This window comes from Drosophila suzukii, unplaced genomic scaffold, assembly GCF_043229965.1.
Source record: "Drosophila suzukii unplaced genomic scaffold, CBGP_Dsuzu_IsoJpt1.0 scf_11, whole genome shotgun sequence".
Lineage (NCBI taxonomy): Eukaryota > Metazoa > Arthropoda > Insecta > Diptera > Drosophilidae > Drosophila > Drosophila suzukii.
In genome coordinates this window covers 224,989-295,585 of record NW_027255898.1, presented here as the reverse complement: position 1 = coordinate 295,585, position 70,597 = coordinate 224,989, and the positions used below count along the sequence as shown (strand labels likewise).

The following is a 70,597-nucleotide window of genomic DNA, read 5'->3' as shown; positions in this document are numbered from 1 at the left end:
TCACTTGGTTTAAGTATCCTGTTTGGACTTTGAGGCTCTGCCCCAAAAATTTGAATCTTCATGAATATTCTCCTGTCTTTCCTGTTGTTTGTTGTGTAATCTGGCAGTAGATCTAGTGTTAGGGTAGCTTGATCTACGGGTTGATTCCTGCTTCGGCATAATTGCCGGAACTTCCCTATTCCTGCCACTAGAATTACTGCGTTCTGTATTCCGTCCAGAGTATCGGTAGTTTCTGTATCGGTAGTATAATTTGTATATCGCCTTACTTCGTCTCTCCTACTATTTCTGTCGTTATATTGTAATCTATTGTTATCAGTCCCTAGACTGATAATTATTACGTTGGTTAGTGCTAGTCTGGGTTCCTTGCAAAAATATGTTTCTCTCCTTTATTGCCCAATTGTATGCTTCCTGCAGATTGGTTGGTTTCATAGCCCTAGTCGTCCCCCCTAGTTGGCCTCTCATACCCATTAAGAAGGTGTTTAAGCAAGTTCCCGCAAATATCGATTTTTTTGCTCTAGCTAGATTAGGGTCGGTTTCTTTAGTGTCAATTAGTTTGAAAAGGACAGTTTTTATATCTATGATCTGGTCGAACAACTTTTGAACTGACAATTGTTTCTGTATCAGTCCGTGAAATTCGATGGAAAGAGTATGTTCATCCCTTTTGTCGGAACAATGCAAAATTAATGCCTCTTTAATTTCATCCCAATTAAGGCCAGCCTCTGAAGCCGTTAGCACATCTTTGACTTTTCCTACTATTTTGTTCTTAGTGGACCGTAGCAAAAATTGCCCATACGGAGTCTGGTCTGTCCCCCTTATGAGCATTAAAATTTCTTCTACGTTATTAATAAAATCACTTAGTAATTTCGAGTCCCCATTAAATTCCGGTAAAAATTTAATAGCGTCTGGGATGCGTAAGGACGCATAAACTTCGGCCGAATTAATGCTGGTGTTAACTGTTGACGTGTCTGAGGAACTCATACTAACAGATGGAAGTCGTAAAATTATCTGATCAGCAATAATAGGTTCTTCCCTAATGTCTGGCTAACTTCCACTCTGTCTAGTTCTGATTCTGCTACTTGGAAGTATATTTTTTACTTTATTGAGTTTCGACATCTACTCTTTACTTTCTTATTTCAATAATTTCTTAGAAATTAATTTATCGCTTACGTATTAAGGTTTACTTATATCGTATTTGGTGATTCCTTGTGTGGAGGTGAAGAATGTCTGAAAAAATTTTGACTTTAGTTTTATGGACTAGCAGTGTGGGCAAAATAATGTATAATTGTTTGTCTATATAAATACTTGCAATCGTGTGAGTGTTATGTTGGTGTGTGTGTGTATTTCCTCGACGTAGGGTAGTCGGACAGTGTGAGGGTCGAATTTCACCTATGAAGAGAACTTCTTTAATAGATTCCAGATATCGGATTTTCTTATATATTTGTTTATTCTTAATGCTCTTCTTTAATTTACCATCACAACCATAGCTGTAGAGATGTTAAATTACCGCACCTTTGTTTAATTTTTATACCCGTTACTCGTAGAGTAAAAGGGTATACTAGATTCGTCGGAAAGTATGTAACAGGCAGAAGGAAGCGTTTCCGACCCCATAAAGTATATATATTCTTGATCAGGATCACTAGCCGAGTCGATCTAGCCATGTCCGTCTGTCCGTCTGTCCGTCTGTCCGTCTGTCCGTCTGTCCGTCTGTCCGTCTGACCGTCTGTCCGTCTGTCCGTCTGTCCGTCTGTCCGTCTGTCTGTCCGGATGAACGCTGAGATCTCGGAAACTATGAGAGTTAGGCTATTGAGATTTGGCGTACAGATTCCTGAGCTTCTTACGCAGCGCAAGTTTGTTTCAGTAGACTGCCACGCCCACTCTAACGCCCACAAACCGCCCAAAACTGAAACTCCTACAGTTTTGATGCTAGATAGAAAATTTTAACTGAAATGTATTGTTCTCATCAATACCTATCGATTGACCTAAAAAAAAGTTTGCCACGCCCACTTTAACGCCCACAAACCGCGAAAACCTGTGACGCCCACAATTTGGATGCTAGATGAAAAATTTTAACTGAAATGTATTGGTGTCGTCAATACCTATCGATTGATCCAAAAATAAATTTGCCACGCCCACTCTAACGCCCATAACGCTTAAATCTGTCTACCGCCGGTAGGTGGCGCATTTTAATTTCGCTTTGCTGCTTGCATATCTCCATTTCCCTTTGAGTAACGGGTATCTGATAGTCGAGGTACTCGACTATAGCGTTCTTCCTTGTTATTTCTTGTGTACTTGTTTTTATTTCTTGTATATTTGTATATTTTTTAATGCTCTTATTTAATTTACCATCACAACCGTAGCTGTAGTGATGTTAAATTACTGCACCCTTGTTTTTATTTTTTATACCCGTTACTCGTAGAGTAAAGGGGTATACTAGATTCGTCGGAAAGTATGTAACAGGCAGAAGGAAGCGTTTCCGACCCCACAAAGTATATATATTCTTGATCAGGATCACTAGCCGAGTCGATCTAGCCATGTCGGTCTGTCCGTCTGTCCGTCTGTCTGTCCGTCCGGATGAACGCTGAGATCTCGGAAACTATGGGAGCTAGGCTATTGAGATTTGGCGTGCAGATTCCTGAGCTTCTTACGCAGCGCAAGTTTGCTTCGGCACAGTACCACGCCCACTCTAACGCCCACAAACCGCCCAAAACTGTGGCTCCTACAGTTTTGATGCTAGAATAATTTTAAATATTTAAAATTTAATTTAAAAATTTTGACTGAAATGTATTGTTCTCATCAATACCTATCGATTGACCCAAAAAAAAGTTTGCCACGCCCACTTTAACGCCCACAAACCGCGAAAACCTGTGACGCCCACAATTTTCATGCTAGATAAAAAATATTTTTTGCATTTTCTTATATTTTTAGACAAGTCTGAAGGTAAATCTATAAAAAAATGGAAGGCTAAATCGTTCCATCTTAAGCATATTATCCGAGGAACTTGTTCTGTCCCACAACTTACTTATTAAGTAAGTTTTTATTGAGGCTGAAAGTAACTATTGTTTTTAAGTTTAATTTTTAAAAGACTTCTGGGATTTTTACATTGAATGCCAAAGATAACATTTCTTTTATTATAAATAAATCTTACAAACAACGATTACTTTCGGTCACTCGTTTTTATTCTCGTCTTGTTTTATTTTTAAAACTAATTTTTTTCTAATACTAGATGCAATCCCTCGGAGCCTCCCGAAAAGGCGCTGCAGAAGGCAATGCGGTGCGTTAAAAACTTGAGTTGTACCAAAAAAAAGGCAACGCCGGCACCAGATGCTGAGGAGGAGGTGCCAGCGACCCCGATAACACCGGAAACCCCCGAGCTCAAATTTTAAAATAAACAAATAAAAACATGGAAGAACGCTATAGTCGAGTACCTCGACTATCAGATATCCGTTACTCAAAGGGAAATGGAGATATGCAAGCAGCAAAGCGAGATTAAAATGCGCCACCTACCGGCGGTAGACAGACTTACGCGTTATGGGCGTTGGAGTGGTCGTGGCAAATTTATTTTTGGATCAATCGATAGGTATTGACGACACCAATACATTTCAGTTAAAATTTTTTATCTAGCATGCAAATTGTGGGCGTCACAGGTTTTCGCGGTTTGTGGGCGTTTAAGTGGGCGTGGCAAACTTTTTTTTGGGTCAATCGATAGGTATTGATAAGAACAATACATTTCAGTTAAAATTTTCTATCTAGCATCAAAACTGTAGGAGTTACAGTTTTGGGCGGTTTGTGGGCGTTAGAGTGGGCGTGGCAGTCTACTGAAACAAAGTTGCGCTGCGTAAGAAGCTCAGGAATCTGTACGCCAAATCTCAATAGCCTAGCTCTCATAGTTTCCGAGATCTCAGCGTTCATCCGGACAGACAGACGGACAGACGGACACGGCTAGATCGACTCGGCTAGTGATCCTGATCAAGAATATATATACTTTATGGGGTCGGAAACGCTTCCTTCTGCCTGTTACATACTTTCCGACGAATCTAGTATACCCTTTTAGTCTACGAGTAACGGGTATAAAAATCATAAGTTATAAAAACAAACATCTCTTATTTTTGGTCCCAAGGAACTTAGAACTCAATAAGATTTTCAAATTTTTTCACAGATTCATTCATTTGTTTATTTATATGCATCATTTGTTGTTTTTCACGTCAAAAATTAAAATTTTTCACAGCTATTTTTTTTCCGCCACGTGTTTTTTTGGGAATCTTGTATTTTCCATTTTATTAATACACATTAACTTGTTTTTACTCTCACTGATTAAATAAATAATGGTCTGCGACAGACTTACATGGGAATCGTATAGGTATCACTTTTAAACCACTGGTTTATTTTATTTAACTACGTAATTGCGTGCAATTCTAACTCCTTCACATACTCGTAAGTAAACGCAAGTGAAAAAGACGAAAAAAGACGCGTGCCTTCCAGAAAAACAACAAGCAACAACAACGGTTCCGCTAATCCGTTGTTGTTCTGTTTTTTGGCATGTCCCGTTTGGTCTATGCATCTTGCACATAAAAGCAGGGTATTTATAGACATATCCGACTATGCAAATCGGTTTATAAAAATATATTCTTAAAACTTCACATATTATTAAATAATATTAATAAACCTATACATTTTTTTTAAGAAATACAAATATTTTAAAACAGAAACCTATTATTTTAAATGGTTGTTTTATCATTTACGAACAAATGTCGCATTATTCAAAAGGCAAGGGTGCACAAAAGTCTATATATTTTAGTTGCTGGTCCTCCTTCACACGCACTTTTCCGTCTGAGACATGGCGAGAGAGGAAGAGCCCAAAATTACTTTTTGTGCGTTCTCTTTGCGGACCTGACTTAGAGTGCGTCGCTTTGCCGCCGTTGCGCTCAGCTCTGGTTGTCGCAGTCGGCATCGTGATGATTGGGCGCTTAACTCAATTGTGGAACTGCAGGGTAGTGTCAAGGCTTGTCCTAACTACTTTGGTTTGAGAGCATTGAACTGAAAACGGAAGAGTTTTTTTGGGACAATCTATAGGTATTTATTAAGCTAATTCATATTCTTTGAAAGAGATAAATAAAGATGTACAGATCTTTAAAGGTTTTTGCCCGTCAATGGGACAAATGGATAAAGGGTTCATTATTCAATAGAATAAGTTAGCCGCGCACTTTGCTCTCTCTGAGCGCCGGCAGGGCTTTTTTCTTTGCCGCTAAGTTCGGCCGGCAACTATTTACATACATACATACGCGTAAAAACATTTCGCATTGTCTGGCTCTGAGTAGTAGAGTAGAGTAGGCGTAGCATGGTCAATCGATAGGTATTTACAAGACTAATACATTTCAGATAATATTTGGTTGAATAGCTTCGTTTGTAGTATCAATCGTGTGTTTCGACTTTTCCAGGCCAAAAAGAAAAACGACATTCACTGCTGAAAAGTGCATTTCGCGCCAGGAATCTTCGATGTGGTCGCTTTAAGCCAGCAGCAAGACTGCATTTTCGAAATTTTCCGCCTGCAGCTGGCCCTGAACGTGCTTTGTATCCGTGGAGAACAGAGACGCAAAGATAGACGCCGTGTGGGGTTGGGTTGCTTCCGGCCCGCTGCGCTTAGCAGCGAACAGAATGGGCGACCTGCCGGGCTCGGGCTCCACCGCTCAACCACGGGATGCTGCTGTCACCGGAACAGGTGGTAATTCCACGGCTGGTGGCGGCTCCGTTGGATCGACGGCAGTGGACCGACCTCCGTCGCCCGCCCGCCTCTCTCACACTTCCGAAAAACATCCGAGGGTCACGATCACGGAACTCAATATGCTGCGGCGCCATCGGGAGCTCTGCGATGTGGTCCTGAACGTGGGCGGACGGAAGATCTTCGCCCACAGGGTCATCCTGTCCGCCTGCAGCTCTTAATTCTGTGCCATGTTCACTGGCGAACTGGAGGAATCGCGCCAGACGGAGGTCACTATACGCGACATCGACGAAAACGCCATGGAGCTGCTTATTGACTTTTGCTACACCGCCCACATCATCGTCGAGGAGTCCAATGTCCAGGCGCTCCTTCCCGCCGCCTGTCTGCTGCAACTGGTTGAGATTCAAGACATCTGCTGCGAGTTCCTCAAGCGACAATTGGACCCCACCAACTGCCTGGGCATCCGCGCCTTTGCCGACACACACTCTTGCCGGGAACTGTTGCGAATAGCCGACACGTTCACGCAGCACAACTTCCAGGAGGTGATGGAGAGCGAGGAGTTTCTGCTGCTGCCCGTCGGCCAGTTGGTGGACATCATCTGCAGCGACGAACTGAACGTGCGCTCGGAGGAGCAGGTCTTCAACGCTGTCATGTCCTGGCTCAAGTACAATGTCGCCGAGCGGCGACAGCACCTAGCACAGGTACTACAACATGTCCGTCTGCCTCTACTCTCCCCAAAGTTCCTGGTGGGCACGGTGGGCTCTGATCTCCTGGTCCGCAGCGACGAGGCCTGCCGGGATCTGGTGGACGAGGCCAAGAACTATCTGCTGCTTCCGCAGGAGCGACCGCTGATGCAGGGTCCGCGCACCAGACCTCGCAATCCGACCCGACGAGGTGAAGTGCTGTTTGCCGTGGGTGGCTTGTGCTCCGACGATGCCATAGCCTCCGTGGAGCGCTTCGATCCGCAGACAAATGACTGGAAAATGGTCGCTCCTATGAGCAAGCGGCGCTGCGGAGTCGGCGTGGCCGTGTTGAATGATTTGCTGTATGCAGTGGGCGGTCACGACGGCCAGAGCTATCTAAACAGCATCGAGCGGTATGATCCGCAAACCAATCAGTGGTCCTTCGACGTGGCGCCTACCACTTCCTGCCGCACCAGCGTGGGCGTGGCCGTGCTCGACGGCTTCCTGTATGCGGTTGGTGGCCAGGATGGCGTTCAGTGCTTCAATCATGTGGAGCGGTACGACCCCAAGGAGAACAAATGGTCAAAGGTGGCCCCGATGACCACACGACGGCTGGGTGTGGCGGTAGCTGTCCTTGGAGGATACCTATATGCAATTGGTGGCTCCGATGGACAACGTCCGTTGAACACTGTTGAGCGATACGATCCCAGACACAACAAATGGGTGGCCGTCAGTCCAATGTCCACGCGAAGCAAGCACCTGGGCTGCGCTGTCTTCAACAACTACATTTACGCCGTCGGCGGACGGTACGATAGCATGGAGCTCTCGTCCGCCGAGCGCTACAATCCACTGACCAACACCTGGAGCCCCATCGTGGCCATGACCTCTCGTCGCAGTGGGGTTGGCCTGGCCGTCGTGAATGGACAGCTGTATGCGGTGGGCGGTTTTGATGGGTCCGCCGATTTGAAAACCATCGAGGTCTACGACCCAGAGACGAACCAATGGCGTTTGTGCGGCTGCATGAACTACAGCCGACTGGGCGGCGGCGTGGGCGTTATGCGGGCCCCCCAGACTGAGAACTATATGTGATGCGAAAACAGTTTTAAGCAAAAAAATCCCTGAAACTATTCCAACTCCTAGCCCTTCCATTGCTGATAAAATACCGTTGTCTTGTCTCTTTCTCCCCCCCGAACACATCTCGAGTGCAGGATTCGCAAGGATTCTGTTGTCTGATGGGAGCAGCAGCCGACGACGTTGCCCTCGCAAACGTTGCCGCCGCCGCATTTCTACTAACAATATCCGCAATCGAAGCCAAATCTAATCAACTAAATCCCTTTCACCCCATTGTCTAGCATTATAATCGCATTGTATTAATTGTTAATTGTTTATTTGGTAGAGCCTGAAGCGCGTGTTTGTTAGACTTTCCCAGCGTTAGCATAACCCCTTCGCTCCCGTACACCTGCAATCTCATATATATATATATTTTATAAAGAACTTAATATCTAAATGTTGCTGGTGTTATTTCATGGAAATAGCTAGCTCATAATCATGCCTTCTTTCGAAAAAAAAATCAGAAAGAATTCTATTTGCCGCGGATATTAGATTGCAATTTTTTACATCCACACATGCATAAACACATACATGTATGTATGTATGTATATCGTTTTCTGGCTCTAGTGTAAAGGCTTGTCCTAACTACTTTGGTTTGAGAGCATTGGACTGAAAACGGAAAAGTTTTTTTGGGACAATCTATAGGTATTTATTAAGCTAATTCATATTCTTTGAAAGAGATAAATAAAGATGTACAGATCTTTAAAGGCCCACAAACCGCGAAAACCTGTGACGCCCACAATTTGCATGCTAGATAAAAAATTTTAACTGAAATGTATTGGTGTCGTCAATACCTATCGATTGATCCAAAAATAAATTTGCCACGCCCACTCTAACGCCCATAACACTTAAATCTGTCTACCGCCGGTAGGTGGCGCATTTTAGTCTCGCTTTGCTGCTTGCATATCTCCATTTCCCTTTGAGTAACGGGTATCTGATAGTCGAGGTACTCGACTATAGCGTTCTTCCTTGTTTAATTTTGGACTTATGTAATTTTTGACGTTTCTTAGTAATAAGGGTGTCTCCCAGGTCTTCCAAAACAGTATGTTTTGTAAAGCGTGCCGTTAATTTGTTTCGGCGATTTTCTTTTCTAAAAATAATGTCGTCCGGCTTTGTTTCTACGGGTTCGGCTCGGTTCAAATTTTGGTTCTGTGTTCTTGATGTTTTCTGCTCAATTGTGTCTTTCTGCACTTGAGCGTATAGTTTTTCCTTAAAGGCTTTAAGCTGTTGTAAGTAGTCGTGTTCGTTGTTAAATTTTATTTCCTTATTGAATGTGTGTGTTCTACCAGTGAAAAGTTCGTGTGGGGTGTGCTTGGTTACTGAATGTATAGAATTGTTGTACGTTATAAATGTTTCCGTTAGTATGTCATCATGATCGACAGATAGGTTCTCGAGTTTTTTCTTGTTAAGGATTATTCTATAAATTTCCGTTAAGGAGGAATGAAGTCTCTCTACTGGAGAGTTACTTGAAGATTGCTGGAAGGATGTTACATGGATTTCCATGTTATATTGATTACAGAAATCCCTGAATAATTTTCCCGAAAATTCAGCACCTTGATCAAAAATAAGTTTTTGAGGAATACCATATGTGTTAATGAAATTTCGAAGTGACCTGGTTGTGTTAAGGCAGTCTCTTGCAGGGATTGTATATCCCGCTGCGAATCTTGAAAAATTATCAATTGCGGTTAAGATTGTCTTTCCATTTATCGTATATAGGTCTATGTGGACTATCAAAAGGGGTTTAGGTGGTGATTCGGTAATTGCATACTTTAGTTTTTGAGGTTGTCTATCGTATTTTAGCGTTTGGCAGACATCGCAATTATTAGTAAACTTTGATATTGCTTGCCGCATTTTTGGAAAGTAGATAGTTCTTCTAAGATTATTAAAGGTCTCTTCAGTTCCTCTGTGATTGCATTTAATGTGATAATTTTTAATTTCTGCTTCCTGTTCTTCTTCTGTTAGAATATCCCTAAGAATTTCTTTACAGCGGACCACGTTATATTTGTTTGTTTTGGTGAAATGTTCTTTAAAAATAGGTCGAATTAATTCAAAAATTTCGTCCGAAGTTAAGATTGCACAAGCTTTTTGTAGTCTTAACGTATCGTTGAGAATTTCTGATAGCTTTTCGGTGGTAAAATTTGGTTCTGCATAGGTAAGGCCCAGATAATGGCCAACATTTCTTTTTCGACTGTCGAGTAAGTTCCGTGTCGGACAGGGTTCTGCTTGCGAATGAAACGGGCCTATCCGAGTTTTCGTTCCCCTGTGATAATACCGCACCAATGGCTACGTTACTAGCGTCCGTTGTGAGTATGAAGGGTTTGGTAAAATCCGGGTAACGTAGAATTGGGTCATTACACAATAAGGTTTTACACAATTCTAAGGCTTCCGTAAACTCTGCTTCGATTTTTATCGGTGCTTTTCCTTTTAATTTCTGGGTTAGAGGCTTAGTCAATTTCGCAAAATCTCTAATGAACTTCCTATAATACCCCAAAAGTCCGAGAACAGATTTGATTTCCTTTCTAGATTTGGGAATAGGAAATGCCTTAATGGCTTCTATCTTCTTTGGGTTAGGTCGAACATCTTCATCCGTAACTACGTGTCCTAGGTATTCGATTCCTTTCCTTAAAAATTCGGATTTTTCTGGTTGAAGTTTAAGTCTAGCTTTTGATAGTTTTTCGAAAATTTGGCTCAAGTGGGTCATGTGTTCTTGGAGAGAGGGTGAGAAAACAATTATGTCGTCTAGGTATATCAGACAGCATTTGCCGTTTAGGTCGGCTAATACGTTATCCATTACTCTTTGAAATGTGGCTGGGGCGTTAGTCAACCCGAATGGCATCCGAATGAACTCAAAGTGGCCGCCTTCTGCTGAAAAGGCGGTTTTTTCAGTATCTTCGGGCTTCATTTCCACCTGGTGGTAACCACTTGTCAGATCTAGAGCTGTAAAGTATTTTGCTCTTCCTATTCTATCTAGTACCTCGTTTATATTTGGCATTGGATATTTGTCTTTAATTGTCTTCTTATTAAGTTTCCTGTAATCTATTACAAGCCTCCATTTCTTTTTGTTCGAAGCGTCCATCTTTTTTGAGACCAAAAAGACTGGAGCACTCCATGGGCTGTGTCTTCGCACTTCCTGTGATTAAATGTGGCTGTACCTGAAAGGTTTAGTATATATTGGATTTTCGTCCGTTAGTTTAATTTTATGCTTTACAAGATTCGTAAAAGTAAGAGGGTCGCTTTGTTGATAGAAAAGATTGGGGAATTTCTTTGTTAGTTTCTTAAGTTCTGTCTTTTCTTCGTCGTTTAGATGGTCTGTCCTTAAGAGTTCGAAGCTATTTCTTCCCTGGAAGAAATCGTGGAAATGGAATATAAACATATCGAATTTTCTTTCCTCATTTGAATTGTTAAAAAGTTTGACTTCTGTTTTCTTTTCAATAAAATGGACTCTCAGTACTGTTTTAATTGGAATAGGGGTATTGATTTTTTTTTGATCATTTTGCGGAATTTTCAAGGGGTCTATGAAGGACATAGTTGCCCCAGTGTCTATTAAAAATTTCAATGGTGTGCCATCTTTGAATGGAGTTAGGACAATGCAGGGAAATAGGCACCCATGGCTCACTTGGTTTAAGTATCCTGTTTGGACTTTGAGGCTCTGCCCCAAAAATTTGAATCTTCATGAATATTCTCCTGTCTTTCCTGTTGTTTGTTGTGTAATCTGGCAGTAGATCTAGTGTTAGGGTAGCTTGATCTACGGGTTGATTCCTGCTTCGGCATAATTGCCGGAACTTCCCTATTCCTGCCACTAGAATTACTGCGTTCTGTATTCCGTCCAGAGTATCGGTAGTTTCTGTATCGGTAGTATAATTTGTATATCGCCTTACTTCGTCTCTCCTACTATTTCTGTCGTTATATTGTAATCTATTGTTATCAGTCCCTAGACTGATAATTATTACGTTGGTTAGTGCTAGTCTGGGTTCCTTGCAAAAATATGTTTCTCTCCTTTATTGCCCAATTGTATGCTTCCTGCAGATTGGTTGGTTTCATAGCCCTAGTCGTCCCCCCTAGTTGGCCTCTCATACCCATTAAGAAGGTGTTTAAGCAAGTTCCCGCAAATATCGATTTTTTTGCTCTAGCTAGATTAGGGTCGGTTTCTTTAGTGTCAATTAGTTTGAAAAGGACAGTTTTTATATCTATGATCTGGTCGAACAACTTTTGAACTGACAATTGTTTCTGTATCAGTCCGTGAAATTCGATGGAAAGAGTATGTTCATCCCTTTTGTCGGAACAATGCAAAATTAATGCCTCTTTAATTTCATCCCAATTAAGGCCAGCCTCTGAAGCCGTTAGCACATCTTTGACTTTTCCTACTATTTTGTTCTTAGTGGACCGTAGCAAAAATTGCCCATACGGAGTCTGGTCTGTCCCCCTTATGAGCATTAAAATTTCTTCTACGTTATTAATAAAATCACTTAGTAATTTCGAGTCCCCATTAAATTCCGGTAAAAATTTAATAGCGTCTGGGATGCGTAAGGACGCATAAACTTCGGCCGAATTAATGCTGGTGTTAACTGTTGACGTGTCTGAGGAACTCATACTAACAGATGGAAGTCGTAAAATTATCTGATCAGCAATAATAGGTTCTTCCCTAATGTCTGGCTAACTTCCACTCTGTCTAGTTCTGATTCTGCTACTTGGAAGTATATTTTTTACTTTATTGAGTTTCGACATCTACTCTTTACTTTCTTATTTCAATAATTTCTTAGAAATTAATTTATCGCTTACGTATTAAGGTTTACTTATATCGTATTTGGTGATTCCTTGTGTGGAGGTGAAGAATGTCTGAAAAAATTTTGACTTTAGTTTTATGGACTAGCAGTGTGGGCAAAATAATGTATAATTGTTTGTCTATATAAATACTTGCAATCGTGTGAGTGTTATGTTGGTGTGTGTGTGTATTTCCTCGACGTAGGGTAGTCGGACAGTGTGAGGGTCGAATTTCACCTATGAAGAGAACTTCTTTAATAGATTCCAGATATCGGATTTTCTTATATATTTGTTTATTCTTAATGCTCTTCTTTAATTTACCATCACAACCATAGCTGTAGAGATGTTAAATTACCGCACCTTTGTTTAATTTTTATACCCGTTACTCGTAGAGTAAAAGGGTATACTAGATTCGTCGGAAAGTATGTAACAGGCAGAAGGAAGCGTTTCCGACCCCATAAAGTATATATATTCTTGATCAGGATCACTAGCCGAGTCGATCTAGCCATGTCCGTCTGTCCGTCTGTCCGTCTGTCCGTCTGTCCGTCTGTCCGGCTATTGAGATTTGGCGTACAGATTCCTGAGCTTCTTACGCAGCGCAAGTTTGTTTCAGTAGACTGCCACGCCCACTCTAACGCCCACAAACCGCCCAAAACTGAAACTCCTACAGTTTTGATGCTAGATAGAAAATTTTAACTGAAATGTATTGTTCTCATCAATACCTATCGATTGACCTAAAAAAAAGTTTGCCACGCCCACTTTAACGCCCACAAACCGCGAAAACCTGTGACGCCCACAATTTGGATGCTAGATGAAAAATTTTAACTGAAATGTATTGGTGTCGTCAATACCTATCGATTGATCCAAAAATAAATTTGCCACGCCCACTCTAACGCCCATAACGCTTAAATCTGTCTACCGCCGGTAGGTGGCGCATTTTAATTTCGCTTTGCTGCTTGCATATCTCCATTTCCCTTTGAGTAACGGGTATCTGATAGTCGAGGTACTCGACTATAGCGTTCTTCCTTGTTATTTCTTGTGTACTTGTTTTTATTTCTTGTATATTTGTATATTTTTTAATGCTCTTATTTAATTTACCATCACAACCGTAGCTGTAGTGATGTTAAATTACTGCACCCTTGTTTTTATTTTTTATACCCGTTACTCGTAGAGTAAAGGGGTATACTAGATTCGTCGGAAAGTATGTAACAGGCAGAAGGAAGCGTTTCCGACCCCACAAAGTATATATATTCTTGATCAGGATCACTAGCCGAGTCGATCTAGCCATGTCGGTCTGTCCGTCTGTCCGTCTGTCTGTCCGTCCGGATGAACGCTGAGATCTCGGAAACTATGGGAGCTAGGCTATTGAGATTTGGCGTGCAGATTCCTGAGCTTCTTACGCAGCGCAAGTTTGCTTCGGCACAGTACCACGCCCACTCTAACGCCCACAAACCGCCCAAAACTGTGGCTCCTACAGTTTTGATGCTAGAATAATTTTAAATATTTAAAATTTAATTTAAAAATTTTGACTGAAATGTATTGTTCTCATCAATACCTATCGATTGACCCAAAAAAAAGTTTGCCACGCCCACTTTAACGCCCACAAACCGCGAAAACCTGTGACGCCCACAATTTTCATGCTAGATAAAAAATTTTAACTGAAATGTATTGGTCTCGTCGATACCTATCGATTGATCCAAAAAAAAATTTGCCACGCCCACTCTAACGCCCATAACGCTTAAGTCTGTATACTGCCGGTAGGTGGCGCATTTTAATCTCGCTTTGCTGCTTGCATATCTCCATATAGCTGAGTAACGGGTATCTGATAGTCGAGGTACGCGACTATAGCGTTCTTCCTTGTTTTATTATACCCGTTACTCGTAGAGTAAAAGGGTATACTAGATTCGTCGGAAAGTATGTAACAGGCAGAAGGAAGCGTTTCCGACCCCATAAAGTATATATATTCTTGATCAGGATCACTAGCCGAGTCGATCTAGCCATGTCCGTCTGTCCGTCTGTCCGTCTGTCCGCCTGTCCGTCTGTCTGTCCGGATGAACGCTGAGATCTCGGAAACTATGAGAGCTAGGCTATTGAGATTTGGCGTACAGATTCCTGAGCTTCTTACGCAGCGCAAGTTTGTTTCAGTAGACTGCCACGCCCACTCTAACGCCCACAAACCGCCCAAAACTGTAACTCCTACAGTTTTGATGCTAGATAGAAAATTTTAACTGAAATATATTGTTCTTATCAATACCTATCGATTGACCCAAAAAAAAGTTTGCCACGCCCACTTAAACGCCCACAAACCGCGAAAACCTGTGACGCCCACAATTTGCATGAAATGTATTGGTGTCGTCAATACCTATCGATTGATCCAAAAATAAATTTGCCACGCCCACTCCAACGCCCATAACGCTTAAATCTGTCTACCGCCGGTAGGTGGCGCATTTTAATCTCGCTTTGCTGCTTGCATATCTCCATTTCCCGTAACGGATATCTGATAGTCGAGGTACTCGACTATAGCGTTCTTCCTTGTTTTTATTTGTTTATTTTAGAATTTGAGCTCGGGGGTTTCCGGTGTTATCGGGGTCGCTGGCACCTCCTCCGCAGCATCTGGTGCCGGCGTTGCCTTTTTTTTGGTACAACTCAAGTTTTTAACGCACCGCATTGCCTTCTGCAGCGCCTTTTCGGGAGGCTCCGAGGGATTGCATCTAGTATTAGAAAAAAATTAGTTTTAAAAATAAAACAAGACGAGAATAAAAACGAGTGACCGAAAGTAATCGTTATTTGTAAGATTTATTTATAATAAAAGAAATGTTATCTTTGGCATTCAATGTAAAAATCCCAGAAGTCTTTTAAAAATTAAACTTAAAAACAATAGTTACTTTCAGCCTCAATAAAAACTTACTTAATAAGTAAGTTGTGGGACAGAACAAGTTCCTCGGATAATATGCTTAAGATGGAACGATTTAGCCTTCCATTTTTTTATAGATTTACCTTCAGCCTTGTCTAAAAATATAAGAAAATGCAAAAAATATCGAGACGAAATTAGCAAACTTTTGTTTTCGATCACTTGATTTATTTTATTTTGTTGTAAAAAATTATTTATGTATATTTTTTATTATTTATTAAATCATTTATTTATTTTGCAGATGCGGAAAAAATACCACTTTTCCAGGAACGGAAAAATAGAGATGTTTGAGATTTTTATTTAAATAGCCATGTTTGTTTACTTACACAAAAATAAAAATTGTGCTTTAATGTTATTAATACAAACAAGGAAGAACGCTATAGTCGAGTACCTCGACTATCAGATACCCGTTACTCAAAGGGAAATGGAGATATGCAAGCAGCAAAGCGAGACTAAAATGCGCCACCTACCGGCGGTAGACAGATTTAAGTGTTATGGGCGTTAGAGTGGGCGTGGCAAATTTATTTTTGGATCAATCGATAGGTATTGACGACACCAATACATTTCAGTTAAAATTTTTGTGGGCGTCACAGGTTTTCGCGGTTTGTGGGCCTTTAAAGATCTGTACATCTTTATTTATCTCTTTCAAAGAATATGAATTAGCTTAATAAATACCTATAGATTGTCCCAAAAAAACTTTTCCGTTTTCAGTCCAATGCTCTCAAACCAAAGTAGTTAGGACAAGCCTTTACACTAGAGCCAGAAAACGATATACATACATACATACATGTATGTGTTTATGCATGTGTGGATGTAAAAAATTGCAATCTAATATCCGCGGCAAATAGAATTCTTTCTGATTTTTTTTTCGAAAGAAGGCATGGTTATGAGCTAGCTATTTCCATGAAATAACACCAGCAACATTTAGATATTAAGTTCTTTATAAAATATATATATATATGAGATTGCAGGTGTACGGGAGGAAAGGGGTTATGCTAACGCTGGGAAAGTCTAACAAACACGCGCTTCAGGCTCTACCAAATAAACAATTATCAATTAATACAATGCGATTATAATGCTAGACAATGGGGTGAAAGGGATTTAGTTGATTAGATTTGGCTTCGATTGCGGATATTGTTAGTAGAAATGCGGCGGCGGCAACGTTTGCGAGGGCAACGTCGTCGGCTGCTGCTCCCATCAGACAACAGAATCCTTGCGAATCCTGCACTCGAGATAGCATGTGTTCGGGGGGGAGAATGAGACAAGACAACGGTATTTTATCAGCAATGGAAGGGCTAGGAGTTGGAATAGTTTCAGGGATTTTGTTGCTTAAAACTGTTTTCGCATCACATATAGTTCTCAGTCTGGGGGGCCCGCATAACGCCCACGCCGCCGCCCAGTCGGCTGTAGTTCATGCAGCCGCACAAACGCCATTGGTTCGTCTCTGGGTCGTAGACCTCGATGGTTTTCAAATAGGCGGACCCATCAAAACCGCCCACCGCATACAGCTGTCCATTCACGACGGCCAGGCCAACCCCACTGCGACGAGAGGTCATGGCCACGATGGGGCTCCAGGTGTTGGTCAGTGGATTGTAGCGCTCGGCGGACGAGAGCTCCATGCTATCGTACCGTCCGCCGACGGCGTAAATGTAGTTGTTGAAGACAGCGCAGCCCAGGTGCTTGCTTCGCGTGGACATTGGACTGACGGCCACCCATTTGTTGTGTCTGGGATCGTATCGCTCAACAGTGTTCAACGGACGTTGTCCATCGGAGCCACCAATTGCATATAGGTATCCTCCAAGGACAGCTACCGCCACACCCAGCCGTCGTGTGGTCATCGGGGCCACCTTTGACCATTTGTTCTCCTTGGGGTCGTACCGCTCCACATGATTGAAGCACTGAACGCCATCCTGGCCACCAACCGCATACAGAAAGCCGTCGAGCACGGCCACGCCCACGCTGGTGCGGCAGGAAGTGGTAGGCGCCACGTCGCAGGACCACTGATTGGTTTGCGGATCATACCGCTCGATGCTGTTTAGATAGCTCTGGCCGTCGTGACCGCCCACTGCATACAGCAAATCATTCAACACGGCCACGCCGACTCCGCAGCGCCGCTTGCTCATAGGAGCGATCATTTTCCAGTCATTTGTCTGCGGATCGAAGCGCTCCACGGAGGCTATGGCATCGTCGGAGCACAAGCCACCCACGGCAAACAGCACTTCACCTCGTCGGGTCGGATTGCGAGCTCTGGTGCGCGGACCCTGCATCAGCGGTCGCTCCTGCGGAAGCAGCAGATAGTTCTTGGCCTCGTCCACCAGATCCCGGCAGGCCTCGTCGCTGCGGACCAGGAGATCAGAGCCCACCGTGCCCACCAGGAACTTTGGGGAGAGTAGAGGCAGACGGACATGTTGTAGTACCTGTGCTAGGTGCTGTCGCCGCTCGGCGACATTGTACTTGAGCCAGGACATGACAGCGTTGAAGACCTGCTCCTCCGAGCGCACGTTCAGTTCGTCGCTGCAGATGATGTCCACCAACTGGCCGACGGGCAGCAGCAGAAACTCCTCGCTCTCCATCACCTCCTGGAAGTTGTGCTGCGTGAACGTGTCGGCTATTCGCAACAGTTCCCGGCAAGAGTGTGTGTCGGCAAAGGCGCGGATGCCCAGGCAGTTGGTGGGGTCCAATTGTCGCTTGAGGAACTCGCAGCAGATGTCTTGAATCTCAACCAGTTGCAGCAGACAGGCGGCGGGAAGGAGCGCCTGGACATTGGACTCCTCGACGATGATGTGGGCGGTGTAGCAAAAGTCAATAAGCAGCTCCATGGCGTTCTCGTCGATGTCGCGTATAGTGACCTCCGTCTGGCGCGATTCCTCCAGTTCGCCAGTGAACATGGCACAGAAGTAAGAGCTGCAGGCGGACAGGATGACCCTGTGGGCGAAGATCTTCCGTCCGCCCACGTTCAGGATCACATCGCAGAGTTCCCGATGGCGCCGCAGCATATTGAGTTCCGTGATCGTGACCTTCGGATGTTTTTCGGAAGTGTGAGAGAGGCGGGCGGGCGACGGAGGTCGGTCCACTGCCGTCGATCCAACGGAGCCGCCACCAGCCGTGGAATTACCACCTGTTCCGGTGACAGCAGCATCCCGTGGTTGAGCGGTGGAGCCCGAGCCCGGCAGATCGCCCATTCTGTTCGCTGCTAAGCGCAGCGGGCCGGAAGCAACCCAACCCCACACGGCGTCTATCTTTGCGTCTCTGTTCTCCACGGATACAAAGCACGTCCAGGTCCAGCTGCAGGCGGAAAATTTCGAAAATGCAATCTTGCTGCTGGCTTAAAGCGACCACATCGAAGATTCCTGGCGCGAAATGCACTTCTCAGCAGTGAAAATCGTTTTTCTTTTTGGCCTGGAAAAGTCGAAACACACGATTGATACTACAAACGAAGCTATTCAACCAAATATTAACTGAAATGTATTAGTCTTGTAAATACCTATCGATTGACCATGCTACGCCTACTCTACTCTACTACTCAGAGCCAGACAATGCCAAATGTTTTTACGCGTGTATGTGTGTGTATGTAAATAGTTGCCGGCCGAACTTAGCGGCAAAGAAAAAAGCCCTGCCGGCGCTCAGAGAGAGCAAAGTGCGCGGCTAACTTATTCTATTGAATAATGAACCCTTTACCCATTTGTCCCATTGACGGGCAAAAACCTTTAAAGAACTGTACATCTTTATTTATCTCTTTCAAAGAATATGAATTAGCTTAATAAATACCTATAGATTGTCCCAAAAAAACTCTTCCGTTTTCAGTCCAATGCTCTCAAACCAAAGTAGTTAGGACAAGCCTTGACACTACCCTGCAGTTCCACAATTGAGTTAAGCGCCCAATCATCACGATGCCGACTGCGACGTCGGCAGAGAAGCCAGCGACGCCGGCAGCAGATAGTTCTTGGCCTCGTCCACCAGATCCCGGCAGGCCTCGTCGCTGCGGACCAGGAGATCAGAGCCCACCGTGCCCACCAGGAACTTTGGGGAGAGTAGAGGCAGACGGACATGTTGTAGTACCTGTGCTAGGTGCTGTCGCCGCTCGGCGACATTGTACTTGAGCCAGGACATGACAGCGTTGAAGACCTGCTCCTCCGAGCGCACGTTCAGTTCGTCGCTGCAGATGATGTCCACCAACTGGCCGACGGGCAGCAGCAGAAACTCCTCGCTCTCCATCACCTCCTGGAAGTTGTGCTGCGTGAACGTGTCGGCTATTCGCAACAGTTCCCGGCAAGAGTGTGTGTCGGCAAAGGCGCGGATGCCCAGGCAGTTGGTGGGGTCCAATTGTCGCTTGAGGAACTCGCAGCAGATGTCTTGAATCTCAACCAGTTGCAGCAGACAGGCGGCGGGAAGGAGCGCCTGGACATTGGACTCCTCGACGATGATGTGGGCGGTGTAGCAAAAGTCAATAAGCAGCTCCATGGCGTTCTCGTCGATGTCGCGTATAGTGACCTCCGTCTGGCGCGATTCCTCCAGTTCGCCAGTGAACATGGCACAGAAGTAAGAGCTGCAGGCGGACAGGATGACCCTGTGGGCGAAGATCTTCCGTCCGCCCACGTTCAGGACCACATCGCAGAGTTCCCGATGGCGCCGCAGCATATTGAGTTCCGTGATCGTGACCTTCGGATGTTTTTCGGAAGTGTGAGAGAGGCGGGCGGGCGACGGAGGTCGGTCCACTGCCGTCGATCCAACGGAGCCGCCACCAGCCGTGGAATTACCACCTGTTCCGGTGACAGCAGCATCCCGTGGTTGAGCGGTGGAGCCCGAGCCCGGCAGATCGCCCATTCTGTTCGCTGCTAAGCGCAGCGGGCCGGAAGCAACCCAACCCCACACGGCGTCTATCTTTGCGTCTCTGTTCTCCACGGATACAAAGCACGTCCAGGTCCAGCTGCAGGCGGAAAATTTCGAAAATGCAATCTTGCTGCTGGCTTAAAGCGACCACATCGAAGATTCCTGGCGCGAAATGCACTTCTCAGCAGTGAAAATCGTTTTTCTTTTTGGCCTGGAAAAGTCGAAACACACGATTGATACTACAAACGAAGCTATTCAACCAAATATTAACTGAAATGTATTAGTCTTGTAAATACCTATCGATTGACCATGCTACGCCTACTCTACTCTACTACTCAGAGCCAGACAATGCCAAATGTTTTTACGCGTGTATGTGTGTGTATGTAAATAGTTGCCGGCCGAACTTAGCGGCAAAGAAAAAAGCCCTGCCGGCGCTCAGAGAGAGCAAAGTGCGCGGCTAACTTATTCTATTGAATAATGAACCCTTTACCCATTTGTCCCATTGACGGGCAAAAACCTTTAAAGATCTGTACATCTTTATTTATCTCTTTCAAAGAATATGAATTAGCTTAATAAATACCTATAGATTGTCCCAAAAAAACTCTTCCGTTTTCAGTCCAATGCTCTCAAACCAAAGTAGTTAGGACAAGCCTTGACACTACCCTGCAGTTCCACAATTGAGTTAAGCGCCCAATCATCACGATGCCGACTGCGACGTCGGCAGAGAAGCCAGCGACGCCGGCAGAGCTGAGCGCAACGGCGGCAAAGCGACGCACTCTAAGTCAGGTCCGCAAAGAGAACGCACAAAAAGTAATTTTGGGCTCTTCCTCTCTCGCCATGTCTCAGACGGAAAAGTGCGTGTGAAGGAGGACCAGCAACTAAAATATATAGACTTTTGTGCACCCTTGCCTTTTGAATATTGCGACATTTGTTCGTAAATGATAAAACAACCATTTAAAATAATAGGTTTCTGTTTTAAAATATTTGTATTTCTTAAAAAAAATGTATAGGTTTATTAATATTATTTAATAATATGTGAAGTTTTAAGAATATATTTTTATAAACCGATTTGCACAGTCGGATATGTCTATAAATACCCTGCTTTTATGTGCAAGATGCATAGACCAAACGGGACATGCCAAAAAACAGAACAACAACGGATTAGCGGAACCGTTGTTGTTGCTTGTTGTTTTTCTGGAAGGCACGCGTCTTTTTTCGTCTTTTTCACTTGCGTTTACTTACGAGTATGTGAAGGAGTTAGAATTGCACGCAATTACGTAGTTAAATAAAATAAACCAGTGGTTTAAAAGTGATACCTATACGATTCCCATGTAAGTCTGTCGCAGACCATTATTTATTTAATCAGTGAGAGTAAAAACAAGTTAATGTGTATTAAAAAAATGGAAAATACAAGATTCCCGAAAAAACACGTGGCGGAAAAAAAATAGCAGTGAAAAATTTTAATTTTTGACGTGAAAAACAACAAATGATGCATATAAATAAACAAATAAATGAATCTGTGAAAAAATTTGAAAATCTTAGTGAGTGCTAAGTTCCTTGGGACCAAAAATAAGAGATGTTTGTTTTTATAACTTATGATTTTTATACCCGTTACTCGTAGAGTAAAAGGGTATACTAGATTCATCGGAAAGTATGTAACAGGCAGAAGGAAGCGTTTCCGACCCCATAAAGTATATATATTCTTGATCAGGATCACTAGCTGAGTCGATCTAGCCATGTCCGTCTGTCCGTCTGTCCGTCTGTCTGTCCGGATGAACGCTGAGATCTCGGAAACTATGAGAGCTAGGCTATTGAGATTTGGCGTACAGATTCCTGAGCTTCTTACGCAGCGCAAGTTTGTTTCAGTAGACTGCCACGCCCACTCTAACGCCCACAAACCGCCCAAAACTGTAACTCCTACAGTTTTGATGCTAGATAGAAAATTGAAATGTATTGTTCTTATCAATACCTATCGATTGACCCAAAAAAAAGTTTGCCACGCCCACTTAAACGCCCACAAACGCTATAGTCGAGTACCTCGACTATCAGATACCCGTTACTCAAAGGGAAATGGAGATATGTAAGCAGCAAAGCGAGACTAAAATGCGCCACCTACCGGCGGTAGACAGATTTAAGTGTTATGGGCGTTAGAGTGGGCGTGGCAAATTTATTTTTGGATCAATCGATAGGTATTGACGACACCAATACATTTCAGTTAAAATTTTTTATCTAGCATGCAAATTGTGGGCGTCACAGGTTTTCGCGGTTTGTGGGCCTTTAAAGATCTGTACATCTTTATTTATCTCTTTCAAAGAATATGAATTAGCTTAATAAATACCTATAGATTGTCCCAAAAAAACTTTTCCGTTTTCAGTTGTAGTAGACAGCTAGGGTTTTTAGGCCTGCGTTCACTAGGCTATGGATAACCTAGTGTATAGGAAGATTCGGGTTCGTGCACTTCTAGCATTGCTGGGTGCTAAGCTCGTCGGATTGTCGTGGGATCTTCCTAGTCTTCTCTATAACACGCACCGTACTACGCGAAAAAAGTTTTAAGTGCACTAAGCGGTAATCTAAAAGGATCGAACAACAAAATAATGGGTGTAAACGGACTCAAGGCACGCGGACGGACGTTGAAGGCACAAGCGAATCAGGAAACATTAAGAGTTAGGGTGGCTCGATGATATTGCCGCCCCTTTCTGTACCCTCCCTACCATGATAACTCGTGTGAAATTGTTTGCGATTATCCCTTATTCAATGTTTATTCATTATTCACATTTTTACTTTATATAGCAGCGGCATAGCAAGATCAATCACGATTCCGCGTTACAAATTTATTCAACCATTGTTGAACTATCAACTTCAATTAACAAAAGAAAATTAGAAACTACAATCATGATTTCAATACAACTTAAATCCTTTCATCTTCAAAAATCAAATTTAACTCAAAATATAACAAGACTCAATCTGACCGAATAACCGTCCGTTTGCTTTGGCACGCATAATCATAATATCATTTATATATTTAGGTCAAATGTCAGAAAATCAATATGGTGATAACAATATTTCACTTACGCAAAACTCCGGCGATGCAGGTTCGGTGGGCCCATCGAAGTCGCTGTGCAAGGAAGCTTTTAAGACAAGTTATCATATTAATTTCTGACAAGATCAGTTATGTGGAATGTACGGATGGTCATTGTCAGAACTTAAAGAAAAATTACTACTAAATCAATACAAAGGTACGCTACATAAGCTAGTACCGAGAAATTACTCTACATAGATCGAAAGTTAAACTACACAAAAGTTAGCGCCTCCGACAGCTCACTACATACGAAGGGATCTGCGTCTTCGCATGCCAGACAGCGGGTCTGATCAATCGATGCTTTCCTCCAAATTCATTCGCCTATGGCGAGGCTCTTCCCATCGGCAAGCCGCACGTGGCGAATACGGGCGAAGTGCCGGGTCTGTTGCTCTCCTTCAAATACGTTCGCCTATGGCGAGGCTTCTCCCATCGGCAAGCCGCACGTGGCGAATACGGGCGAAGTGCCGGGTCTGCTGCGCTTACAACACGCCTTCCGAGATACTGCTCACTGGACTAGCCAGAGCTGAGACTTCCTTTGCCGCGCGTGGCGCGTGTTGGTGAGGCGATGTGGGTGTAGCAGCAAAAGTCACATCCGGTATCCGTTCACTTCCTCATCCAAGTATGACCACGGCTCCGATCAGTGGTCCAAAAATGACTGATGTACTGGTACCATAACCCTCCAAAATGTCGCTCTATGGATTAGCCAGAGCTGGGGCGGGGATGCCGCGCGTGGCGCGTGTGGGTGAGGTTATGCACTAGCCACAGTGGTCACTCAGGTAGACTTCCTTCGATTAGGGCGGTTTTTACAAGGCCGCACGTGGCATGCGGTTGGTGGGATGCCGGGCCAGAGATTTACGCCGTTCGCGGCAATCTGTAGCCTAGGTCACCTTCCAGAATGTTCGCGCCTTTGCTGATCGCAGGGGGCACCTAGCGCGACACGTGTCCGCAGGTGGCAACCCTGCCGTGGCAGGTTGGCTTGAACTGACACCCAGAAAACAAAGTCTCGTCTTGGCCGACCGGTTGCGAAATTAAAAACGGCGCAATCACGCCGCGCTGGCGCTGATGTTGCCGGCCGGCTTCGACAGAACCTCTTCTCCTTTCCTATTACAAAAAAAATACATAGAAATACACGCCACTTAATAGCCTGCCTATGCGGTTAAATTTGTGTGTTCTTATTTACCAGTAGTTGGGTGTAAAAATATATATGATCCTCCTGTTAGCTTAGACTTGGCTGGTGCACACACACTTAGACAGAATTCGAACCGCGTGGGTTGTAATTTTCCGTTTGTGCTCTACTTACGGCAGCAGCCTTGCGTCCGTTTACATTCAAAGTTTTAAACGAAGTGAACGAGAACTCTTGACGCGAGAAGCTGGCTGTACGCTGCGGCGTTGCTAAGCACACCTAACGGGATCTTTCCAGATTCTGTTCTCCTTTCTGCCTTCACACGTTTTCGGTGCGCGCGAGAAAGAGAGGCTGTTATGCTGACAGACAATACGTGTAAGCGGGTCAGCTAGACGATATTCGTTGCTCTCTGCTATACTCTGCGTTTAGCTGTTAGACATATGCGAATTTACATGCAAAATGACTTTACTCTAATTTCTCTCAAAAGTTTATATTTCCATTTACGACTGGCCCCCACACCACAGTTAACTCGGCAAGAGATTGAACTCACAGAGGAGTTAACTGAAAGAAACAAAGGGTCAGTCAGCTCCATGATATGCACATTTTAGGTTCTGATATCTTTCAAATGGTATACTCCTAAGGACTTATTTGCTTCGTTCGTTAACTCGTAATATGTCGGACTGATCTTTTTCGTCACCGATGCCTTGATAAAGACAGGCGCAAGTTTGCTACTAAACTTTTTAGCTGCGTTACTCTGGGCGAAACTGCGAGCGAATACCGTGTCTCCAACGTGCAATTGAACGGTTCGGCTACGCAAATTATATACCCTAGCATTTGCGGCATGTGATTCTGAAATCTTCTTTTTAGCTTGCTGGCGTGCTACTTGCAACATGTCAGATGTTTTCAGTGCCACATCGTCGGTCAACAAATCCAGATTCCTAAGCAATTCGTAATCCTCTCCGTTGGCTACCATGTTCTGACCGAAACAGAGAAAATACGGGGAAAATCCTGTACTGCGGTGTACACTAGATCTTAAAGACGCGCTTATCGCATCGATATTTAGATCCCAGTTAGTGTGGTCAGCGCCGACATAAGCTCTAAGTGCGGCTAGTATCGATCTATTTACTCGCTCACTTGCGTTAGCTTGTGGCGAATAAATTGCTGTGCAAATATGCCTGACTCCGAATTTCGTTAAGAACGCTCTAAAATAACCTGATTTGAACTGCGACCCGTTGTCCGTGAGTATGGACTCTGGTGTACCGAAGGTGTAAAACACGTGCTTCTCCAGAAATTCGCAAATCATTTCGGACGTGAATTTTCGCAATGGCTGTAGGAAGTGAAACTTTGTACAGTGGTCAACTATTATCAAAAGTCCTATATTTCCTTTCTTGGACCGTGGGTATGGGCCAAGAAGATCCATATACAGTCTCTGAAATGGGCGGTCTGAAGTTGTGGGTCTCCCCATGGGTGGTCTAAGAACCTTGTTTGGGCTCTTTGTCGACTTGCAAATGGAACACTGTGAAACAAAGCTGCGAATCTGTGTTACCATTCCTGGCCAGAATAGATGCCGCCTGAGTTTCTCAATCATTTTGTTCATTCCAATGTGTGCAGCATCGGGGGAATTGTGCGCCCGTATTAAAACCTGGTGGACGAGGTTGATTGGAACCCAAAGTTTCCATGATTCCTCTTCCTGCAACAAGTCTCCTTTCGCTGGTTCATTTCTCTTATACACAAAATTATCCACGACCCTGAGATCGGGTAGCTTTGACTGGTTGTCATGAATCCGTTTTCTCAGTTCGAGGTACTGTTCTGAATTAAACTCCTTTGAACTTAAGTCAATAATGGGTCCTCCGTCGGAGATGCAAGACACTACTTCTTCTTCGCGACGCGAAAGTGCATCGGCAACAACATTTTCTGATCCACGGCGATGTTTGATCGTGAATGAGAACCCTTGCAGACGAATGGACCATCTAGCCAAACGGCCGGACAAGTCCTTTTGTCGCATTAGCCATTGAAGTGAAGCGTGGTCAGTTATGACACAAAAATCTTGACCTTCAACGTAGGCTCTGAACTTATTGATGCCCTTAATGACTGCTAAGCACTCTAATTCGGTGACCGAATAATTTCGCTGCGCTTTAGACAGCTTTTCAGACATATACGCTATGGGTAGTTCGACTCCATCCTCATTTTCTTGAGCTAATACACAGCCGAGCCCGTACAGGCTTGCATCGCAAAGCAGAATGAAAGGTTTCTTAAAATTTGGTGTCCTCAAGATTGGAGATGAGACTAATTTGGTTTTTAGCTGGTTAAAAGCGTCCTCTGCCGCTTGAGTCCACGACAGAACTTTATTTTTCTTGAGCAGATCAGTTAGCGGAACGGCAATCGTGGCATAGTTATCCACAAAGCGCCGGTACCAACCTGCTAGACCGAGAAATTTGCGCAATTGTTTGACGGTTGTAGGTGCAGGGAACTTTTCGATTGCACTTACTTTGTCCGGGTCAACTTTCAGCTCACCGTGACCAATGACAAAACCTAGGTACTTAATTTCAGTCATACAGAACTTTGATTTGGCTATGTTTATTGTCAGGTTCGCATCACGAAGATAGCCTGCGATTTCTTCTAACAGCTTCATGTGCGACTCGAAATCGTCAGACAAAACCAAGAGGTCGTCCAAATAAACGAATACTCTCGTCCTCAATTTCGCTGGAATAACCAAATCCATTAGTCTACACAGAGTTTGAGCAGCGTTACATAGACCAAAAGGCATAACCTTATATTGATACAAGGGCCTGTTAGGATTTGTAAATGCCGTATACTGCCTGGACTTTTCCTCGAGAGGTATTTGCCAGAAAGCGTGTTTCATATCAAGGCCTGTGATATAGCGCGCGGGAGGCAATCGGCTAAGTATCCCGTCTATGTGCGGTAGTGGATAAGCGTCCTTTATAGTTAACTTATTCACTTCTCTAGAATCGAGACACAAGCGAACTTTCTGTCCTTTCCTCACGAGAACACAGTTACTGCTCCATGGGCTTTTGGATTCTTCAATCACGCCTAACGCTAACATATTCTCCAACTCGGAAAACATAAGATCCTCTTTGGCCGGCGAGATTGGCCAATGACGCTGCTTTACTGGTTTCGCGTCCGCTACATCAATAATATGCTCCATCAAATGTGTTCGACCTAGACCGTTCTTTTCATAAGATGGTAATTTATTTATGACTAAGTCTAGTCTTTCTTTTTGCTGTGCTGACAGCACGTGAACTTTGGGCGACTCAACGGCTACGTCTTCTCGACCTACGTCTAACTCTGAAACTGAGACTTTGCTATCCAGAATCTTACTGAGTAATCCAAAATCACGCCAGAAATCTATTCCAAGATAAACATCTTGCTTAAGGTCTGGTATAACAAAAAACTGTACCGGCTTGGTAATTTCACGATAGGTAATTTCACACTCAAGTCTTCCGACAACTGAACACTCGTCATTGTTGGCTGTTCGAATCTTGCCAGAACACTTGCGCATTTTGGGATGCTGTCCCAATACTTTTGCTGCTGTACCACCGATGCAACTTATGGAAGCACCTGAGTCCAGTAGAGCCACATAGTGATGACCAGCTACGTTTATGTCGGTATACAATCGGCTGTCTGAGTTCATAAAGAGTGCGGAGATCAGCTTTTGGCGACTTCCTTGAACTCTCTTCCAAAAACTTCGCATTCGCTTGGTTGAACGCTTGGTTTTACGCACGCGAATGCAAGAACTGACGTCTCCGAAGATCCGTTGTCTAGCAGCTTCATAACGTGCTGCTCTAATATGATATGGCTGTGGGTATTTGACACTAGTTGATACGGGTTCGTCCGGTTGGTTGATTGACTTGTCTGGGACTAATTCTACTAATATATCTGTTTGGGTACCACTATCGGATTTTACTGCGTCGGATGCGACGTGTGGTTCTTGACCGACGCATCCATAGTGTAGTTTCCCGAAGGGTTGCACTTTTGGCATTTGGGCTTGTACGTGTTCTTCGCTCCACATCCGTAACAAAAGATGGTCCGAGCTTCGAAACACTCATCAAAACGATGACCTAGCATTTCGCAGTTCCAACACTTCAATTGCTTGCGTTGTATCGCTGCCACTTCAGCTGATTCGCTGTCGTCAAAAACTTGTTCTATCTGAGAAACAAAAGCGCGTTGATGAAAACTACTCTTCATTGTTTGTGTTTTCATCTGTCTACAAAATTGTTCATGAGTTCTGACTTCTTCCCTGAGCTGAGCTAACGTAACTATACGTAAATGCATAAGTTCGTACCGCAGAGATGGCTTTGAATGTCGTATGAGAAGCCTCACTAACGATTCTTCTGAGATCGGAGTACTCAAACGAGAAACGAGTCTTTCCACCTGAAATTGGTAATCCTCAAAAGACTCTTTTTCAGCTTGACGCTTGCTGTTTATAAACTCCCAAATGTCCATATCGTTGTCGCTCTCCTTGAACTTATTTCGGAACTCTCTACAAAACTCTATCCAATTCAATTGATGGCATGAACGATGGAACTTCCAGTACCATTCGCTGGCCTTCCCCACGAAAAATAAATGTAAATGGTCACACAAAAGCTGACGATCTCCATTTAAATTTTGCTGAGCTAATGCTTGTACACTATACAGGAATTCTTCGGTCTGTAACCCGTCTTTGGATCCATCAAACTTGATGTGCCAGCTCTGAATGATGTTCGGCACTTTCTCTGGCTGCACTGCGGAATTTGACCTGCTGACGCGTTGAGCGTTTGGGTGAATGTCGTGATAAACTGTTCCTGCAGAATGAGCTTCCCCTGATTGACCCTGCCGTTCATCCAACCTCCTACTTGGGGTTTGAGCGGAACTAGCAATCTGCATATTTGCTATTTGTGCCCTAATGAAATCAGATAGTTCTTGTCTGAGGTTCAGTTGTTGCACCTGCATGGCTGTTTGTACTACTCGCTCTATTTCTTCTAAATTCTCTGCCCTAGTAGTATCTATTATCGAGTCTGTGTCCAGACTACGTTCGTGGTGACTCGCTGGGTTATTGCGATTTGATCTCAGTGTCATTCCTGTTCGCGGTCCAGCGCCTCTGCGTTGACCTGTATTTCTTCCTCTTCTTCCACCTGTCCTTCTATCAGCAGCTGACAACTCTGCTGACAAGTTGTTGTTTGGCATAGACAACTGTTGTATAGTACACTCCCTGTTACACACCGGACATCCGTGAAAATCAAGTATATAATCTCTGATGCACTGTTGGTGGAATGTATGACCGCATGGGGTAGATGCTGTTATATCGTTCGCGATCAATGGCTGCGTACAAATCGTACACGATGTAATCTCACCGCCTATTGCGGCTGGTAGATCGAGATTGCTGTGACGCAATGACATCTTCACTAAACACTAGTTTCTTGAGTTTGTTGTGTAAAACATTAACTGGTCGTGATTGATATTACTACAAGTTCCTGCTCGCTATATAAATTAAACTCTTTAATGTTCCTTGATTGCTTGGCAAAAAAAAAAATAAAATAACACTAACTAAAATTGTTTTGAATGCTTACTCCCCGAGTTACGTGTTCTGAACCGGTCAAAGATCGAAGTTCCTCCGATACTTTGCAATTCCATTGCTCAGACGATCGTGATCTAAGAGTAAGTCTAAAGAAATTCCATTGAAATGAGATCTCAAGTAACCTGTTGGTTCTGGTCGACTATTCCGTAATAACTCGAAATACAATCGCAATTCCTAGAGACCTGGTTTACCGACATCCATATTCACAAATACTTTCTTATTCTCGTTAACCTCCAATTCTACATGTTTACATGACCCCCTTGATCTGAGTGGTCGACCCGATCCGCAGATTCTCGAATCGTCGTCGCTGTTCCGGCCTCAAGATACAAGTGATCATTGAATAAACCGAGAAGAGAAAACTAAACTTCAGCAGACTCTAACAAAGACTTAATTGAAAACTGGTAAAGCAATACGTGAAGTTAAACCTCCTCCTAGTAGCCTGCGCTTAGAAATCAACTAGAATCTAGGCGGTTTCGGTTTTTAGGGACGTAAATATTGATTGGTTTGCCCCACGTTCTGGGCGCCATTTTTTCTTTTTATGTAGTAGACAGCTAGGGTTTTTAGGCCTGCGTTCACTAGGCTATGGATAACCTAGTGTATAGGAAGATTCGGGTTCGTGCACTTCTAGCATTGCTCGGTGCTAAGCTCGTCGGATTGTCGTGGGATCTTCCTAGTCTTCTCTATAACACGCACCGTACTACGCGAAAAAAGTTTTAAGTGCACTAAGCGGTAATCTAAAAGGATCGAACAACAAAATAATGGGTGTAAACGGACTCAAGGCACGCGGACGGACGTTGAAGGCACAAGCGAATCAGGAAACATTAAGAGTTAGGGTGGCTTGATGATATTGCCGCCCCTTTCTGTACCCTCCCTACCATGATAACTCGTGTGAAATTGTTTGCGGTTATCCCTTATTCAATGTTTATTCATTATTCACATTTTTACTTTATATAGCAGCGGCATAGCAAGATCAATCACGATTCCGCGTTACAAATTTATTCAACCATTGTTGAACTATCAACTTCAATTAACAAAAGAAAATTAGAAACTACAATCATGATTTCAATACAACTTAAATCCTTTCATCTTCAAAAATCAAATTTAACTCAAAATATAACAAGACTCAATCTGACCGAATAACCGTCCGTTTGCTTTGGCACGCATAATCATAATATCATTTATATATTTAGGTCAAATGTCAGAAAATCAATATGGTGATAACAATATTTCACTTACGCAAAACTCCGGCGATGCATGTTCGGTGGGCCCATCGAAGACGATGTGCAAGGATGCTTTTAAGACAAGTTATCATATTAATTTCTGACAAGATCAGTTATGTGGAATGTACGGATGGTCATTGTCAGAACTTAAAGAAAAATTACTACTAAATCAATACAAAGGTACGCTACATAAGCTAGTACCGAGAAATTACTCTACATAGATCGAAAGTTAAACTACACAAAAGTTAGCGCCTCCGACAGCTCACTACATACGAAGGGATCTGCGTCTTCGCATGCCAGACAGCGGGTCTGATCAATCGATGCTTTCCTCCAAATTCATTCGCCTATGGCGAGGCTCTTCCCATCGGCAAGCCGCACGTGGCGAATACGGGCGAAGTGCCGGGTCTGTTGCTCTCCTTCAAATACGTTCGCCTATGGCGAGGCTTCTCCCATCGGCAAGCCGCACGTGGCGAATACGGGCGAAGTGCCGGGTCTGCTGCGCTTACAACACGCCTTCCGAGATACTGCTCACTGGACTAGCCAGAGCTGAGACTTCCTTTGCCGCGCGTGGCGCGTGTTGGTGAGGCGATGTGGGTGTAGCAGCAAAAGTCACATCCGGTATCCGTTCACTTCCTCATCCAAGTATGACCACGGCTCCGATCAGTGGTCCAAAAATGACTGATGTACTGGTACCATAACCCTCCAAAATGTCGCTCTATGGATTAGCCAGAGCTGGGACGGGGATGCCGCGCTTGGCGCGTGTGGGTGAGGTTATGCACTAGCCACAGTGGTCACTCAGGTAGACTTCCTTCGATTAGGGCGGTTTTTACAAGGCCGCACGTGGCATGCGGTTGGTGGGATGCCGGGCCAGAGATTTACGCCGTTCGCGGCAATCTGTAGCCTAGGTCACCTTCCAGAATGTTCGCGCCTTTGCTGATCGCAGGGGGCACCTAGCGCGACACGTGTCCGCAGGTGGCAACCCTGCCGTGGCAGGTTGGCTTGAACTGACACCCAGAAAACAAAGTCTCGTCTTGGCCGACCGGTTGCGAAATTAAAAACGGCGCAATCACGCCGCGCTGGCGCTGATGTTGCCGGCCGGCTTCGACAGAACCTCTTCTCCTTTCCTATTACAAAAAAATACATAGAAATACACGCCACTTAATAGCCTGCCTATGCGGTTAAATTTGTGTGTTCTTATTTACCAGTAGTTGGGTGTAAAAATATATATGATCCTCCTGTTAGCTTAGACTTGGCTGGTGCACACACACTTAGACAGAATTCGAACCGCGTGGGTTGTAATTTTCCGTTTGTGCTCTACTTACGGCAGCAGCCTTGCGTCCGTTTACATTCAAAGTTTTAAACGAAGTGAACGAGAACTCTTGACGCGAGAAGCTGGCTGTACGCTGCGGCGTTGCTAAGCACACCTAACGGGATCTTTCCAGATTCTGTTCTCCTTTCTGCCTTCACACGTTTTCGGTGCGCGCGAGAAAGAGAGGCTGTTATGCTGACAGACAATACGTGTAAGCGGGTCAGCTAGACGATATTCGTTGCTCTCTGCTATACTCTGCGTTTAGCTGTTAGACATATGCGAATTTACATGCAAAATGACTTTACTCTAATTTCTCTCAAAAGTTTATATTTCCATTTACGACTGGCCCCCACACAGTCCAATGCTCTCAAACCAAAGTAGTTAGGACAAGCCTTTACACTAGAGCCAGAAAACGATATACATACATACATACATGTATGTGTTTATGCATGTGTGGATGTAAAAAATTGCAATCTAATATCCACGGCAAATAGAATTCTTTCTGATTTTTTTTTCGAAAGAAGGCATGGCTATGAGCTAGCTATTTCCATGAAATAACACCAGCAACATTTAGATATTAAGTTCTTTATAAAATATATATATATATGAGATTGCAGGTGTACGGGAGCGAAGGGGTTATGCTAACGCTGGGAAAGTCTAACAAACACGCGCTTCAGGCTCTACCAAATAAACAATTATCAATTAATACAATGCGATTATAATGCTAGACAATGGGGTGAAAGGGATTTAGTTGATTAGATTTGGCTTCGATTGCGGATATTGTTAGTAGAAATGCGGCGGCGGCAACGTTTGCGAGGGCAACGTCGTCGGCTGCTGCTCCCATCAGACAACAGAATCCTTGCGAATCCTGCACTCGAGATAGCATGTGTTCGGGGGGGAGAAAGAGACAAGACAACGGTATTTTATCAGCAATGGAAGGGCTAGGAGTTGGAATAGTTTCAGGGATTTTGTTGCTTAAAACTGTTTTCGCATCACATATAGTTCTCAGTCTGGGGGGCCCGCATAACGCCCACGCCGCCGCCCAGTCGGCTGTAGTTCATGCAGCCGCACAAACGCCATTGGTTCGTCTCTGGGTCGTAGACCTCGATGGTTTTCAAATAGGCGGACCCATCAAAACCGCCCACCGCATACAGCTGTCCATTCACGACGGCCAGGCCAACCCCACTGCGACGAGAGGTCATGGCCACGATGGGGCTCCAGGTGTTGGTCAGTGGATTGTAGCGCTCGGCGGACGAGAGCTCCATGCTATCGTACCGTCCGCCGACGGCGTAAATGTAGTTGTTGAAGACAGCGCAGCCCAGGTGCTTGCTTCGCGTGGACATTGGACTGACGGCCACCCATTTGTTGTGTCTGGGATCGTATCGCTCAACAGTGTTCAACGGACGTTGTCCATCGGAGCCACCAATTGCATATAGGTATCCTCCAAGGACAGCTACCGCCACACCCAGCCGTCGTGTGGTCATCGGGGCCACCTTTGACCATTTGTTCTCCTTGGGGTCGTACCGCTCCACATGATTGAAGCACTGAACGCCATCCTGGCCACCAACCGCATACAGAAAGCCGTCGAGCACGGCCACGCCCACGCTGGTGCGGCAGGAAGTGGTAGGCGCCACGTCGCAGGACCACTGATTGGTTTGCGGATCATACCGCTCGATGCTGTTTAGATAGCTCTGGCCGTCGTGACCGCCCACTGCATACAGCAAATCATTCAACACGGCCACGCCGACTCCGCAGCGCCGCTTGCTCATAGGAGCGATCATTTTCCAGTCATTTGTCTGCGGATCGAAGCGCTCCACGGAGGCTATGGCATCGTCGGAGCACAAGCCACCCACGGCAAACAGCACTTCACCTCGTCGGGTCGGATTGCGAGCTCTGGTGCGCGGACCCTGCATCAGCGGTCGCTCCTGCGGAAGCAGCAGATAGTTCTTGGCCTCGTCCACCAGATCCCGGCAGGCCTCGTCGCTGCGGACCAGGAGATCAGAGCCCACCGTGCCCACCAGGAACTTTGGGGAGAGTAGAGGCAGACGGACATGTTGTAGTACCTGTGCTAGGTGCTGTCGCCGCTCGGCGACATTGTACTTGAGCCAGGACATGACAGCGTTGAAGACCTGCTCCTCCGAGCGCACGTTCAGTTCGTCGCTGCAGATGATGTCCACCAACTGGCCGACGGGCAGCAGCAGAAACTCCTCGCTCTCCATCACCTCCTGGAAGTTGTGCTGCGTGAACGTGTCGGCTATTCGCAACAGTTCCCGGCAAGAGTGTGTGTCGGCAAAGGCGCGGATGCCCAGGCAGTTGGTGGGGTCCAATTGTCGCTTGAGGAACTCGCAGCAGATGTCTTGAATCTCAACCAGTTGCAGCAGACAGGCGGCGGGAAGGAGCGCCTGGACATTGGACTCCTCGACGATGATGTGGGCGGTGTAGCAAAAGTCAATAAGCAGCTCCATGGCGTTCTCGTCGATGTCGCGTATAGTGACCTCCGTCTGGCGCGATTCCTCCAGTTCGCCAGTGAACATGGCACAGAAGTAAGAGCTGCAGGCGGACAGGATGACCCTGTGGGCGAAGATCTTCCGTCCGCCCACGTTCAGGACCACATCGCAGAGCTCCCGATGTCGCCGCAGCATATTGAGTTCCGTGATCGTGACCTTCGGATGTTTTTCGGAAGTGTGAGAGAGGCGGGCGGGCGACGGAGGTCGGTCCACTGCCGTCGATCCAACGGAGCCGCCACCAGCCGTGGAATTACCACCTGTTCCGGTGACAGCAGCATCCCGTGGTTGAGCGGTGGAGCCCGAGCCCGGCAGGTCGCCCATTCTGTTCGCTGCTAAGCGCAGCGGGCCGGAAGCAACCCAACCCCACACGGGGTTGCACTTCTAGCATTGCTCGGTGCTAAGCTCGTCGGATTGTCGTGGGATCTTCCTAGTCTTCTCTATAACACGCACCGTACTACGCGAAAAAAGTTTTAAGTGCACTAAGCGGTAATCTAAAAGGATCGAACAACAAAATAATGGGTGTAAACGGACTCAAGGCACGCGGACGGACGTTGAAGGCACAAGCGAATCAGGAAACATTAAGAGTTAGGGTGGCTTGATGATATTGCCGCCCCTTTCTGTACCCTCCCTACCATGATAACTCGTGTGATATTGTTTGCGGTTATCCCTTATTCAATGTTTATTCATTATTCACATTTTTACTTTATATAGCAGCGGCATAGCAAGATCAATCACGATTCCGCGTTACAAATTTATTCAACCATTGTTGAACTATCAACTTCAATTAACAAAAGAAAATTAGAAACTACAATCATGATTTCAATACAACTTAAATCCTTTCATCTTCAAAAATCAAATTTAACTCAAAATATAACAAGACTCAATCTGACCGAATAACCGTCCGTTTGCTTTGGCACGCATAATCATAATATCATTTATATATTTAGGTCAAATGTCAGAAAATCAATATGGTGATAACAATATTTCACTTACGCAAAACTCCGGCGATGCATGTTCGGTGGGCCCATCGAAGACGCTGTGCAAGGATGCTTTTAAGACAAGTTATCATATTAATTTCTGACAAGATCAGTTATGTGGAATGTACGGATGGTCATTGTCAGAACTTAAAGAAAAATTACTACTAAATCAATACAAAGGTACGCTACATAAGCTAGTACCGAGAAATTACTCTACATAGATCGAAAGTTAAACTACACAAAAGTTAGCGCCTCCGACAGCTCACTACATACGAAGGGATCTGCGTCTTCGCATGCCAGACAGCTGGTCTGATCAATCGATGCTTTCCTCCAAATTCATTCGCCTATGGCGAGGCTCTTCCCATCGGCAAGCCGCACGTGGCGAATACGGGCGAAGTGCCGGGTCTGTTGCTCTCCTTCAAATACGTTCGCCTATGGCGAGGCTTCTCCCATCGGCAAGCCGCACGTGGCGAATACGGGCGAAGTGCCGGGTCTGCTGCGCTTACAACACGCCTTCCGAGATACTGCTCACTGGACTAGCCAGAGCTGAGACTTCCTTTGCCGCGCGTGGCGCGTGTTGGTGAGGCGATGTGGGTGTAGCAGCAAAAGTCACATCCGGTATCCGTTCACTTCCTCATCCAAGTATGACCACGGCTCCGATCAGTGGTCCAAAAATGACTGATGTACTGGTACCATAACCCTCCAAAATGTCGCTCTATGGATTAGCCAGAGCTGGGGCGGGGATGCCGCGCGTGGCGCGTGTGGGTGAGGTTATGCACTAGCCACAGTGGTCACTCAGGTAGACTTCCTTCGATTAGGGCGGTTTTTACAAGGCCGCACGTGGCATGCGGTTGGTGGGATGCCGGGCCAGAGATTTACGCCGTTCGCGGCAATCTGTAGCCTAGGTCACCTTCCAGAATGTTCGCGCCTTTGCTGATCGCAGGGGGCACCTAGCGCGACACGTGTCCGCAGGTGGCAACCCTGCCGTGGCAGGTTGGCTTGAACTGACACCCAGAAAACAAAGTCTCGTCTTGGCCGACCGGTTGCGAAATTAAAAACGGCGCAATCACGCCGCGCTGGCGCTGATGTTGCCGGCCGGCTTCGACAGAACCTCTTCTCCTTTCCTATTACAAAAAAAATACATAGAAATACACGCCACTTAATAGCCTGCCTATGCGGTTAAATTTGTGTGTTCTTATTTACCAGTAGTTGGGTGTAAAAATATATATGATCCTCCTGTTAGCTTAGACTTGGCTGGTGCACACACACTTAGACAGAATTCGAACCGCGTGGGTTGTAATTTTCCGTTTGTATTCTACTTACGGCAGCAGCCTTGCGTCCGTTTACATTCAAAGTTTTAAACGAAGTGAACGAGAACTCTTGACGCGAGAAGCTGGCTGTACGCTGCGGCGTTGCTAAGCACACCTAACGGGATCTTTCCAGATTCTGTTCTCCTTTCTGCCTTCACACGTTTTCGGTGCGCGCGAGAAAGAGAGGCTGTTATGCTGACAGACAATACGTGTAAGCGGGTCAGCTAGACGATATTCGTTGCTCTCTGCTATACTCTGCGTGTAGCTGTTAGACATATGCGAATTTACATGCAAAATGACTTTACTCTAATTTCTCTCAAAAGTTTATATTTCCATTTACGACTGGCCCCCACACAGTCCAATGCTCTCAAACCAAAGTAGTTAGGACAAGCCTTTACACTAGAGCCAGAAAACGATATACATACATACATACATGTATGTGTTTATGCATGTGTGGATGTAAAAAATTGCAATCTAATATCCACGGCAAATAGAATTCTTTCTGATTTTTTTTTCGAAAGAAGGCATGATTATGAGCTAGCTATTTCCATGAAATAACACCAGCAACATTTAGATATTAAGTTCTTTATAAAATATATATATATATGAGATTGCAGGTGTACGGGAGGAAAGGGGTTATGCTAACGCTGGGAAAGTCTAACAAACACGCGCTTCAGGCTCTACCAAATAAACAATTATCAATTAATACAATGCGATTATAATGCTAGACAATGGGGTGAAAGGGATTTAGTTGATTAGATTTGGCTTCGATTGCGGATATTGTTAGTAGAAATGCGGCGGCGGCAACGTTTGCGAGGGCAACGTCGTCGGCTGCTGCTCCCATCAGACAACAGAATCCTTGCGAATCCTGCACTCGAGATAGCATGTGTTCGGTGGGGAGAATGAGACAAGACAACGGTATTTTATCAGCAATGGAAGGGCTAGGAGTTGGAATAGTTTCAGGGATTTTGTTGCTTAAAACTGTTTTCGCATCACATATAGTTCTCAGTCTGGGGGGCCCGCATAACGCCCACGCCGCCGCCCAGTCGGCTGTAGTTCATGCAGCCGCACAAACGCCATTGGTTCGTCTCTGGGTCGTAGACCTCGATGGTTTTCAAATAGGCGGACCCATCAAAACCGCCCACCGCATACAGCTGTCCATTCACGACGGCCAGGCCAACCCCACTGCGACGAGAGGTCATGGCCACGATGGGGCTCCAGGTGTTGGTCAGTGGATTGTAGCGCTCGGCGGACGAGAGCTCCATGCTATCGTACCGTCCGCCGACGGCGTAAATGTAGTTGTTGAAGACAGCGCAGCCCAGGTGCTTGCTTCGCGTGGACATTGGACTGACGGCCACCCATTTGTTGTGTCTGGGATCGTATCGCTCAACAGTATTCAACGGACGTTGTCCATCGGAGCCACCAATTGCATATAGGTATCCTCCAAGGACAGCTACCGCCACACCCAGCCGTCGTGTGGTCATCGGGGCCACCTTTGACCATTTGTTCTCCTTGGGGTCGTACCGCTCCACATGATTGAAGCACTGAACGCCATCCTGGCCACCAACCGCATACAGAAAGCCGTCGAGCACGGCCACGCCCACGCTGGTGCGGCAGGAAGTGGTAGGCGCCACGTCGCAGGACCACTGATTGGTTTGCGGATCATACCGCTCGATGCTGTTTAGATAGCTCTGGCCGTCGTGACCGCCCACTGCATACAGCAAATCATTCAACACGGCCACGCCGACTCCGCAGCGCCGCTTGCTCATAGGAGCGATCATTTTCCAGTCATTTGTCTGCGGATCGAAGCGCTCCACGGAGGCTATGGCATCGTCGGAGCACAAGCCACCCACGGCAAACAGCACTTCACCTCGTCGGGTCGGATTGCGAGCTCTGGTGCGCGGACCCTGCATCAGCGGTCGCTCCTGCGGAAGCAGCAGATAGTTCTTGGCCTCGTCCACCAGATCCCGGCAGGCCTCGTCGCTGCGGACCAGGAGATCAGAGCCCACCGTGCCCACCAGGAACTTTGGGGAGAGTAGAGGCAGACGGACATGTTGTAGTACCTGTGCTAGGTGCTGTCGCCGCTCGGCGACATTGTACTTGAGCCAGGACATGACAGCGTTGAAGACCTGCTCCTCCGAGCGCACGTTCAGTTCGTCGCTGCAGATGATGTCCACCAACTGGCCGACGGGCAGCAGCAGAAACTCCTCGCTCTCCATCACCTCCTGGAAGTTGTGCTGCGTGAACGTGTCGGCTATTCGCAACAGTTCCCGGCAAGAGTGTGTGTCGGCAAAGGCGCGGATGCCCAGGCAGTTGGTGGGGTCCAATTGTCGCTTGAGGAACTCGCAGCAGATGTCTTGAATCTCAACCAGTTGCAGCAGACAGGCGGCGGGAAGGAGCGCCTGGACATTGGACTCCTCGACGATGATGTGGGCGGTGTAGCAAAAGTCAATAAGCAGCTCCATGGCGTTCTCGTCGATGTCGCGTATAGTGACCTCCGTCTGGCGCGATTCCTCCAGTTCGCCAGTGAACATGGCACAGAAGTAAGAGCTGCAGGCGGACAGGATGACCCTGTGGGCGAAGATCTTCCGTCCGCCCACGTTCAGGACCACATCGCAGAGTTCCCGATGGCGCCGCAGCATATTGAGTTCCGTGATCGTGACCTTCGGATGTTTTTCGGAAGTGTGAGAGAGGCGGGCGGGCGACGGAGGTCGGTCCACTGCCGTCGATCCAACGGAGCCGCCACCAGCCGTGGAATTACCACCTGTTCCGGTGACAGCAGCATCCCGTGGTTGAGCGGTGGAGCCCGAGCCCGGCAGATCGCCCATTCTGTTCGCTGCTAAGCGCAGCGGGCCGGAAGCAACCCAACCACACACGGCGTCTATCTTTGCGTCTCTGTTCTCCACGGATACAAAGCACGTCCAGGTCCAGCTGCAGGCGGAAAATTTCGAAAATGCAATCTTGCTGCTGGCTTAAAGCGACCACATCGAAGATTCCTGGCGCGAAATGCACTTCTCAGCAGTGAAAATCGTTTTTCTTTTTGGCCTGGAAAAGTCGAAACACACGATTGATACTACAAACGAAGCTATTCAACCAAATATTAACTGAAATGTATTAGTCTTGTAAATACCTATCGATTGACCATGCTACGCCTACTCTACTCTACTACTCAGAGCCAGACAATGCCAAATGTTTTTACGCGTGTATGTGTGTGTATGTAAATAGTTGCCGGCCGAACTTAGCGGCAAAGAAAAAAGCCCTGCCGGCGCTCAGAGAGAGCAAAGTGCGCGGCTAACTTATTCTATTGAATAATGAACCCTTTACCCATTTGTCCCATTGACGGGCAAAAACCTTTAAAGATCTGTACATCTTTATTTATCTCTTTCAAAGAATATGAATTAGCTTAATAAATACCTATAGATTGTCCCAAAAAAACTCTTCCGTTTTCAGTCCAATGCTCTCAAACCAAAGTAGTTAGGACAAGCCTTGACACTACCCTGCAGTTCCACAATTGAGTTAAGCGCCCAATCATCACGATGCCGACTGCGACGTCGGCAGAGAAGCCAGCGACGCCGGCAGCAGATAGTTCTTGGCCTCGTCCACCAGATCCCGGCAGGCCTCGTCGCTGCGGACCAGGAGATCAGAGCCCACCGTGCCCACCAGGAACTTTGGGGAGAGTAGAGGCAGACGGACATGTTGTAGTACCTGTGCTAGGTGCTGTCGCCGCTCGGCGACATTGTACTTGAGCCAGGACATGACAGCGTTGAAGACCTGCTCCTCCGAGCGCACGTTCAGTTCGTCGCTGCAGATGATGTCCACCAACTGGCCGACGGGCAGCAGCAGAAACTCCTCGCTCTCCATCACCTCCTGGAAGTTGTGCTGCGTGAACGTGTCGGCTATTCGCAACAGTTCCCGGCAAGAGTGTGTGTCGGCAAAGGCGCGGATGCCCAGGCAGTTGGTGGGGTCCAATTGTCGCTTGAGGAACTCGCAGCAGATGTCTTGAATCTCAACCAGTTGCAGCAGACAGGCGGCGGGAAGGAGCGCCTGGACATTGGACTCCTCGACGATGATGTGGGCGGTGTAGCAAAAGTCAATAAGCAGCTCCATGGCGTTCTCGTCGATGTCGCGTATAGTGACCTCCGTCTGGCGCGATTCCTCCAGTTCGCCAGTGAACATGGCACAGAAGTAAGAGCTGCAGGCGGACAGGATGACCCTGTGGGCGAAGATCTTCCGTCCGCCCACGTTCAGGACCACATCGCAGAGTTCCCGATGGCGCCGCAGCATATTGAGTTCCGTGATCGTGACCTTCGGATGTTTTTCGGAAGTGTGAGAGAGGCGGGCGGGCGACGGAGGTCGGTCCACTGCCGTCGATCCAACGGAGCCGCCACCAGCCGTGGAATTACCACCTGTTCCGGTGACAGCAGCATCCCGTGGTTGAGCGATGGAGCCCGAGCCCGGCAGATCGCCCATTCTGTTCGCTGCTAAGCGCAGCGGGCCGGAAGCAACCCAACCCCACACGGCGTCTATCTTTGCGTCTCTGTTCTCCACGGATACAAAGCACGTCCAGGTCCAGCTGCAGGCGGAAAATTTCGAAAATGCAATCTTGCTGCTGGCTTAAAGCGACCACATCGAAGATTCCTGGCGCGAAATGCACTTCTCAGCAGTGAAAATCGTTTTTCTTTTTGGCCTGGAAAAGTCGAAACACACGATTGATACTACAAACGAAGCTATTCAACCAAATATTAACTGAAATGTATTAGTCTTGTAAATACCTATCGATTGACCATGCTACGCCTACTCTACTCTACTACTCAGAGCCAGACAATGCCAAATGTTTTTACGCGTGTATGTGTGTGTATGTAAATAGTTGCCGGCCGAACTTAGCGGCAAAGAAAAAAGCCCTGCCGGCGCTCAGAGAGAGCAAAGTGCGCGGCTAACTTATTCTATTGAATAATGAACCCTTTATCCATTTGTCCCATTGACGGGCAAAAACCTTTAAAGATCTGTACATCTTTATTTATCTCTTTCAAAGAATATGAATTAGCTTAATAAATACCTATAGATTGTCCCAAAAAAACTCTTCCGTTTTCAGTTCAATGCTCTCAAACCAAAGTAGTTAGGACAAGCCTTGACACTACCCTGCAGTTCCACAATTGAGTTAAGCGCCCAATCATCACGATGCCGACTGCGACAACCAGAGCTGAGCGCAACGGCGGCAAAGCGACGCACTCTAAGTCAGGTCCGCAAAGAGAACGCACAAAAAGTAATTTTGGGCTCTTCCTCTCTCGCCATGTCTCAGACGGAAAAGTGCGTGTGAAGGAGGACCAGCAACTAAAATATATAGACTTTTGTGCACCCTTGCCTTTTGAATAATGCGACATTTGTTCGTAAATGATAAAACAACCATTTAAAATAATAGGTTTCTGTTTTAAAATATTTGTATTTCTTAAAAAAAATGTATAGGTTTATTAATATTATTTAATAATATGTGAAGTTTTAAGAATATATTTTTATAAACCGATTTGCATAGTCGGATATGTCTATAAATACCCTGCTTTTATGTGCAAGATGCATAGACCAAACGGGAGATGCCAAAAAACAGAACAACAACGGATTAGCGGAACCGTTGTTGTTGCTTGTTGTTTTTCTGGAAGGCACGCGTCTTTTTTCGTCTTTTTCACTTGCGTTTACTTACGAGTATGTGAAGGAGTTAGAATTGCACGCAATTACGTAGTTAAATAAAATAAACCAGTGGTTTAAAAGTGATACCTATACGATTCCCATGTAAGTCTGTCGCAGACCATTATTTATTTAATCAGTGAGAGTAAAAACAAGTTAATGTGTATTAATAAAATGGAAAATACAAGATTCCCAAAAAAACACGTGGCGGAAAAAAAATAGCTGTGAAAAATTTTAATTTTTGACGTGAAAAACAACAAATGATGCATATAAATAAACAAATGAATGAATCTGTGAAAAAATTTGAAAATCTTATTGAGTTCTAAGTTCCTTGGGACCAAAAATAAGAGATGTTTGTTTTTATAACTTATGATTTTTATACCCGTTACTCGTTCAGTGCTTCAATCATGTGGAGCGGTACGACCCCAAGGAGAACAAATGGTCAAAGGTGGCCCCGATGACCACACGACGGCTGGGTGTGGCGGTAGCTGTCCTTGGAGGATACCTATATGCAATTGGTGGCTCCGATGGACAACGTCCGTTGAACACTGTTGAGCGATACGATCCCAGACACAACAAATGGGTGGCCGTCAGTCCAATGTCCACGCGAAGCAAGCACCTGGGCTGCGCTGTCTTCAACAACTACATTTACGCCGTCGGCGGACGGTACGATAGCATGGAGCTCTCGTCCGCCGAGCGCTACAATCCACTGACCAACACCTGGAGCCCCATCGTGGCCATGACCTCTCGTCGCAGTGGGGTTGGCCTGGCCGTCGTGAATGGACAGCTGTATGCGGTGGGCGGTTTTGATGGGTCCGCCTATTTGAAAACCATCGAGGTCTACGACCCAGAGACGAACCAATGGCGTTTGTGCGGCTGCATGAACTACAGCCGACTGGGCGGCGGCGTGGGCGTTATGCGGGCCCCCCAGACTGAGAACTATATGTGATGCGAAAACAGTTTTAAGCAACAAAATCCCTGAAACTATTCCAACTCCTAGCCCTTCCATTGCTGATAAAATACCGTTGTCTTGTCTCATTCTCCCCCCCGAACACATGCTATCTCGAGTGCAGGATTCGCAAGGATTCTGTTGTCTGATGGGAGCAGCAGCCGACGACGTTGCCCTCGCAAACGTTGCCGCCGCCGCATTTCTACTAACAATATCCGCAATCGAAGCCAAATCTAATCAACTAAATCCCTTTCACCCCATTGTCTAGCATTATAATCGCATTGTATTAATTGATAATTGTTTATTTGGTAGAGCCTGAAGCGCGTGTTTGTTAGACTTTCCCAGCGTTAGCATAACCCCTTTCCTCCCGTACACCTGCAATCTCATATATATATATATTTTATAAAGAACTTAATATCTAAATGTTGCTGGTGTTATTTCATGGAAATAGCTAGCTCATAATCATGCCTTCTTTCGAAAAAAAAATCAGAAAGAATTCTATTTGCCGCGGATATTAGATTGCAATTTTTTACATCCACACATGCATAAACACATACATGTATGTATGTATGTATATCGTTTTCTGGCTCTAGTGTAAAGGCTTGTCCTAACTACTTTGGTTTGAGAGCATTGGACTGAAAACGGAAAAGTTTTTTTGGGACAATCTATAGGTATTTATTAAGCTAATTCATATTCTTTGAAAGAGATAAATAAAGATGTACAGATCTTTAAAGGTCCACAAACCGCGAAAACCTGTGACGCCCACAAAAATTTTAACTGAAATGTATTGGTGTCGTCAATACCTATCGATTGATCCAAAAATAAATTTGCCACGCCCACTCTAACGCCCATAACACTTAAATCTGTCTACCGCCGGTAGGTGGCGCATTTTAGTCTCGCTTTGCTGCTTGCATATCTCCATTTCCCTTTGAGTAACGGGTATCTGATAGTCGAGGTACTCGACTATAGCGTTCTTCCTTGTTTGTATTAATAACATTAAAGCACAATTTTTATTTTTGTGTAAGTAAACAAACATGGCTATTTAAATAAAAATCTCAAACATCTCTATTTTTCCGTTCCTGGAAAAGTGGTATTTTTTCCGCATCTGCAAAATAAATAAATGATTTAATAAATAATAAAAAATATACATAAATAATTTTTTACAACAAAATAAAATAAATCAAGTGATCGAAAACAAAAGTTTGCTAATTTCGTCTCGATATTTTTTGCATTTTCTTATATTTTTAGACAAGGCTGAAGGTAAATCTATAAAAAAATGGAAGGCTAAATCGTTCCATCTTAAGCATATTATCCGAGGAACTTGTTCTGTCCCACAACTTACTTATTAAGTAAGTTTTTATTGAGGCTGAAAGTAACTATTGTTTTTAAGTTTAATTTTTAAAAGACTTCTGGGATTTTTACATTGAATGCCAAAGATAACATTTCTTTTATTATAAATAAATCTTACAAATAACGATTACTTTCGGTCACTCGTTTTTATTCTCGTCTTGTTTTATTTTTAAAACTAATTTTTTTCTAATACTAGATGCAATCCCTCGGAGCCTCCCGAAAAGGCGCTGCAGAAGGCAATGCGGTGCGTTAAAAACTTGAGTTGTACCAAAAAAAAGGCAACGCCGGCACCAGATGCTGAGGAGGAGGTGCCAGCGACCCCGATAACACCGGAAACCCCCGAGCTCAAATTTTAAAATAAACAAATAAAAACAAGGAAGAACGCTATAGTCGAGTACCTCGACTATCAGATATCCGTTACTCAAAGGGAAATGGAGATATGCAAGCAGCAAAGCGAGATTAAAATGCGCCACCTACCGGCGGTAGACAGATTTAAGCGTTATGGGCGTTGGAGTGGGCGTGGCAAATTTATTTTTGGATCAATCGATAGGTATTGACGACACCAATACATTTCAGTTAAAATTTTTTATCTAGCATGCAAATTGTGGGCGTCACAGGTTTTCGCGGTTTGTGGGCGTTTAAGTGGGCGTGGCAAACGCGCCTTTGCCGACACACACTCTTGCCGGGAACTGTTGCGAATAGCCGACACGTTCACGCAGCACAACTTCCAGGAGGTGATGGAGAGCGAGGAGTTTCTGCTGCTGCCCGTCGGCCAGTTGGTGGACATCATCTGCAGCGACGAACTGAACGTGCGCTCGGAGGAGCAGGTCTTCAACGCTGTCATGTCCTGGCTCAAGTACAATGTCGCCGAGCGGCGACAGCACCTAGCACAGGTACTACAACATGTCCGTCTGCCTCTACTCTCCCCAAAGTTCCTGGTGGGCACGGTGGGCTCTGATCTCCTGGTCCGCAGCGACGAGGCCTGCCGGGATCTGGTGGACGAGGCCAAGAACTATCTGCTGCTTCCGCAGGAGCGACCGCTGATGCAGGGTCCGCGCACCAGAGCTCGCAATCCGACCCGACGAGGTGAAGTGCTGTTTGCCGTGGGTGGCTTGTGCTCCGACGATGCCATAGCCTCCGTGGAGCGCTTCGATCCGCAGACAAATGACTGGAAAATGATCGCTCCTATGAGCAAGCGGCGCTGCGGAGTCGGCGTGGCCGTGTTGAATGATTTGCTGTATGCAGTGGGCGGTCACGACGGCCAGAGCTATCTAAACAGCATCGAGCGGTATGATCCGCAAACCAATCAGTGGTCCTGCGACGTGGCGCCTACCACTTCCTGCCGCACCAGCGTGGGCGTGGCCGTGCTCGACGGCTTTCTGTATGCGGTTGGTGGCCAGGATGGCGTTCAGTGCTTCAATCATGTGGAGCGGTACGACCCCAAGGAGAACAAATGGTCAAAGGTGGCCCCGATGACCACACGACGGCTGGGTGTGGCGGTAGCTGTCCTTGGAGGATACCTATATGCAATTGGTGGCTCCGATGGACAACGTCCGTTGAACACTGTTGAGCGATACGATCCCAGACACAACAAATGGGTGGCCGTCAGTCCAATGTCCACGCGAAGCAAGCACCTGGGCTGCGCTGTCTTCAACAACTACATTTACGCCGTCGGCGGACGGTACGATAGCATGGAGCTCTCGTCCGCCGAGCGCTACAATCCACTGACCAACACCTGGAGCCCCATCGTGGCCATGACCTCTCGTCGCAGTGGGGTTGGCCTGGCCGTCGTGAATGGACAGCTGTATGCGGTGGGCGGTTTTGATGGGTCCGCCTATTTGAAAACCATCGAGGTCTACGACCCAGAGACGAACCAATGGCGTTTGTGCGGCTGCATGAACTACAGCCGACTGGGCGGCGGCGTGGGCGTTATGCGGGCCCCCCAGACTGAGAACTATATGTGATGCGAAAACAGTTTTAAGCAACAAAATCCCTGAAACTATTCCAACTCCTAGCCCTTCCATTGCTGATAAAATACCGTTGTCTTGTCTCATTCTCCCCACCGAACACATGCTATCTCGAGTGCAGGATTCGCAAGGATTCTGTTGTCTGATGGGAGCAGCAGCCGACGACGTTGCCCTCGCAAACGTTGCCGCCGCCGCATTTCTACTAACAATATCCGCAATCGAAGCCAAATCTAATCAACTAAATCCCTTTCACCCCATTGTCTAGCATTATAATCGCATTGTATTAATTGATAATTGTTTATTTGGTAGAGCCTGAAGCGCGTGTTTGTTAGACTTTCCCAGCGTTAGCATAACCCCTTTCCTCCCGTACACCTGCAATCTCATATATATATATATTTTATAAAGAACTTAATATCTAAATGTTGCTGGTGTTATTTCATGGAAATAGCTAGCTCATAATCATGCCTTCTTTCGAAAAAAAAATCAGAAAGAATTCTATTTGCCGCGGATATTAGATTGCAATTTTTTACATCCACACATGCATAAACACATACATGTATGTATGTATGTATATCGTTTTCTGGCTCTAGTGTAAAGGCTTGTCCTAACTACTTTGGTTTGAGAGCATTGGACTGAAAACGGAAAAGTTTTTTTGGGACAATCTATAGGTATTTATTAAGCTAATTCATATTCTTTGAAAGAGATAAATAAAGATGTACAGATCTTTAAAGGCCCACAAACCGCGAAAACCTGTGACGCCCACAAAAATTTTAACTGAAATGTATTGGTGTCGTCAATACCTATCGATTGATCCAAAAATAAATTTGCCACGCCCACTCTAACGCCCATAACACTTAAATCTGTCTACCGCCGGTAGGTGGCGCATTTTAGTCTCGCTTTGCTGCTTGCATATCTCCATTTCCCTTTGAGTAACGGGTATCTGATAGTCGAGGTACTCGACTATAGCGTTCTTCCTTGTTTGTATTAATAACATTAAAGCACAATTTTTATTTTTGTGTAAGTAAACAAACATGGCTATTTAAATAAAAATCTCAAACATCTCTATTTTTCCGTTCCTGGAAAAGTGGTATTTTTTCCGCATCTGCAAAATAAATAAATGATTTAATAAATAATAAAAAATATACATAAATAATTTTTTACAACAAAATAAAATAAATCAAGTGATCGAAAACAAAAGTTTGCTAATTTCGTCTCGATATTTTTTGCATTTTCTTATATTTTTAGACAAGGCTGAAGGTAAATCTATAAAAAAATGGAAGGCTAAATCGTTCCATCTTAAGCATATTATCCGAGGAACTTGTTCTGTCCCACAACTTACTTATTAAGTAAGTTTTTATTGAGGCTGAAAGTAACTATTGTTTTTAAGTTTAATTTTTAAAAGACTTCTGGGATTTTTACATTGAATGCCAAAGATAACATTTCTTTTATTATAAATAAATCTTACAAATAACGATTACTTTCGGTCACTCGTTTTTATTCTCGTCTTGTTTTATTTTTAAAACTAATTTTTTTCTAATACTAGATGCAATCCCTCGGAGCCTCCCGAAAAGGCGCTGCAGAAGGCAATGCGGTGCGTTAAAAACTTGAGTTGTACCAAAAAAAAGGCAACGCCGGCACCAGATGCTGAGGAGGAGGTGCCAGCGACCCCGATAACACCGGAAACCCCCGAGCTCAAATTTTAAAATAAACAAATAAAAACAAGGAAGAACGCTATAGTCGAGTACCTCGACTATCAGATATCCGTTACTCAAAGGGAAATGGAGATATGCAAGCAGCAAAGCGAGATTAAAATGCGCCACCTACCGGCGGTAGACAGATTTAAGCGTTATGGGCGTTGGAGTGGGCGTGGCAAATTTATTTTTGGATCAATCGATAGGTATTGACGACACCAATACATTTCAGTTAAAATTTTTTATCTAGCATGCAAATTGTGGGCGTCACAGGTTTTCGCGGTTTGTGGGCGTTTAAGTGGGCGTGGCAAACTTTTTTTTGGGTCAATCGATAGGTATTGATAAGAACAATACATTTCAGTTAAAATTTTCTATCTAGCATCAAAACTGTAGGAGTTACAGTTTTGGGCGGTTTGTGGGCGTTAGAGTGGGCGTGGCAGTCTACTGAAACAAACTTGCGCTGCGTAAGAAGCTCAGGAATCTGTACGCCAAATCTCAATAGCCTAGCTCTCATAGTTTCCGAGATCTCAGCGTTCATCCGGACAGACAGACGGACAGACGGACAGACGGACATGGCTAGATCGACTCAGCTAGTGATCCTGATCAAGAATATATATACTTTATGGGGTCGGAAACGCTTCCTTCTGCCTGTTACATACTTTCCGACGAATCTAGTATACCCTTTTACTCTACGAGTAACGGGTATAAAAATCATAAGTTATAAAAACAAACATCTCTTATTTTTGGTCCCAAGGAACTTAGCACTCACTAAGATTTTCAAATTTTTTCACAGATTCATTTATTTGTTTATTTATATGCATCATTTGTTGTTTTTCACGTCAAAAATTAAAATTTTTCACTGCTATTTTTTTTCCGCCACGTGTTTTTTCGGGAATCTTGTATTTTCCATTTTTTTAATACACATTAACTTGTTTTTACTCTCACTGATTAAATAAATAATGGTCTGCGACAGACTTACATGGGAATCGTATAGGTATCACTTTTAAACCACTGGTTTATTTTATTTAACTACGTAATTGCGTGCAATTCTAACTCCTTCACATACTCGTAAGTAAACGCAAGTGAAAAAGACGAAAAAAGACGCGTGCCTTCCAGAAAAACAACAAGCAACAACAACGGTTCCGCTAATCCGTTGTTGTTCTGTTTTTTGGCATGTCCCGTTTGGTCTATGCATCTTGCACATAAAAGCAGGGTATTTATAGACATATCCGACTGTGCAAATCGGTTTATAAAAATATATTCTTAAAACTTCACATATTATTAAATAATATTAATAAACCTATACATTTTTTTTAAGAAATACAAATATTTTAAAACAGAAACCTATTGTTTTAAATGGTTGTTTTATCATTTACGAACAAATGTCGCAATATTCAAAAGGCAAGGGTGCACAAAAGTCTATATATTTTAGTTGCTGGTCCTCCTTCACACGCACTTTTCCGTCTGAGACATGGCGAGAGAGGAAGAGCCCAAAATTACTTTTTGTGCGTTCTCTTTGCGGACCTGACTTAGAGTGCGTCGCTTTGCCGCCGTTGCGCTCAGCTCTGCCGGCGTCGCTGGCTTCTCTGCCGACGTCGCAGTCGGCATCGTGATGATTGGGCGCTTAACTCAATTGTGGAACTGCAGGGTAGTGTCAAGGCTTGTCCTAACTACTTTGGTTTGAGAGCATTGGACTGAAAACGGAAGAGTTTTTTTGGGACAATCTATAGGTATTTATTAAGCTAATTCATATTCTTTGAAAGAGATAAATAAAGATGTACAGATCTTTAAAGGTTTTTGCCCGTCAATGGGACAAATGGGTAAAGGGTTCATTATTCAATAGAATAAGTTAGCCGCGCACTTTGCTCTCTCTGAGCGCCGGCAGGGCTTTTTTCTTTGCCGCTAAGTTCGGCCGGCAACTATTTACATACACACACATACACGCGTAAAAACATTTCGCATTGTCTGGCTCTGAGTAGTAGAGTAGAGTAGGCGTAGCATGGTCAATCGATAGGTATTTACAAGACTAATACATTTCAGTTAATATTTGGTTGAATAGCTTCGTTTGTAGTATCAATCGTGTGTTTCGACTTTTCCAGGCCAAAAAGAAAAACGATATTCACTGCTGAAAAGTGCATTTCGCGCCAGGAATCTTCGATGTGGTCGCTTTAAGCCAGCAGCAAGATTGCATTTTCGAAATTTTCCGCCTGCAGCTGGCCCTGGACGTGCTTTGTATCCGTGGAGAACAGAGACGCAAAGATAGACGCCGTGTGGGGTTGGGTTGCTTCCGGCCCGCTGCGCTTAGCAGCGAACAGAATGGGCGACCTGCCGGGCTCGGGCTCCACCGCTCAACCACGGGATGCTGCTGTCACCGGAACAGGTGGTAATTCCACGGCTGGTGGCGGCTCCGTTGGATCGACGGCAGTGGACCGACCTCCGTCGCCCGCCCGCCTCTCTCACACTTCCGAAAAACATCCGAAGGTCACGATCACGGAACTCAATATGCTGCGGCGCCATCGGGAGCTCTGCGATGTGGTCCTGAACGTGGGCGGACGGAAGATCTTCGCCCACAGGGTCATCCTGTCCGCCTGCAGCTCTTAATTCTGTGCCATGTTCACTGGCGAACTGGAGGAATCGCGCCAGACGGAGGTCACTATACGCGACATCGACGAGAACGCCATGGAGCTGCTTATTGACTTTTGCTACACCGCCCACATCATCGTCGAGGAGTCCAATGTCCAGGCGCTCCTTCCCGCCGCCTGTCTGCAGCAACTGGTTGAGATTCAAGACATCTGCTGCGAGTTCCTCAAGCGACAATTGGACCCCACCAACTGCCTGGGCATCCGCGCCTTTGCCGACACACACTCTTGCCGGGAACTGTTGCGAATAGCCGACACGTTCACGCAGCACAACTTCCAGGAGGTGATGGAGAGCGAGGAGTTTCTGCTGCTGCCCGTCGGCCAGTTGGTGGACATCATCTGCAGCGACGAACTGAACGTGCGCTCGGAGGAGCAGGTCTTCAACGCTGTCATGTCCTGGCTCAAGTACAATGTCGCCGAGCGGCGACAGCACCTAGCACAGGTACTACAACATGTCCGTCTGCCTCTACTCTCCCCAAAGTTCCTGGTGGGCACGGTGGGCTCTGATCTCCTGGTCCGCAGCGACGAGGCCTGCCGGGATCTGGTGGACGAGGCCAAGAACTATCTGCTGCTTCCGCAGGAGCGACCGCTGATGCAGGGTCCGCGCACCAGACCTCGCAATCCGACCCGACGAGGTGAAGTGATGTTTGCCGTGGGTGGCTTGTCCTCCGACGATGCCATAGCCTCCGTGGAGCGCTTCGATCCGCAGACAAATGACTGGAAAATGGTCGCTCCTATGAGCAAGCGGCGCTGCGGAGTCGGCGTGGCCGTGTTGAATGATTGTATGCAGTGGGCGGTCACGACGGCCAGAGCTATCTAAACAGCATCGAGCGGTATGATCCGCAAACCAATCAGTGGTCCTGCGACGTGGCGCCTACCACTTCCTGCCGCACCAGCGTGGGCGTGGCCGTGCTCGACGGCTTTCTGTATGCGGTTGGTGGCCAGGATGGCGTTCAGTGCTTCAATCATGTGGAGCGGTACGACCCCAAGGAGAACAAATGGTCAAAGGTGGCCCCGATGACCACACGACGGCTGGGTGTGGCGGTAGCTGTCCTTGGAGGATACCTATATGCAATTGGTGGCTCCGATGGACAACGTCCGTTGAACACTGTTGAGCGATACGATCCCAGACACAACAAATGGGTGGCCGTCAGTCCAATGTCCACGCGAAGCAAGCACCTGGGCTGCGCTGTCTTCAACAACTACATTTACGCCGTCGGCGGACGGTACGATAGCATGGAGCTCTCGTCTGACCAACACCTGGAGCCCCATCGTGGCCATGACCTCTCGTCGCAGTGGGGTTGGCCTGGCCGTCGTGAATGGACAGCTGTATGCGGTGGGCGGTTTTGATGGGTCCGCCGATTTGAAAACCATCGAGGTCTACGACCCAGAGACGAACCAATGGCGTTTGTGCGGCTGAATGAACTACAGCCGACTGGGCGGCGGCGTGGGCGTTATGCGGGCCCCCCAGACTGAGAACTATATGTGATGCGAAAACAGTTTTAAGCAACAAAATCCCTGAAACTATTCCAACTCCTAGCCCTTCCATTGCTGATAAAATACCGTTGTCTTGTCTCTTTCTCCCCCCCGAACACATGCTATCTCGAGTGCAGGATTCGCAAGGATTCTGTTGTCTGATGGGAGCAGCAGCAGACGACGTTGCCCTCGCAAACGTTGCCGCCGCCGCATTTCTACTAACAATATCCGCAATCGAAGCCAAATCTAATCAACTAAGTCCCTTTCACCCCATTGTCTAGCATTATAATCGCATTGTATTAATTGTTAATTGTTTATTTGGTAGAGCCTGAAGCGCGTGTTTGTTAGACTTTCCCAGCGTTAGCATAACCCCTTCGCTCCCGTACACCTGCAATCTCATATATATATATATTTTATAAAGAACTTAATATCTAAATGTTGCTGGTGTTATTTCATGGAAATAGCTAGCTCATAATCATGCCTTCTTTCGAAAAAAAAATCAGAAAGAATTCTATTTGCCGCGGATATTAGATTGCAATTTTTTACATCCACACATGCATAAACACATACATGTATGTATGTATGTATATCGTTTTCTGGCTCTAGTGTAAAGGCTTGTCCTAACTACTTTGGTTTGAGAGCATTGGACTGAAAACGGAAAAGTTTTTTTGGGACAATCTATAGGTATTTATTAAGCTAATTCATATTCTTTGAAAGAGATAAATAAAGATGTACAGATCTTTAAAGGCCCACAAACCGCGAAAACCTGTGACGCCCACAACTTGCATGCTAGATAAAAAATTTTAACTGAAATGTATTGGTGTCGTCAATACCTATCGATTGATCCAAAAATAAATTTGCCACGCCCACTCTAACGCTCATAACACTTAAATCTGTCTACCGCCGATAGGTGGCGCATTTTAGTCTCGCTTTGCTGCTTGCATATCTCCATTTCCCTTTGAGTAACGGGTATCTGATAGTCGAGGTACTCGACTATAGCGTTCTTCCTTGTTTTTAAATGATTTGGCTTTCATCACAAAATAATTGTAGAGATGATTTACCATTTCGTTTTGAACATTGCACTAAGTTCGCCCTGAACTTTTGGGGTTGTTTGCATTTTAATATTTATTCATCTTTGTTATTTCCGTGTTCGCACTGAACAACGGAAAAATTTCACTTTATATGTATTTTTATATATATATTTATTTCCATTTTTTTTTGTATTGCATATTTATATATATTGCTTTTCATACTGCACCATCACTGTTTTCTTTTGCTATCCATATTATTTTTCTTTTCACCTCCACACTTGTTCTATTTCTTTTGGTGTATTTACTTATATTAACTTACACTAAAATTATCTTCATATTCCTGTGGGTTCTCACTTCTGGTCTCCTGATCCTGAAAGGGCCGTTCGACTGCGCCAGTTATGTATAGATGAGCGTAATGCCAAGTGTTTGGTTGTTTTCTGGCAGAAAATAATAACGCTGCCGCTCAGTTTGAGTTTGAAATCCAGATTAAAGTTTATTACTCAGCTTGGGTTTATGTATACCCTCGCTGCACGAAAATGTCTTATTCAGCTAATTACAATGTTCGTAATTCTAAGTGTAAGTATATGTGTAAGTATGTGTGCCGGCAACCGATGTTGCGACAGAGCTACATCCTGCTTGTTGTTGATGCTGCACTTTCTGGTTAGAATGGGCGGCCACTGACCGATCGTTGGCCGCCGTCCAGGGTAGCACGAGGTGGTTTGGTTGGGGGGTCCGTACGTAACTCGGGCGCCTATAAGTTCATCCCCTGCAGTACCATTCAGCGCTTATTGAGCACTCAATCACTGCAAAAAGCTCATCACTCAGCGCTCAATGAGCGCACAATTTGTATGGAGCTATGTGCTGAAATTAACATAGGCATGTCCTAGGGTTCATCAGTGCTCAAAAAATAGCACTCATTGAGCGCTTTTTTGAGCACCCTCCTGAGCGCTCGATTGAGCAGCTGAAAAAGCACACGTTCAGCACATGTTGAGCGCTCGATTGAGCAGCTGAAAAAGCGCACGTTCAGCACATGTTGAGCGCTCGATTGAGCCGCGATAAAAGCACACATTCAGCACACGTTGAGCGCTCATTCAAGCAGCGAAAAAGCGCACTTTCAGCGCACGTTGAGCGCTTAGCAGCAAAAAAAATTTCAGTTGTAATTTTTATTTTTATTTGTTTATTTTAAAAATTGAGCTCGGGGGTTTCCGGTGTTATCGGGGTCGCTGGCACCTCCTCCTCAGCATCTGGTTTTTAACGCACCGCATTGCCTTCTGCAGCGCCTTTTCGGGAGGCTCCGAGGGATCGACCATGGCGATTGCATCTAGTATTAAAAAAAAATTAGTTTTAAAAATAAAACAAGACGAGAATAAAAACGAGTGACCGAAAGTAATTTGTATTTATTTGTAAGATTTATTTATAATAAAAGAAATGTTATCTTTGGCATTCAATGTAAAAATCCCAGAAGTCTTTTAAAAATTAAACTTACAAACAATAGTTACTTTCAGCCTCAATAAAAACTTACTTAATAAGTAAGTTGTGGGACAGAACAAGTTCCTCGGATAATATGCTTAAGATGGAACGATTTAGCCTTCCATTTTTTTATAGATTTACCTTCAGCCTTGTCTAAAAATATAAGAAAATGCAAAAAATATCGAGAAGAAATTAGCAAACTTTTGTTTTCGGTCACTTGATTTATTTTATTTTGTTGTAAACAATTATTACGAAAAATAAACCACACATTATTTATGTATTTTATATTATTTATTAAAACATTTATTTATTTTGCAGTTGCGGAAAAAAATAACACTTTTCCAGGAACTGAAAATTGGAGATGTTTGAGATTTTTATTTAAATACGTACACAAAAGTAAGAATTGTTGTTAAATGTTATTAATATTCATTTTTATCGAATTTTAACCACAAATTTAAGTTTTAAAAACAAACATCTCTTATTTTTTGTCCCTAGAAACTTTGCACTCAATAAGATTTTTAAATTCTTTCACAGATTTGTTTATTATATGCACCATTTGTTGCTTTTCACGTCAAAAATTAATATTTTTCACAGCTATTTTTTTCCGCCACGTGTTATTTTGGGAATCTTGTATTTCCCTTATTTTTAATATAGATTATCTTGTTTTTTACTCTCACTGTTTTCAATATTATTAGTCTGCGACAGACTTACCTGGGAATCGTTTCTTTTTCACTTTTAAGGCACTAATTTAATTTAATTTAGTAAATTGCTGGTATGTTTGCTTCAACTTCTAACTCCTTCACTAAAGTAAACGCAAGTGAAAAGACGAAAAAAGGCGCGTGCCTTCCAGAAAAACAACAAGCAACAACAACAACGGTTCCGCTAAGCCGTTGTTGTTTTATTTTGCATGTCCCGTTTGGTCTATGCATCTTGCACATAAAAGCAGGGTATTTATAGACATATTCGACTATGCAAATCGGTTTATAAAAATATATTTTTAAAACTTTACATATTATTAAATTATATTAATAAACATATAAATTTGTTTAAGAAATACAAATATTTTAAAACAGAAACCTATTATTTTAAATCGTTGTTTTATCATTTACGAACAAATGTCGCACTATTCAAAAGGCAAGGGTGCACAAAAGTCTATATATTTTAGTTGCTGGGCCTCCTTCCCATCACACGCACTTTTCCGTCTGAGACATGGAGAGAGAGGGAGAGCCCAAAATTACTTTTTGTGCGTTCTCTTTGCGGACCCGACTGAGAGCGCGTCGCTTTGCGCTCAGCTCTGCCGGCGTCGCTGGCTTCTCTGCCGACGTCGCAGTCGGCTTCGTGATGATTGGGCGCTTAACTCAATTGTGGAACTGCAGGGCATTTACAAATATCTACATACATTCACATATAGTTTTAACTCCACCATCCCGAGCCGACTAATTAAAGTTTTCCGTCGGTCATCCGGTTAAAAATAATAAAACAAAAATTACACCAACCGACGTGAACATTTTTTTTGGTCATTGTGTTTTATTTACCACCGTCAAACTTTTTAGTATTTTTTCGGTATTTGGTATTTACTACGTAAAATCTATTTATCCAGGGAAAATAATACCAGCACTCCACCGCATGCATAGCATCCTCCGTTCACCATTTTTTTTTGGTATATTTCAGTAATTTCCCCTCGGAATATTAAATTAAATTAAAACAATACTCTAATACTAAATAATCAACCAATAACTTCCTCCGGCCAACAACTTATTGACAAATTTTGGTATTTTTCTTCATTCAGACATTTAAATAGAGGCGGAATAATACAATTACTCCACCGGGGTCTACATATTAACACATATTTGGTATTTTTTCCCCCTCAATTTATTTCAAACGCAAAAAATACCAACACTAAAAAACAAGATATATACCAAACTTGATCCCAATTACAATATACATATACCAAAAAGGTTAAATATTATAGTATTATTTCTCCACGGGTGATATACGAACTCATCACTCACCGTTCCTAATCCGTATCATTGGGTTTTTAATTCCGTAAAGTAACCAGGTCGGTACTTGCTTCCAATTTCTATTTCTCCGATCCACTACTTTTTTTGTCGACACCTCGTTCCACTGTTCCAGAAGTGGGGCAGGTTTCCTATTTATCCGACATAAACAAGGGCGAGCAAATTCTGACCCAAAAAAAAATCATTTCTTTTAAATGTCCGTTGGAAGTGATAACAACAATTTGTATGTTCTACCTGCCGTAGTCCCAGGCATACCTCGTCGCCCCGAAAAAGGGTCACCCGTGCAAACGTCAAAATGGCTCTAACACCTTCCCAAATCGCTCTAAGCAAATTTACTGAGGTCTCAGATCGGCTGAGTGAGTTTGAATCCAGAGCAAACACTCCTTCGCCAATCCCTCCTACTCTGTCCATGCTGAACATCCGCCGCGAAGAAATACGCGCGTTATGGGACCGCATCAAGGCAGAATACGATGAATGCACCGGGTGCATAGCAGAAGCCGGAGACAGTGCAGCTGATAGTTTGCCAGTTCTCAAGGCTAAATACGGCTACGGCTATTCCGTTTACGAGAGATGTGGGGCTCAGATCGCGGATATGAATGCCCAGGCTCCCCAAGTTCAAGCTGTTCCTACCCAGACTTACATTTCCTCTGGATGTCGGCTGCCTCCGTGCGATACCGAGGTTTTTACCGGAGATTATCTGCGGTGGCCGACCTTTAGGGATTTTTTTACGGCCATTTATATAAAAAATCCAAGGCTGACGCCAGTCGAAAAATTGTTTCACCTAAATGCCAAAACAAGCGGCGATGCACACACGGTAGTCGACACTACCTAACGACGGCTCTCCCTTACTAACGACGGCTTTCGCTCAGCTTGGGCTAACCTAACTGAGCGTTTCGAAAACAAGCGGTTGTTAGTAAATAGCCAATTAAAAATAATTTTCAATGTGCAGTCCGTTAATCAGGAATCTGGGTCAGCTATCCGTGAACTTCAACGTACCATCCAGGGTTGCCTTACGGTTTTAGAAATGCCCGGAATTGAAACCGAAAATTGGGATTGCCTCTTAGTGTACATGTGCTCCTCCAAACTTCCTAAGCTCACGCTATCCTTGTGGGAACAGTCCCTGCACAATAAGGCAGAGATTCCGACGTGGCAGGAACTGAACGCATTCCTTACGGAGCGTCACCGGACCTCAGGCTCGAGTCAATCTCTGCCAAAAACGTACGTCCCCACTGCAGCGCCTCGAAGAATAAATTCTTACGAGACAAGGGTAGCACCCAAGCCAAAAGGATGTGACCTTTGTAAGAAGGAAAACCATCCTGTCCGCACATTTGCACGGTTCCTCCAGATGACGGTCGACGAGCGGTCGGCATATATAAAGAGGAAGCAGCTGTGTCTGAACTGCTTCGCACGAGGGCATCAGCTGCGTGATTGTGAAAGCACTCATTGCTGCTTTACGTGCCGCGGCCGCCATCACACCTTACTACACAGAGGCAACTCCTCCCAATCGCCTTCGAATCCTTCCCCGAGACCCAGGTCAAAACCAAATACGTAAGTTGCCTCCGCTTCCGGGTCCACGGACTCCACAGTCCAAAACAAGGGAGAACGCTATAGTCGAGTACCTCGACTATCAGATACCCGTTACTCAGCTAAATGGAGATATGCAAGCAGCAAAGCGAGATTAAAATGCGCCACCTACCGGCGGTATACAGATTTAAGCGTTATGGGCGTTAGAGTGGGCGTGGCAAATTTTTTTTTGGATCAATCGATAGGTATTGACGAGACCAATACATTTCAGTTAAAATTTTTTATCTAGCATGAAAATTGTGGGCGTAACAGGTTTTTGCGGTTTGTGGGCGTTAAAGTGGGCGTGGCAAACTTTTTTTGGGTCAATCGATAGGTATTGATGAGAACATTACATTTCAGTTAAAATTTTCTATCTAGCATCAAAACTGTAGGAGCCACAGTTTTGGGCGGTTTGTGGGCGTTAGAGTGGGCGTGGCAGTCTACTGAAACAAACTTGCGCTGCGTAAGAAGCTCAGGAATCTGCACGCCAAATCTCAATAGCCTAGCTCTCATAGTTTCCGAGATCCAGCGTTCATCCGGACAGACGGACAGACGGACAGACAGACAGACAGACGGACATGGCTAGATCGACTCGGCTAGTGATCCTGATCAAGAATATATATACTTTATGGGGTTGGAAACGCTTCCTTCTGCCTGTTACATACTTTCCGACGAATCTAGTATACCCTTTTACTCTACGAGTAACGGGTATAATTACTTCGCGACGGGGTATATATCCGTCTTGCTGGGCACCGCAATAATTGACATATGTCACCTGGGGTCGAATTTTAAAGCTCGTGCCTTGATAGATTCAGGATCAGAGGCAACCTATATTTCTGAGCGGCTGTTCAAACTAATTAAGTTGCCTCACTAGGTAGTCCGAGCCCAAGTATCAGGCTTAAACCAGACAGTATCCGCTGAATCCAAAAAGCTCTGTCAGTTTACCATCCGTTCTCCGACCAGGCCTGGCCTGCAAATAAACACGACGGCCTATGTTCTTCCTCAATTAGCTGGAAACCTCCCATCTTGTCCGATTTCTACGGGATCTTCTCGAACTGCCACTAGCGGATCCAAAGTTCTACGAGAGCGCACGGATAGATGTTCTGGTCGGGGCCGACGTACTGCCATTCTCCTAAGCGGCACCCGGCCGAATATTTGTGGCTCTCTTCTCGGTCAAGAAACTATTTTCGGGTGGATCCTAACAGGACCCGTTCCTGCTCCAAGGGAAAATCAGATTTCCGTTTTTTCCACACGAATCTCCCACACGGTTGACACGTCCCTGGATAGGCTTCTGACCAAATTTTGGGAGGTGGAGGATCTGCCAGTAAAAGTGACGAAATCTTCCGATTTGACATGTGAAGAAAATTTTCTCCGAACGACTACGAGAGACGATAACATCAGGTACGTCGTAAGTCTTCCGTTTCGTGGTCCCCAAAACGTAAAATCCGCCCTCGATCACTCCAGATCCTCCGCGTTGTCGCAGTTCCTAAGAACCGAGCAACGCCTAAAGAGGGACAGTCAGCTGAAATCCAAATACTACTCCGTGATTCAAGAGTATCTCGACCTCCATCACATGAAAAAAGTCCGTCCTACCCATAATTCTGCCAGTTATTACCTTCCGCATCATGCCGTGCTCAAGCCGGAAAGTACAACCACCAGGCTACGTGTGGTTTTCAATGCCTCGAGCCCTTCAGGAAATGGGGTCAGTTTAAATGATATCTTACAGTCCGATCTAACTATCCAGATCCTGAAGTGGCGATATTTCCAAAACGTCTACAGTGCCGATATCGATAAAATGTATCGGCAGATATGGGTAGATCCGAAGCATTCCCCGTTCCAGCGCATCTTGTTCCGCAACAGCGAGGGGCACATTCGAGATTTTGAATTACAGACGGTAACTTTTGGAGTCAATTGCGCGCCATTCCTGGCCATTCGAGTCCTGCAACAGCTGGCAACTGACGTGCAGCTCAGCCATCCAAGAGCGAGCAACGTCATTCGAAATCATAAGTATGTAGACGATGTCATTTCGGGAGCTCACTCCGCCGAGGACGCTCAGTTCATTGTTCGCGGCCTACAAAGTGCTCTAGATTCCGCGGGGTTTCCATTGAAAAAATGGATCTCCAACCACAAAGAAATATTAGCTCATATCCAAAGCGATCATCTTCTGACAACCGACTTCCTCGATATCGACACTGAGAGCACAGCCAAAACTCTGGGCGTACGATGGAAAGCGACGTCCGATGAGTTCTTCTTTGTCCCACCAGATTTAGTCCTTTCCCAAATTGCCAAGCTGTTTGATCCAGCAGGCTGGCTCGCTCCATTTGTTGTGTGTGCAAAAATCTTTATGCAAGAGATTTGGCTTCAGGATCTAGGCTGGGACGATAAACTTCCAATTAAGCTGTGCCAAAGGTGGAACAGCTTTCTCCAGAGCTATTCGGTCCTAGACCAGGTCAGAATACCCAGATGGGTTTCCTTCCGTCCAGAGTTCCGCGTAGAGCATCACGGATTCGATCTATGTGCGCGTAGAAGTGGGCCACAAGACGATAGTGCACTTGCTCACGGCCAAGACGCGTGTGGCGCCAGTCAAAACGGTGTCCCTTCTCAGGCTGGAGTTATGTGGGGCTCTACTTTTGTCCGAGATGGCTTAGACGCTTTCCGCCGCACCAGCAGCAAACCGCCGAAGCCCAGCGCAGCAGCCCGCCGTCGCCTCCCACGCCTGTCTACCAGCGCCAACGTACCCCGCTACCCCCGGCGTACAAGTTGAAAGTTACAGATTTATTGGAAATGAAGTATTTTGTTGGTATTAAAATAGACAGAAAAGAAAGTAAATTGGAATTAAGCCAGGCGTACAAGTTGAAAATTACAGATTTATTGGAAATAAAGTATTTTATTGGTATTAAAATAGACAGAAAAGAAAGTAAATTGGAATTAAGCCAATCAGCTTACATTAAAAATATTTTATTAAAATTTGACATGAAGCAATGTAATTCTGTTAATTCACTACTTCCAAGTAAACTGAACTTTGAATTATTAGACTCAGATAAAAAAGACGATTATCTGTGTCAGAGTTTGGTTGGATGCCCTATGTATGTAATGCTATGTACAAGGCCAGATCTCAGTATATCTGTAAATCTTTTGAGTCGGTATAGTCAAAAAAATAACTAAGAGCTTTGGCTATGCTTAAAATGGGTATTATGGTATCTAAAAGGTTCTACCGACTTTAAGCTAACATTTACTAAAACTAAGAAGTATGACGACTTCTTTGTTGGATTTGTAGATTCGGACTGGGGGGGAAGTCAATTTAATAGGAGAATTACAACAGGATATGTTTTTAAGATGTTTAAAACTAGAGGACTAGAAAACCGAAGCCGAATGCATGGCATGGTTCGAGGCTGTTAGGGAATCCCTATGGTTAAAATCCTTACTAGAAAGTTTGAACATAAATATAAAGCAACATATTACAAATTTTGAAGATAATCAGGGCTGTATTAGTATCGTCAACAACCCCTTCTGCCACAAACGTTCAAAACATATAGACATCAAATATCATTTTTCAAATAAAACTTAAGTATATTCCTACAGATCATCAACTGGCGGAATAATTAACAAAACCACTCCCAGCTCTACGATTCGCGCTACAAAGAATATATAAGAATATGAGAGTATCGTATAAGCAAATGTATTCTGCTCACTACCGTAACTTGGTAACACTATTATCGTTTTGGTTCCGATGAGCTGGTTCGGTTCTCTCTCTTTCTGTAAATTTTTAAGTGACAAGACATGTTCGAGGAACCTAAAATATATATAGCTAAAACTATACATACCCTTCAGTTCCAAAAGAAAAGTTTCACCTGTGAATCACCTTGTGAATCCCGTGGGACATATCCTCTTGCACAGGTGAAGAACAAGTGACGCTTCATGTAGAAAATTGTATGGATGTCCGCATTTTCACAGTTGAAAATTCAAATGAAAATTTTTCGAAGTCCGACGGGTTTTCACGTGTTCCTTATACTCATTTTGTTTGTATGGCCTGTCACGTGCAGGTGACACGTCCCACGTGAAATCACTTGTGAAAATCACAATATTTCCAATCAGTTTACACTTATGAAAATATAGAATTTAAAATACATACATTTTTATTTACTTTTAGATTCATTATAATTAAATAGTGTAAGCCTAGTTTTATGTTACGTTAATTTGCTCTTTACATTGGTCATCGCCTTCTTTAAACTTCTGTCCGGGTCCTCAAAATACTTGGCCAACGATCCTGAAAAATTTACGGGCATATGTTTAGAAAATGCGTTTTATTTGTTTATTTGCATATTTACCTTTTAGAGCTGTGTTTCACCCTTTGCCTTTCACCCACTTTCGGCTAACGGAACCCATTGAATATCTTAATACTTTAAACTCAAGGTAACACTTACCTGACTTTATTATTTTCACTTTTCAAACAGAATAAACCAAGTCTTCCTTTCACACCTTTACTTGCTTTCTTTTGTTTTCTCTTCGCTGTTGGCGCGTGCCGCTGCACCTATACCCTTTCTAAAGCGAAAAATAACAGAAAATAACATAATTTTTACTTCTTGAGTAAGAAATACAAAATGAATTTTTTAAAAATGGTAATATTTAAATGTTTTAAATTTATAAATCAATTTTAACGGACTAAATAACTTAACTAAAAAATTATGTTGTAATAAAAATGTGTAATAGGTAAACGTAACAGTATAAGAAAATCCATTTTACTTAATTTTACTATAATCAAATAATTTACTTTTATAAAACAATATTAGTATTTTTTTTCGATATACAACAATGCTCCTAAAATATTAGGGAATTCACATGTCGCTGCGCCACAAAAATTTGTCCGCCGAAATATTAGTCGGTAGCCAAACATGACGGAGACGCAAAAAAATAAAGGACCGGCCGAAATTTGTCTCTGCGAGCGCGAAGTGCAGGCAGATTATAAGACAAGAAAGAGAAGGAAATCTCCGATTATCTGTAGCTCTTTATTGCACGACCGTTTTCGTAGGCAGTCTTCTTCGCTGCGCCGACTGCTCTGCTGACGTCAACAGCGGCACAGCGTTTTAGGCACATATTACACTCTGCAAGAAGACCATAGAACGACAAGACGCAAATATATGGAATGTAGATTCTGGTGAAATAGAGTGACGCTTCCAGGAAATTAATCATACACATACATACGTCCGTGCATATTCTTATAATATTCTTGATCAGGATCACTACCCGACTCGATCTAGCCATGTTCGTCTGCCCGTCTGTCTGTCTATCCGGATGAACGCTGAGATTTAAACTATAAGAGCTAGGCTATTGAAATTTGGCGTGCAGATTCATGAGCTTCATACGCAGCGCAAGTTTGTTTCAGCAACGTGCCACGCCCACTCTAACGCCCACAACCCTCCCAAAACTGTAGCTCCTGCAGTTTTGATGCTAGAATAAAAATTTTAACTGAAATGTATTGTTCTCATCAATACCTATCGATTGACCCAAAAAAAATTTGCCACGCCCACTTTAACGCCCACAAACCGCAAAAACCTGTGAAGCCCACAATTTTCACGCTAGATATAAAATTTTAACTGAAATGTATTGGTGTCGTCAATACCTATCGATTGATCCAAAAATAAATTTGCCACGCCCACTCTAACGCCCATAACGCTTAAATCTGTCTATCACCGGTAGGTGGCGCATTTTAATCTCGTTTTGCTGCTTGTATATCTCCATTTCCCTTTGAGTAACGGGTATCTGATAGTCGAGGTACTCGACTATAGCGTTCTTCCTTGTTTTTTAGTCTATACTTGGCATACAAAATATTTGATACTTCGAATATATATATAGTGACATATCCATAGTACCACATACTCCTATGTACATGTCCACACACCCACACATACATGCACACATTATGCAGTCACCCTCGAGACAATCTTTAAGAAATAAGAATCCAGATTTAATTGTCAACAAGCCAATGGAAAACAAGGAAGAACGCTATAGTCGAGTACCTCGACTATCAGATACCCGTTACTCAGCTATATGGAGATATGCAAGCAGCAAAGCGAGATTAAAATGCACCACCTACCGGCGGTATACAGATTTAAGCGTTATGGGCGTTAGAGTGGGCGTGGAAAATTTTTTTTTGGATCAATCGATAGGTATCGACGAGACCAATACATTTCAGTTAAAATTTTTTATCTAGCATGAAAATTGTGGGCGTCACAGGTTTTCGCGGTTTGTGGGCGTTAAAGTGGGCGTGGCAAACTTTTTTTGGGTCAATCGATAGGTATTGATGAGAACAATACATTTCAGTTAAAATTTTTATTCTAGCATCAAAACTGTAGGAGCCACAGTTTTGGGCGGTTTGTGGGCGTTAGAGTGGGCGTGGCACTGTGCCGAAACAAACTTGCGCTGCGTAAGAAGCTTAGGAATCTGCACGCCAAATCTCAATAGCCTAGCTCCCATAGTTTCCGAGATCTCAGCGTTCATCCGGACGGACAGACAGACGGACAGACGGACAGACGGACAGACGGACAGACGGACATGGCTAGATCGACTCGGCTAGTGATCCTGATCAAGAATATATATACTTTGTGGGGTCGGAAACGCTTCCTTCTGCCTGTTACATACTTTCCGACGAATCTAGTATACCCTTTTACTCTACGAGTAACGGGTATAATTACCTAACTAAAAGCAAGCTAGATGAAATTTCCATGAAACAAAAACCAAACTTTATAGACTAAACAATTAGATCGAGCCGCTGTTCAGACTATCGGCACGTTCCCACGAATCAGGATACTCAGATTTCGGGACCCAAGTCTGGAGTCCAAAGTGTAAATTAAAAGAACCACTCAATTGCAATAAGTCCCACTCACAGAAAGCTCTAAAGCTTAAAACCGAGGTATGATCGTAAGTGAAGTAGGAGTTAGAGAATGAGTTCAGTTTGAGACTTATCAACAGTAGGTCGGTGTTCTTCCAAAATATTGTAACCAGTGTAAAAGTAAAATTAAATAAAGATTTTTATACCCGTTACTCGTAGAGTAAAAGGGTATACTAGATTCGTCGGAAAGTATGTAACAGGCAGAAGGAAGCGTTTCCGACCCCATAAAGTATATATATTCTTGATCAGGATCACTAGCCGAGTCGATCTAGCCATGTCCGTCTGTCCGTCTGTCCGTCTGTCCGGATGAACGCTGAGATCTCGGAAACTATGGGAGCTAGGCTATTGAGATTTGGCGTGCAGATTCCTGAGCTTCCTACGCAGCGCAAGTTTGTTTCAGTAGACTGCCACGCCCACTCTAACGCCCACAAACCGCCCAAAACTGTGGCTCCTACAGTTTTGATGCTAGATAGAAAATTTTAACTGAAATGTAATGTTCTCATCAATACCTATCGATTGACCCAAAAAAAGTTTGCCACGCCCACTTTAACGCCCACAAACCGCAAAACCCTGTGACGCCCACAATTTTCATGCTAGATAAAAAATTTTAACTGAAATGTATTGGTCTCGTCAATACCTATCGATTGATCCAAAAAAAAATTTGCCACGCCCACTCTAACGCCCATAACGCTTAAATCTGTACACCGCCGGTAGGTGGCGCATTTTAATCTCGCTTTGCTGCTTGCATATCTCCATTTAGCTGAGTAACGGGTATCTGATAGTCGAGGTACTCGACTATAGCGTTCTCCCTTGTTTTTAATACACTTATGGTGCAGATCTTTAATTGGCTCAGTCGGTAGGATCTCAAAAGTCCTTTTAAAAAGTCACCGGTACTGACCCACTACAAAGGTAATACTAAACAACTAGTTTATCCGGATCAGCGAATAATCAGTGAACAAACAAAAGACAATCACCGAGATCCACATAAGAACAACCAAATCCAATTCGGTCAATGTGCGCTTAAAACCCTAAAATAAAGAGTGCCAATATTGAAAAACAAAAGAGTATGTGTAATTTCTACAACCAATAGACTAAACTAAAATCCAAATCGGTCAATACGCGCTAAAGAAAACTTAAAGTGCAAATATTGAAAAGAACAATAAAAATGGCAAACCCCTCAACGTTACCACAGTTGTCAAATCAAGGAATTGCCATATTTCGATGGAAACCCATCGGAATTAAGTCGATATATAGCCAGAGTGGAGTACCTTTTACAACTATACCCTACTCAAGACGTCCGACAAATTCACATCATATACGGAGCTATAGAGAGGACCATTGTCGACTCAGCCCAGAGAGTCATCGAAGAGGAGAAATCTAATACATGGATAACAACTAAAGCAGCCCTAATCAAGGCCTTCAAGGATCATAGACCATACGAGGATATTATACAACATGTTCGGGACACCCAATATCAAGGAAGCATAAGTAAGTTCGTTAATGAACTACAGTTTAGGTCTTCAAAAGTAAATAATAAGATAGAGTTAGAATTGGATGTGACGAACCCGCCTAGAAGGCGCGTGCGCCACAATAAATACAGTGAATTACTTTCGTTATTATAGCTTTAAGAGAAATACAGTGAATTACTTTCGTTATTATAGCTTTAAGAGAAATACAGTGAATTATAATAAATGTTAAGTTTAATTAAGAATAAATAAGTCATAGCTAAGTTCAGAACCCTGGGCGGCAACGCCAACCGATAGTTCATCAAGACATGTTGAATACTAGAAAAGCGAAGGAGCTAAAATACCAGAAGTAGGAAAATACTAGAAATCCCGAATAAAGTAAAAGGACGGAAAATGAGGGAGGGTTCGCGGAACGAAAAAGACGTGTGATTCGGACACGGCTTAGCGAGGGTTCAAAAGTCACGCGTGCTCCTCGAAATAGCCGAGCGGAGGCGATCAAGTTCTGCAGAGTGGCCACGCGGGCGATTACAAGGCACACATATATGTATAAGCAAGTCAGCTACGGTCAGTTTCTCCTGTGCTGAAGACGGTGTAGTGGACCCGAGTGAGGACAAAAATGAAAAAACGGTGAAGAATATCTAATTGCATCTCTCGATCGTGTGTTTCCTTCTCGTAGTTAGGTACCAAAGCTAACCTAACTTTACCCCGTTCACACCGCTGCTTCGGACCTGGATGTGGACCTCCTTCCCGTCCGCTCCAGTAGTTTTCGTGCCTCCCCTGTAGTTTTGAGATTCGTGCGTGGACACCCTTCCCGCCGTATCCGCGATCCTAGTTTTGCCACCACCTCCGTAGTATTTGGGATTTGCGCGTGGACACCCTTCCCGCCGTATCCGCAATCCTAGTTTTCCCGCCTCCCCCCGTAGTTTTTGGGATTCGTGCGTGGACACCCTTCCCGCCGTATCCGCAATCCTACCTTTCCCACCACCTCCGTAGTATTTGGGATTTGCGCGTGGACACCCTTCCCGCCTTATCCGCTAGCCTAGTCTTCCTGTATCCTCCGTAGTTGTGGGGTTCGTGCGTGGACACCCTTCCCGCCGTATCCACAAGCCTAGTGTTCCCGTCTCCTCCATAGTTTTGGGATTCGTGCGTGGACACCCTTCCCGCCGTATCCACAATCCCGCCGCCTCCGTAGTTTTGGGATTTGCGCGCGGACGCCCTTCCCGCCTTATCCACAATCCTAGCTCCTTCGCCATCCTGGGGATCGCGTGCGGCTCCGCCCCTCGTGTAAACTTACGCCCGCAAAGTAACCTCCCGGCTTGGCCTCGCCCGAAGGTCCAGCCCGGTGGATTTGTCACCTCCGACGCGAAACCCAAGACTTACTCCCGCCAAGTAATCTCCCGGCTCGGCCTCGCCCGAAGGTCCAGCCCGGTGGATTTTTCGCCTCCGACGCGAAACCCAAGACTTACTCCCGCCAAGTAATCTCCCGGCTCGGCCTCGCCCGAAGGTCCAGCCCGGTGGATTTTTCGCCTCTGACGCGAAGTGCAAGACTCCGGCCAGCCCGATAGGTCGCAGCCCAGGAACCGGACTCTGCATAACCAACGTCATCTGCTTTTCTTCGGCGCAAATAAGGACCTCTGGTGAAGACTCCCCTCAAAGTTACCCGTTACCCCTGTGGAGTGGAACCCTCTAGTCCGGCGTTTCGGTGATTTACAAATTTTCTTGTAAAGGACTCTGGATCCGACTGAGATCCCCGAGACTAGCGGGGCATTTATCCAAGTGGCCTAAAGAACCACCGTGAAAAGGAAAGGGTCGCCCGGAGAGTGGAGACGACCGCCCCTACCCAGAGTCGAGAAGGAAGAGTAGGATTTAAGAAGGAAGTCCGCCCAGGAGAACAAGACGATGAGTACCCCTAAGGAATCAGACGGTGAGTCCAAAGAAACCGATTTTATCAAAAACCCTGGTGTAGGAGTTCGCTGGATATATGCTCGCCTAAAAGACGAACTCAACTCACTCGCCGTTGAGTTTGGCTTTAAAGCGGATGGTACCGTCGAGGAGGCCAGGAGGGCGTTCGCTAACCTAGTCAACACAGGATCCTTCCCACAGCGGGTGTGGACCCGACTAGCTCAGTTGCAGGAACAGTATAGCAGTCGGGCCCCGAGCCCCAACCCTGCGGGGAAGAACGATGAGATGGGACAATTTTGCGGAGTCCCTCCGGATCCCCCTCGGCTCGGACGCCGCGCCGATCAAGGTTCCAACGCGTCATCGAGGGATACATCCAGGAACGACACACGGCGTCTGGATGTCGCCAGGAGATGTTCGCCCAGCCACCGACATACAGGAACAAAATGTACAAGGTAACACGACTCCCACTCAACGTTTGCTCCCCGAGAAGATGCATAAGTGGAACCTACAGTTCGACGGTAGCTCAGATCCGTTGGCTCTCCCGCACTCGAGGAGAAGATGACAACATATAGGATAAATCCGGACGAGATCCCCCGGGCTATGTCCGAAATTTTCGAGGGCCCGGCGGCACGGTGGCTCCGCACTAGCCATCTGCAATCTGCCTCTTGGGAAACTTTCCGAAGGGAATTTCTGGATTTCTTCCTACCTCCTCGATATTTCGAAAGGTTAGAGGACGAGATTCGCACTCACATGCAGAGGAAAGGAGAGTCTTTCAAAACTTACCTGATCGAGCTCAGGACAAAGATGCAACAGGCTGGGTACCGAGAAGAGGAAGAGTTGTACCGGGCATACAAGAACATGGCTCCCGAGTATCGGCTGTATATCAAGCGCGGCGAATTCGCGTCGTTGAAGCAGCTGACACACATGGCTACCGAGTACGAGAGTGTCAAACAACTCGAGTTGATTCGAGGTGGAGCCCCAGGGGTGACGGGCGGAAACCGCGAAGGATCGCGACTTCGACGGTCGCCGAATCCCTTCCGGAGCTCGGAGAGTACTACACAGGCAGGTCACGTGACCCACCGTATGATCGAGCAAGGAACCTCCCGAGTAGACGTGCAGCGAGCCTGTGGCCGCTGCGGTGAGAACGGACACTTCCGTCGAGACTGTCCCAACCCACGCCGCGACTTCTGTTGGGATTGTGGTCGAGTGGGACCATAAAGTGCTGCCGTCGGGATGCCTCGGGAAACGGAGGACGTCTCCGCCGGAATCTGGGTGCGGCGGAGACGAACGAAGCATTGGCTCGACCCCAGCAAACCCCCCGTTAAGGGTACACGGTGGGCTCATCACGGCAGCGATAGAAGTCGGAGGCAGATGGGTGGACGCCACAGTTGATACT

General features: G+C 44.9%; 7 protein-coding genes, 1 long non-coding RNA gene and 2 pseudogenes across 8 annotated transcripts; 4 read left to right on the top strand and 6 right to left on the bottom strand.

Moving 5' to 3' along the window:
• Positions 1-5,391: 5,391 nt before the first annotated feature.
• Positions 5,392-7,906, top strand: LOC139354622 (kelch-like protein diablo; annotated as a pseudogene).
• An 8,198-nt stretch (positions 7,907-16,104) lies between these two features.
• Positions 16,105-18,604, bottom strand: LOC139354606 (kelch-like protein diablo). Its single transcript, XM_070998866.1, has one exon. The coding sequence runs from the start codon at positions 18,361-18,363 to the stop codon at positions 16,528-16,530; it is 1,836 nt and encodes a 611-aa protein (XP_070854967.1). The 5' UTR covers positions 18,364-18,604; the 3' UTR covers positions 16,105-16,527.
• Positions 18,605-19,051: 447 nt separating this feature from the next.
• Positions 19,052-20,263, bottom strand: LOC139354607 (kelch-like protein diablo). The gene has a single exon (XM_070998867.1). It carries the CDS (start codon positions 20,003-20,005, stop codon positions 19,067-19,069), a length of 939 nt encoding a protein of 312 aa, XP_070854968.1. The 5' UTR covers positions 20,006-20,263; the 3' UTR covers positions 19,052-19,066.
• Positions 20,264-32,886: 12,623 nt separating this feature from the next.
• On the bottom strand, positions 32,887-35,183 carry LOC139354612 (kelch-like protein diablo). Its single transcript, XM_070998872.1, has one exon. It carries the CDS (start codon positions 35,143-35,145, stop codon positions 33,310-33,312), a length of 1,836 nt encoding a protein of 611 aa, XP_070854973.1. The 5' UTR covers positions 35,146-35,183; the 3' UTR covers positions 32,887-33,309.
• Positions 35,184-37,680: 2,497 nt separating this feature from the next.
• On the bottom strand, positions 37,681-39,954 carry LOC139354608 (kelch-like protein diablo). The gene has a single exon (XM_070998868.1). The coding sequence runs from the start codon at positions 39,937-39,939 to the stop codon at positions 38,104-38,106; it is 1,836 nt and encodes a 611-aa protein (XP_070854969.1). The 5' UTR covers positions 39,940-39,954; the 3' UTR covers positions 37,681-38,103.
• A 673-nt stretch (positions 39,955-40,627) lies between these two features.
• On the bottom strand, positions 40,628-41,836 carry LOC139354609 (kelch-like protein diablo). Its single transcript, XM_070998869.1, has one exon. It carries the CDS (start codon positions 41,579-41,581, stop codon positions 40,643-40,645), a length of 939 nt encoding a protein of 312 aa, XP_070854970.1. The 5' UTR covers positions 41,582-41,836; the 3' UTR covers positions 40,628-40,642.
• A 565-nt stretch (positions 41,837-42,401) lies between these two features.
• On the top strand, positions 42,402-43,739 carry LOC139354630 (kelch-like protein diablo). Its single transcript, XM_070998883.1, has 2 exons — positions 42,402-42,422; positions 43,188-43,739. The coding sequence occupies exons 1-2, from the start codon at positions 42,402-42,404 to the stop codon at positions 43,737-43,739; spliced, it is 573 nt and encodes a 190-aa protein (XP_070854984.1).
• Positions 43,740-45,751: 2,012 nt separating this feature from the next.
• LOC139354620 (kelch-like protein diablo) lies at positions 45,752-47,371 on the top strand. The gene has a single exon (XM_070998878.1). It carries the CDS (start codon positions 45,827-45,829, stop codon positions 47,051-47,053), a length of 1,227 nt encoding a protein of 408 aa, XP_070854979.1. The 5' UTR covers positions 45,752-45,826; the 3' UTR covers positions 47,054-47,371.
• A 3,433-nt stretch (positions 47,372-50,804) lies between these two features.
• LOC139354624 (kelch-like protein diablo) lies at positions 50,805-53,234 on the top strand (annotated as a pseudogene).
• Positions 53,235-55,041: 1,807 nt separating this feature from the next.
• Positions 55,042-56,852, bottom strand: LOC139354626 (uncharacterized). The gene is made up of 3 exons (XR_011605565.1): positions 56,075-56,852; positions 55,416-55,516; positions 55,042-55,214 (listed from the first exon to the last, which is right to left on the bottom strand). It is a non-coding gene; the product is annotated as an uncharacterized lncRNA (long non-coding RNA).
• Positions 56,853-70,597: the final 13,745 nt, after the last annotated feature.

What these genes read in the sequence shown, in the direction of transcription:
- LOC139354606 (XM_070998866.1), bottom strand. Translation starts at nt 18,363, where the DNA reads ATGGGCGATCTGCCGGGCTCGGGCTCCACCGCTCAACCACGGGATGCT.
- LOC139354607 (XM_070998867.1), bottom strand. Translation starts at nt 20,005, where the DNA reads ATGGGCGATCTGCCGGGCTCGGGCTCCACCGCTCAACCACGGGATGCT.
- LOC139354612 (XM_070998872.1), bottom strand. Translation starts at nt 35,145, where the DNA reads ATGGGCGACCTGCCGGGCTCGGGCTCCACCGCTCAACCACGGGATGCT.
- LOC139354608 (XM_070998868.1), bottom strand. Translation starts at nt 39,939, where the DNA reads ATGGGCGATCTGCCGGGCTCGGGCTCCACCGCTCAACCACGGGATGCT.
- LOC139354609 (XM_070998869.1), bottom strand. Translation starts at nt 41,581, where the DNA reads ATGGGCGATCTGCCGGGCTCGGGCTCCATCGCTCAACCACGGGATGCT.
- LOC139354630 (XM_070998883.1), top strand. Translation starts at nt 42,402, where the DNA reads ATGTCTCAGACGGAAAAGTGC. An exon ending in TGTCTCAGACGGAAAAGTGC is followed by an intron (nt 42,423 to 43,187) that starts GTGTGAAGGAGG and finishes TTACTCGTTCAG; the next exon opens with TGCTTCAATCATGTGGAGCG.
- LOC139354620 (XM_070998878.1), top strand. Translation starts at nt 45,827, where the DNA reads ATGGAGAGCGAGGAGTTTCTGCTGCTGCCCGTCGGCCAGTTGGTGGAC.